Source organism: Glycine soja, chromosome 15, assembly GCF_004193775.1.
Source record: "Glycine soja cultivar W05 chromosome 15, ASM419377v2, whole genome shotgun sequence".
Lineage (NCBI taxonomy): Eukaryota > Viridiplantae > Streptophyta > Magnoliopsida > Fabales > Fabaceae > Glycine > Glycine soja.
Genome location: NC_041016.1, coordinates 2,505,019 through 2,565,966, shown reverse-complemented (window position 1 = coordinate 2,565,966; position 60,948 = coordinate 2,505,019). Strand labels below are relative to the sequence as shown.

The window sequence follows — 60,948 nt, the reverse complement described above, 5'->3', positions numbered from 1 at the left end:
ACAAGTAAAATTGATGTCATGTTCTTTTTTGCTTTTGCAATGGTAATGAAAATGACTTGCTGAGAACTTATTAAGTCAAATAAATGATGGTTATGAATGTGATACTAATTATGGGGTTAATGCCTGGTGTTTAGTGCAGTATAGTCGGTCAAATTTTAGCACTTAGCAGGCCATAGTGATTTCGTTTTCAAACGCCGGTTCAGCCATAAGCGAAAATAAATTAGATGCAATATGTTGTTCATTGACATGGTAACTTTTTTATGAAAATGACATTACTACAATAAAATATAAAATTTCGTACTTGATTAATTCTTAGTGATAGTTACAAAATTGTGGAACTGGAAATCATATTATATGGGGTTTTGCCAATTGGCATAGCAGAGGCAACGCATACCAAGGTATTGCATCATGCCATGGTTTTCAAGCAAATACTGTTTACATTTGTCATTAAACAAGCTTGTTCATTCAATATAGCATTCTTTTTTTTATCTTTTAGCAGTATTTTTCAATTTAAATAACTTTTTTTTTTATGGATGCATGATTCGTAACAGGGCTTATAAGGAAAAAGAATAAATAAGAGAATGGAAAAGGGAGCAATACATTGTGAGAGATCAAAATCCTACGCTTACAATTTATGTCCTGTTTTAATTAGTAGAAGTGGATAACATATATTTTCTAAAGTAGAGTATAATTTTAAGCACTATGTGTAAAGATTTTTGTACCATACTTGTAAGCATTCTAGTTAAATTCTTCTGAAGTATTACTATTAACTTCTTAACAACAATTATAATTAGATTATTATGATGGGACATTTCTCCGGACAATTCTTGTTTTCAATAGGAAGCAAGTTATGGAGTTTATAGATCATCAAGAACTATCACTACATAAAATGGATGAAAATGAATAATAAAAGCTATACACATTTGATTCTTCAGAAGCACCGAACAAGAGAAAATTACATAATCTGCACACAAGTAAGAAATAAAAGGTTGCACGCGTCAATCATCAAAACGTATATGTTGGCTAACACGTGCACAACTGATTGAGCTGAAAAATAGCTGAAAGCCTGAACATAGTTCTTGGATCATGAGAAGAGGATAGGAGAAATATACATTTTTTCATTTTTGGTTCCTTATACTTAAAACCTCTACGTGAAATAATTAACTATGTCAACTCCAATAAAATGAGATCAGTCCAATAGTAACACATTAAATATACTACAAATCACTGAAAATAATAATGACTAGTTTTGCACACTGAAAACATCACAGGTTTACAAGGAAAATCTATTCACAATACATTATCTGAGACATTGTGATAGAGGAGCAAGTTGCACAATTGTCTCTTCCCTGGCTTGAAATATCTGATCAAGGCAAATTATGATTTGGAAAATATCAAGTGCGATCATCCATGTTTACAATATGCTGTCTACTCTAGCAGGCAACCTCTTGAAGTAGTTGAATGGGACTGAAGGATGTTTCTGGCGGAATCTGGGGTGCCTTAGCACATAGAAGCCAATTAGAAGGAACACAACTTGGAAGGGAGTAACATAGAGAACTATTGCAGCAATGAAACAGAATGTAACAAAGAGAGTGGTAGCCCTTGTGTCTCTCCAACTAAGCAGATTGTGGAACCTTTCTCCTTGAGTGGCCAAGTCACCTACAACAGTTTGGACCTTCCCTGCAATGCTTCTTAAGCGATCGTACCTCATCCTAACCATATCCGATGATCGTGAAGTTGGGAATGTGTCAAACTCTTCATCTAGTTCATCAGGATGAGCAGCATCAGCATGTGATAGCCTTGTGTCCATATGAGGAGGGTGTCTTGGCCTCCATCGGAAGTTCCAAATTCCAACCATAAAAAGGTAAAGGAAAATTGTTGGAAGTATTAGCTCTGGATAAAGAACCAGTATTATGAAAAGGATATGAATGAGTATGGATGTGAGAGGGTTTTTCCAATTGCATATCTGATCAAACCACCTTCCAAAGGCTATCAACCCACCAAGGACTTTGGTAATTCTGAAGAAATTAGCTTTGCTCCTTCTCATACTCCACATGTGTGAATCCACATCTAGCATGTATTCCACCACCTCTTTCCTCAGTGGTGGCTCAGCCCGGCTCAGCCTCATTGACACAATCTGGATTGCTTGATGCCTGAGACTGTCTTGCTGAATCACAGATAGAGGATGAATGTAGTGCATCTTTGGCAACAATGGCTGTGAATACATACACAGCATGTTTATCAAAGATAAGCTTGTGAACCTTACAGCCAATTGCACTTCTCCCATTTTCTTCACACCTGAATTGTACAGTACCAAAAGAGGATAAGAGTATGTATACACCCTATCAGCTTCAAGAGTTGATAGCCTAATTCTCACCTTCCCTATTCTTGAATCCTTTGATCCACCTGATTTGTCTCCCCCATGTAAATGACCATTATCAAAAACTCCAACTGTGATAACAGTACATGGATCAAAAACCTCCCAAATGTATTGCTCATTCCACCTTGGAGCAAGACTATCCACAATTGTCCTAGTACGGATCCACTTTTGCCCATACTTTGCTACACAATAGGCATCTGTGGTTCCTCTACCATCTCTTGTCTTCATTGGCATCAACCCTTGTGCACTTATAATCCCCACTTCCAGAATTCCAATGCTGGCCTTGCCCAGCTGCTTTGCAGTTGGCCTAAGATCACTACTATAGTGTGTTGATTCATCCAACACATGGTAGCCACCTTCCAAGCAAACCCTCAAATGTATCCTACTTGAGAACTTGGTCTCTTTCTTCTGTTCCCCCTCAACAACCACATGCTTTTCAAGATTAAACCACTTTGTGTTCACGGGCTTGTGGTCCAACCTCCTTTGCACATTGTGTAAAGGAATCAAACACCTTCCCAAGATCTCATCCTTGTTTGGTCCAACCCTGTCTTCTGCAGTCAGAACCAAGGGCTCCTCAAATGGTTCAGCAGCAACAAACATCAAGTCCTCATTCCACATAGGATTTATGGTCTTACTTTGAGATACTCTAGTTCTTAAAAACTGGATCCCCAGATTAGCCTTCACAAAGACTTCAGGATACCGGGTTTTGTCACTTGGTACCAAGTCTTGAGCCTCAATAACATTGACTCTGACATACCAAAGCTTAGGTGAAAGGTAAACCTTTGATCTTATGTTTGCAACAGCTTCAGGACCAACAGTTGCAGCATCAGAATGCCATGCATCAGGAAATGCCTCATCTGCTTGAGTTCCCATCCAAACTGCTAACATTAACTCTCCCTTGGCTTTGTCACCTCTCCTATCTTCCAGCCTGTACCACTGGGGAGCCAAAGGGCTATCCGGGGGCACACGTTTTGGGATTTCATTAATATCAAACATCACTCTCCCTACAAAGTCATCCACAACAACATCTTTGTCTTTGATCACCAACTCCAGAACAGAAGCTTGAATCCTTTCTTTGGAAAAGGCAAAAACCTGATTCCACTGAGGATTGGACTTTTTCTCAAAGTGCTTGGTGAGGCCCTTGTAGTTTCCAAGCTTCACTTCAACATAGGGATCCACACCACCAGTAACATCTTTCCCTGGCAAATCCTTGGCTTTCACCACTCTAACATAGAGGTACTGCATTTGTTCAACCAGGTCATAGGTGCAGGAAAGCTTGTCCCTCATTACCGCACCTGCCCCTATGTTGGGTGAGGTCTCCCTGAGAGCAAAGTCTAGTGCCTCTGCGGGTTTATGCATTTTCCTCTCTTAGACACTACACTCACCAATTAACCTGCACCAATATAAGGAAAAGACTTCAAATGAAGAAAGCTAAGATAAATACTTACAAAGAGTGAAGTGAACCTTAAAAAGAAATTCACCAGTACAATAGCCTGCTGCTTTTAAAGAACCATTTAATTCAGAACCCGTGTGTTACTATTGTATACAGATTCTCTATTTGCTCAAGAGAAAACATTTCATTTCATCCGAATAAACAACATGGAATGAGGAAGAGGCAAAAGTTGAGCGTGTTGCACTTTTTGGTTTTTTTATGGATTATTTTTTCATGGAGCAGGTTGTATGAATCAGTAGTGTTTCTTCAACTACCACAACCACTCAAACCAAATATATTAGAAGGGCTTGGTAAATGTTTGGTGTTCTTTGAAGTTCATGCACACGCACACGCAACATAGAAGATATACAGCACTGCATACCTCAAACGTCACAGCATCTTGGTGCACCTATCTTCCTAGTTTCTTCTTAAAGGAGGAGTGACAGTATTGCAGTATGCAGCACTAAAGGCCAAAAACAAAAGGAACTACGTAGTGAATCTTTGAAATCTACATGAAACAAAAAAAAAGAAAAACGTGTGATCGGTGAAAACTGATTCTCTATAATGTTCACACATAAAAAAAGTTACTATATATCAGCAACTACCTACTGCAACTCTCTGTCTCTTCCTTTTGTCCAGGAGATATTATATTTATATATTTTTTTATAATAAAGAGATAAAAAAAAATGAGATGAAATAATTAATATGATAAGAAAATAGAAAAATAACATCATAAAACTATTATATAAATAGTATAAACTAAAGAATCCATGCAATGATTTTATGATGTCATTTAATTATAAAGTGTTGTATAGGATATATTTATTGACTTTTACTACATGATAACTAATAAGAATTAGAGTAATTTAAGAAGTTTCTAAAGATACATAACTTATGTTTTTTAAAGTTTATAATAACTTCTTATAGGAATACATTTTTAATGTTTTCAAATAATTAAGAGATGTTTGTGTAATACATAGGGTTGTCATTGTAATATTTTTTTTAAATAATTAATGGAAATTATTGTAAGAGTATAAAAGAGAGGGGTATAGGAGAGAATTTGGCAAAACTTCAAAGATTAGTACAACTTATCTTAATAATTATACTAACGATAATTTTTAATTAGTTCATTATGTAAAATTAAAAAATTAACCTCTATAATATAATTTTTTTTCGTAGATAAGTTTAATGAATATGACTTCCTTTTAAATAATGGTAGGTTCTTGTTCCTAACACCTCATATCAAAATAAACATTGATCTTTAATTTAGGTTAAGATGGTAGAATTAAACCCGAGGATTTTGATTAGTTGTGTCTCTTGTTTATGGTTAGGGGAATTTATTTAACTTATTTGATAACGGATGTGCTTTGACATAAGTAGCGGAACAGGTAATTAAAAAATGGAAGTTGAAAGTTGACATTTGATAATTTAATTGGTTGAATTAAAAGTTTTTTTTCGTAATGATATTAAAAGTGTATTTAGTAAAATTAGTTATTACATGCATAAAAGATCTAATTAGAAAAACCACATCTACACTTTCAGTATAGTGACCATTAAACTCATTCATAGAAAAAAATATATTTTTAATATTTCAATTTTAGTTTTAGCTCCAATAGTTAAATTGATCTTGTAATCACCTTAACTAGGTTAGACTCTCGGATATTTCTCAATATTCTCGTAAGTTTATGTTCTTTAGATCATGTGTGAATTTAATTTTTGATCAAGACTTAATTACACTTAAAACATATCATTCTTTTTTAAGGATATATTATGAGAGAATCAAACTCATATTATTTTTCATAAATTCAACATGTGTTGCCAAGTAAGTTACACCCATTTTTTTTATATTTATATCTTTAGTCAAATTTGATTTTAACTCCAATAATTTTAAATTAATGAACATAGTTCCTTAACTTTAGAAAATAAGTGGTCTCTCATTTGATCATGATATAAAAAAAAAGTTGTCATTAAATATTAAATTTAAACATAAAAAGGATTAAATCCACATATTTTAAAAATTAAAAACTAAATTTATTAATTTAAAATATAAAAAATAAAATCAAGTTTGACCAAAAATATAACAATTAAAAGTGCCATTTTTTCCTTAAAATTTTAATTTAGATGGTAAAATTCATGGAATTCAACCAAACGAATGAATGCTCCTGCATAAATGTGAGGTTAGTGTCGGATTAAGGTTGAAAGCCGATATCCAAAGTCCAAACTCCAAACACACAAATACCATGAAAACAAATAATCAAAGCAACTTTTCCAAGAAAATCCTATAAAATTACTAGTTCTTTCTTTTGATTTTTTAACAAATGGTAATGCGGGGACATTTGCATTGGTACTGCAGTAGTTCTGTAAAGTGTGGTCCAGCTGGTAAATATTGGAATGCTTCCTTTTTTATCCAGCAATAGTAGTAAAGCTGTAAAAGTCAAATTCTACTTTAGTATAGACAAATATTTAATTTTAATTAGAAAAATTATATGAAAAACACTTATAATATGACACTATTTTTTTAAAACTTCGCATATTCCAAATTGGAATCCCACGGGATCCAAATGAACGGGGACTGTTTGTAAATTCACATTTGATCAAAACTAAATTTATAAATTATACAATGACAGAACACAATGTCATCAATAAAATATGTTAAAAGATATTTTAATGAAAAATTAAACAAAGCTTGATAAAATAAGTAGCTTATTTTAAAAAAAACTTATAAAAGTATTATTTTGATCAATTTCGTAAAGTTTAAGTTAAACATATAATTTAGTCACAATACAAGTCACATATTCTCAATTTGATTATTATACATAAAATCTTATTAACTTGGTCTTTGCACATACAAACATTATTGATTTAATTCATGTCATCTTACACTGGTCATTAACATAGTGCATCCTTAATTTGATCATATAAATTATATGTGTAACACATTTTTTATTTGATTTCTTACGTACTGGAATCAATTAAGAATATTACATATAAGACTAAATTAATAATGTGTTGTATAAATAGTGTAACGTTTACACATATAGACACTTATTTAACATATTTTTATGCATACCTTTGTAAATTATAAATTTAATCTAAAATTTATTAAAATAAACTGTAAAAATACTCTTAAAAGATATTATTTTTGCAAACCTTTGTAAATTCCATAAAAGTCCTTTCAAGAATTCATGTGATATATTTATTAAAATATGAGTATGTTTGGACAAGCACCAGTAAATTTAATTTTGTAAAAGTAATTAAAATTAAAATTGTTTTTGAAGGGAGATAATTTATGATTAGATGTTTTTATTATCAGAGTAAGTTAATAGTAAAATTTAATATAATTTTTCTATTCAAAGTAAAAATTACTTTGCTGGAATTAAAATCAATTTTAAACTTAGAAAATCATTTTTACGACAAACTAAATGGTAAAAATTTACCAAAAATCACGTAATGTTATTACAATTTACGAACAATGTAAGGTGAAATCAAACCACCTGTTTCTTGACTGAAACACGTCTGACTTTGTGAATATGATTTTGTAGTCACTGATTTCTTTTCTTTATGCGTTTGGTGAACTGAACAAGGACTAGTATATTCTAGAATTATGAAACAAAAAATTGCAAGAAATGTGAAGATGACGATCGATTGCGTCTTTATAATGTTCGAAATTATGTTTTAAACAAAAATCATATTTTATGTAGCTTTTATTCAAATAATAATTGTGAAAATTTATGGCAAAAAAATTAAGCACGCAAATCATTATTTGTATTTATTGGATTGCGCTTATATTTTAAAGGGTTGTTTGTTTTTTCTTTCTTTAGTGAGTATGTGTAAGAGTAATTATGATTTTTTTTTATCTTTTCCAAACTAATTAAATTCCTTAATATTCAAAATTAAACAAATTATGGTTCTTCAGTTGCTTTTTTTCTATTAAAATCTTTAATTTATCAATTTTTATTCTAAATTTTCATAGATTAATTTAATTAAAAAATTAATATTTTTTATTTAAAATTTATAAACTAAAATATTAAATTATACATAAAAACCCGATTAAATTGATTTCGCTTAAATTTAAAATATAAAAAAATCAATCTAAACAATTTAATTAATTTGGTTTAAATTTTGAGAATTATTTGATTAATTCAATTCGACAAAGAACCATTTTTTACAAGATATAAAAATATATTTAAATTTTAGAAATCTTATCAGCAAATGGGATAAGGTGATGATGCTTACTCAAGAGACCGAGACAAGTGGATGTCTAATAACGTATGAAGCTTCTCTCTGAAAAAGGAACATAGGATAGAATGCGTGTTTTGAAAAGACGATATAGTCCAAAAAGTAGACAGACACCTAAATCATTGTTCCCACTTCCCACACGATAGATTTGCAAATTGCATTCAGTTTTTTCAGGAGTGATCATTATCTTTGGACCATACTAACGAGTAATTAATTAATTACCATGTATTGTGAATTCAACCACGGAACTCGGAAGTACATTGTTGAATTTAGAGCGAGATTCAGGATGGAAGTTTGTAAACAACAGATAGAAACATTGTTTAAAAGGAACAAGGAGAGTATATATAAACTCTAGAATAAGTGGTGCTATTTCATAGACTAAGAGTAAATGGGAGCAACTTCCTAAGTAGGGAGTAATTCCTATGACAGCTAGCATATGATCATGAACCGCACGACATTCTAATTTCTAACATATACCAAATTTAAATAACTCATACATTATATAATTGTCAGTAAAGCTAAGCTTCCCTTCTGACAACACAAGGTAACGAGGCAGCCCACGAAGTGCACCAGAAATAAAGAAATTCGTGAGTATTAATATGTGCATGACATATTATACGAATCCTAAAACTTCATCCAATGAATTAGGTGACCAATGCAAAGAGTTCCATTATTGCCTCTTAGCTCCGGATTCAAGCATTGCCTCTAACACAGCAACATCTTTTGCACCCTCAACATAAGAGAAAATAAGTTGGACTAGAGAATAGCACCCTGTTCAGGTTGGTTTGAATCTATAGTTCCAGGTATGTTTGGACATATAATTGAGGAAAAGGTAACATGATAAATCAACGAGAGGAATTTGTTATGGAATTCAAATATGAGAAGGAGGAATCATTTCGTACTCAATTACCTTGAGGGTGTTTTCAGATACATCATTAATAAAAGCCTTTAATTCTTCAGTTACTCCACTGAAAGGGAAAAAGGAGCTTTTGTTTTGTCCATCGGTACCATAAAATGAAACCTATATAGCATCATAAGACAACAAAAAATGCGGGCATTTTAGGCAAGACAGTGAAGATAACTTACGTGCTTTGGTTAAAATAGGTTGTAACTTCAGTGGAATTAAAGTAAAGCTCAGATGCTACCTAAGATATTGATTATTCATGAAAACCAGTAACTGAAACTAAAGTACACACTAGGTAACCATGTTGTCCTTGGAATCCACGCTCAACTTGCAGGGTTCCATTCAAGCCAACAACTCGCCATAAGGTCTATAATGTATTAAATATCATGACATAAGTAAAGACTTGCAAGAAAAAAAAAAATAAGCATATCTACATCCTAGCATATGTTGCACATGTGCGTATTTGAAAGATGAACGATCGTTGACTACATGCCTTGGGGGATCTGGAGGAGACAACCATTACAAACACTCCTGAACATCCATTCTCCAAATGACTAAGGCAAAACATTCCAAACTTAATCTTAGATTTCCAGTCATGTATTGTAAAGTTAACTCCATGAAATAGAGCCTTACAAGACAGATGATATATTATCCGGGGGAGGTAAGGTCAAATCCACATGAGATGTCATAGCTGAGACCGAAACAACCTCACACCCAACAAGCTGCCAAAAAAAAGTTTAAGACTGTCATTATATAGAAGTCAAGCCTATAAGCCCCTTTTCTAGGATTCATAATAGAGAACTAGAGAAGTTGAAAGGAAACTTCTTCAACTTTTAGAATCACAAGCAAATTTACCATTTCAGCACTAAAATGAAAGTAGTTCTCTTTCATAATTTATGCACTCAATAGTGTTGAGTGTGAAACAAATTAAATCATAAAAAAATTTCTCCACAGTCTTTCATAAAAAAATTAAATCATACAAGCAATAACTCTTCATTACTTGATAGGAGTGGAAAAAAATCACTCCTACTTTCACTAACCAAATACATTTACTTTCCACATTATTTTAAACATATTTTTACACCTCCTTTTAATTCCCATCTATCTTAGTTATCTCCTTTCTTCCAAAGAGAACATAAAAATATCAACGTTTAGAAACGACCAATTGCACCATCTTTGGAGCCTAAAGTGGGAATTGAGAACAATTTCATTCTTGTTAATTATCATTGATCATTTCTGAATTAAATAATTTTTTATTTTTCTATTTATTTTACAGTTGAACCTCATTATTTTCACTTCAATTTTTTTTAGTTTTCTCTTTTACTCTTCTTATGTTGATACAGCGAGCATATGTTTGATTGTGTTTTTATTTTTGCATTTAAAACTATTTGCAAAAAATAAAAAAAAGTTTCAAGCGTAAAAGTGGGAGAAGAAGATGACATAGTACAAGGAAAAATGTATGTAACGAACAACTAAAAACAGTACATAAATCAACTAAAATATGCTTTATTTTTTATTTCAAAAATTGAAAAAAATATATTAGTTTTTTAAATAAAAAAATATTCTTTAAAAAAACATAAAATAATTTCAAAGAATATAAATCCAACATGCCTTAAGACTTTCTAATAAATTTGTCTATGACTCCAAAATTTCAACTTTGTTTCCTTCTCATTAAACTGAGTGAAATTATATTTCTTAACTACTCTATTACTTAAAAAAAAAAGTACAAATAAATATACCCTCATTCAAGATGGTCCAGAAAACACAACAAAAGAAACATGACTTTTTTTTCAAAATGGTCCAGTTATTTAAAGTTAAACATGGCAAATACATTCCATTACATTATTCATGGAATCATAAGTTACCTAAATTCTAATATTTCTTGAGAAAATTCTTGAACCATTTTGCTGATAGTTTCTGGTATCTCTTTAAGCCATTTTTGTAGTCCACAAAGTTCATTCCAAAGCGTACTGTATAACCATTAGCCCATTCAAAATTGTCCAACAACGACCAGACAAAATATCCTTTTACATTTGCACCATCCCTTGTAAAGTCAACAAAATTATAGTATTAATTAATTAGGATTAAAAAAAAGTTTGAAAACATATAAAAAAATAATTCACTTACTTGATTGCAGATTTAAGATAAAAAAGATGACGATAATAATAGTCAATTCTATATGTATCTATAAGGACTTCCTCAATTGATAACGTTGGATCATTGAACTCGTCAATTCCTACAAATTAAGTACAATATCCAAAGTTTAATTTTTAAAATATATATTGAATAATATGCAAACATGAAACTTTATAACAAAATTAAATGTTTGTATTGCAAATTGTAAATTTTCACAGATATGTTGATTAATATGCTAAAAGAAAAATTACAGTAAATCCAAAACTTTATAGCAAAACTAAATATGTATTATATGTGTATGTGAGCGTGCACAATATGAAAAGGACAGATTGTCCTATATATGTGATTAATTTATGAAAACAAAATCACATAAAACATGAAACTTTATAACAAAACCAAATATATACGTGTGAGAGAGAGATAAATGTCACAAATTTAAATTTTCAAGACACACAATTTCTAAATATATTAAAAGTCATTCACTAGTGTTTCGTTGACATATAATAAACAAATGAATGGCAAAATATAAATCATTATTGATTTACATGGTGTTTGATGTAATTACCATTTTCGGTGATGTAAATCAAAGGATTGTTATACTTTTTCTTGACGTAGAGCAATAATTCTTGAATTCCTTTAGGATAAACATATAACCAACTTGATGCTGCCTGTAAATATAATTACAAGAAAAGGTTACATACATATATACACACAAATATAACATTAATAATGATATGTAACTATAGTTTGACATAGCTACATACGTACATTTGAACCTATGGGAATTCCATTGCGTTGAGCTGCCCTCGCAAAACAAAGATGTTATTATCGGAATTCAACACTACACAATTTAGAGAGCTAATAAATTAAAGTGTTCTTACTCGTGAGTTTCGCTTGAAAATCGGTGAGGTAATTGGGTTTAGCATTCCTTAGTTGAGGTTCATGGATAGCATAGTTAGAGGTGTAGTAGTTTAATCCAATAAAATCAAATGAACCGAGTATTGACTTGGTTTGTTGTTTAGAGAACTTTGGTAATCGTTTACCAACTAAGGAACGCATGCTTTGGGGATAGTTTCCTGTTGTCAGTGGCTCCAAAAACCTGCAACCATTAATAGAGATAAAAATACCTAACTTGAGAATCAATTTTGTTTTCCTTTGACTTTATGTGCATGCAAATCGTTTCTTGGTGATAAGTGACCATGGAGTCACGCTTATAGCTATCATAAAAAAATAATATGCTATTTAGAAGACCATATACTCTAATAATTTTGAACTTGTATTCCAGATTTCAATATATAGATGGTGGTAAAAAAATGATATTGACATGGAAAACCCATGATTAAATACACAAAATAAGTATTTTTTTTTTAGGTCAAGAAAAATAGATGAATAAAGATAGCATAAAAATGAAATGTCCTCTAAGATATTCAATAAAAGCAAATGCAGGCTTAACAACCTTGATCGTAGATATAACCCTTAAAAGCAAAAAGAGAAAACATACTTAAAAAAGCTTTTGTCAATTGGACTTATAATTATGAATTAGAATGACAAGCTTTTTTAATAATATAATCTGTATGAAGTCATTGATACTGGGAGACTAAATTACAAATTTGATTCATGTATTTGTATGATTAGTTTAATTTAGTTTTTACTATTAAAAGTTGAATTCGATTCCTTAATTTTCAAAATTAATGCTTTTTTTGCCTTTTCCGTTCATTTAAATTTCTAATGGAGATGTCATATGTGGCAATTGTGTCTTTTTTTTTATTGTGTCGCTATAAAAAAAAGTCAATGTCATTTCTTGCAATCCAATAGAATTAAGGAAACATTTTACATTAATTTTAAAAACTAAGGAACCAAATCTAACTAATTGACTAAACAGATGGAACAAATTTATAATTTAGACATATTGAGAAGATAGTTGAGTAATGAATGGTGATTCATGTGGGGAAAAAACTATAAATAATGCCTTAAAATATAATCATTAAAGTTTTCCATACATACACATACATATAATAGGTATTTAATTTGTCTTAATTAGTGACTCTAACCTATGTATTTTTTTTATAGAGAAAGATTACATTTTGTTGTAAACCTAAGTACTTACCATCCAAGCATGAAGTCAATTGCTCTTTCAGCAGCATTTTGATCTAATTTGTTATTTGAAATTGGCACAAACCAATGAGACACAAGGGTTATGCCGATCACACCATTTTGAGATGCCTGCATACAATATTTTGGATGTTAGGTAACAATAATACATAAAATAATTTTAAACTTATTGAAATTATAATGAACCTGATACTTCCTCTTATACACTTGGACAACTGCTGCATGAGCAAGAAGTTGGTGATGTGAAACTAAATAAGGCTCTGTCCCTGAATCACCAGCAGTGCATTTTGGATTCAACCATTTAGAGCATCGACCTGGTGCTTTTACCCCATTCGCATAGCCACCCGTACTATAAGTATATGGTTGGTTTAAAGTAACCCAATACTTCACCCTATCTCCAAATTCCTTAAAACAAAGTTCCGCGTAGTCTTGAAAATCATTTCTGAAAATTAATCATAGATTATGACACTACATGTTATAAAAGAGTCCAACTTTTTAATTATATTTAAATCTAATACGAAAAATAAGGAAAATGAAAAAGAATTATCATTTTTAACACATGTGGTGATTAATTTGTATATACCATTCAAAAGTCTTTGTCTAAAATGTTAGCTATAATTCAAATAGAAAATTAAATTTTGTATAACTCACATAATGCGTGGATTTAAGAAGCCGCCGTATTCATCTTCCAAAGCTTGGGGAAGATCCCAATGAAAAAGGGTCACAAATGGTTGTAAGCCTGTGATGTTGAACTTAGTCAATTACCATTATTTTCAACTACCCAAAGAAAAGGTTACATGCAAACTTCAATTAAAAAAAAATATATAGTAAAAGAAGTTTGGATTTTGACCGTTAGCTATTAGTTCGTTGATGAGGTTGTTGTAATATTTGACTCCTTCTTGATTTATGCCCCCATTTAGCTTTCCTTCTGCATAATTTACAAGAAAAATGAAATAATTAATGCCAAACATTCACTTAAAGTAAAATTAAATAAAAGATACAATCCTTTTTTCTTTGAAAGAACAAAAGATAGATTCCTATGATCTTGAAATTCAACTCACTTGGAAGAATTCTTGACCAAGAGATGGAGAATCTATAAGCATCCAAATTCATATACTTCATGATCCCAACATCTTCCTGTGACATAGATGTACAATAGACCATTTTATTTTGTACATATGTGAGAAAAAAAATGATTGAATAGAAGAGAAAAATTAGAGTTGTCAATTTAAGCTACCTTAATTTTGATCAAGCTATTTTGAGTTCATTTAAATGAGCTGGTAGTTAATTTTCTAATTTAGCGAGTCCTCAACAGGTAAGTGACCCGTCCACGACCCATATTAAAAAAAATATTTCTTAGCAATATATAATATAATATTAATTTTTAGTTATATACAATATATTTAAAATAATAAGTTTTCTATCACATTATACTATTCTAGTGATTATGATAATACTGTCATATTTTTTAATACAATTGTCTACAGGTATATATTAAATTTTCGTTTCATTTACCGCACCTTACAGTATATGTCATCTGCCAATTAAATCCCATCACGATTTATGGTCGATACTAAATATGTTGCTTAGTTAATAATTATTTTAAAAAGGGATCATGCTTAGTTCTTTGATCGATTCTCTACCATCATCTGGATTTTTGGGTGATACCTTATAGTGGTGATATTGGTCATTTGCGACATCTCCATTGCTTCTATCCACAATTTTATCTGCAGGTTTCATGTTAATAAAAAAATTAGTAAATGTACGCTTTATCTTTGGGAAAAGAAAAAAAGTAATTGGTATAATGAGAAATAAAGAGAGAGATAATAAGAAAAATAAATTGAATATAAAGTACTCAATAAATCCAAATTTTTAGGAGACTATACGTATCTTTTATAAAAGGTAAACTTATGTAAACTAGGTAAAATCATAAGTAAAGTTAAAATAATTTTATGTCAAACAATTCACCCTTTTGATGGTACTTTATATTTAATATTTAATTATCTGAAGAAAAAATTATATAGTTATTATAATCTTGAAAATTTTCTTTTATCAAGAGAGTATTATTTTTAAAAATTAAAATAAAAGATGTTTTCCTATTTAAGAATTTGAACTTAAATTTATGATACATATATGATTGATATTTTTTAATAAAAAAACAAACTAACGGCGTTGTCAAAAAAAGAAAATACAAACGGTGATATTGTCGGTGTTTGCTATTTTAAGCCTCATCCTTTCGTTATTTTGATTTATGATTGCCTTTAATCATGATGTTTGATAGACATGTATAATTATATTTTACACTATTATATAATTAAAAATATGATTTATATTTTACACTATTATATAATGAAAAATATGATTGATATAATTTTTAGAATAATTATTATAAAAAATAATAAATTATAATTTATTATATTTTTTATATTATAAGCACAAAACAACAAAGACTTTATTGATTATTAATTTCTAAAAAATCTTTGATGAATATTTATAGTAAAAAAAAATTAACCATATTTTTTTATCACAAAATTCAAATTAAAGGCCTTATTTAAAGAATTCCAGTCAAGTTTCAATCAAACCAACATAATGTTGCTATAATTTATTATTAGTTAATAATATAAAAAAAAAGCATAGTATTAACACGTATTATTCTTAGTCATAACACTGCATATATGATTCACAACTTTAACCCGATCTTAAAAGTCCAAATAGAGCTGGCCTGTCCCGCGCGGCCTCGCGTGTGTTGGTTCAATTTTGTTCTTTTGTTTTGGATAAAAAGAGGACAAGCAGCATCACTGTCGGTCTGTCACGATAAAGTGGTGCTTCTCTGTTTTTTTTTTTTTCTTTTATTATTATTATTATTATTATTTCCTCATTGTACCAAAAAAAAGTACTGCTTCTCTATTTAATAAAATAATACATATTTTTTTTTCAGAAAACATATTGGTATTAAATTATTTGGTAAGTTGTGCCATTATTTCATCAATTTACTTTCGCAAACAATAATAAGGGTATTATCAAAGAGAAGAAAATTATCTGATAAATACAATATATATATATATATATATATATATATATATATATATATATATATACATATATAACACAGGTTTAAACGTTCTTTTAATTTCTATAAATATAATTAAATTTTATTTTACTATTTTATTTTTTCATTGTTATGCATAAATCTTAAAGTTTTTTTGTTAAATATAGTTGATAATTGATTATAAATCTATGTAATATAAAATTTAAAATTATAGTTATATTTGCACTTTAGAATATCTGATTTATTATCTAAATAAAATTAGGTTTTCTAAATTTTACTTATAATATTATTTATAGTCAATAATCATTTTATCAATATTAATTATTTTTAATTTAATTTTCTTAAAATTCAAACCAAGCATACCTAAAATATGTTTCTATGTAACGTTTCCATAGTAGAGGACTAGACAATAAATGATGAAATATAAGTTTAAACGATTCAATTTTATTTTTTTTATTTTAACGTGAGGGGAATAGACAAGCTATGACGTAATGTAAGCCTACGTAAGTGTATGCATATAATTTAATTTTCTTAACGTGAGTAATTAATATTTGAGGGGGAAAGAAAGACAAGAACATTGTTTTGCTTTTCTTCTTCTTTTTTTTTTTTACTCCGGACGAAACCAGAAGTCTATTAAACGAAGAGTTGGAATGTTTTTCTTTCTTTGTAATTTTTTTAAATGTCTAATTTCTAATAAATAATATTTTTTAAAATATTTATTATTTTTACTCATAGAATGAAAATTAATTTTTATTTTAATGATAATAGTTTTAACTATTATCACAATTAATAACAACAAACATAATTAATTTTATACAATCTAATCTTAATTATCATTATTTTATATTATATAAAGTTAATTTTATACAGTTTATACTGATTAAAAGGCCTGATTTGACATATGCATACGTACCTGGATATTTGTGGGTGAAGGTATCCCATATACTTGGTCCTTTGCCACCTTCGTTTGCCCCACCTTCGTACTGTGTATATACACGTTTCATTATAGCACGACAAAATCATTAATGAATTTGATTTGTCATAACATTTAAAGGCTTGTCATAATATTATCAGAACTCATAACATAAGAGCCATGCATGCATTGATATTTCTCCTTGATTAATTTCCTGTCCACTGGTCCCAACGAAATTAGTTGATATATGCATATGAATATGATTGTACATTTAAAAAATGCTAAGGACATTGATTGCCGGAGCTCAAACCAAAACAGAGCTTAAAACAACATATAAGTGGAGAAATGCTAATGATACATGGATTCAGAAATATATCTCATAAAGCTGAGTATTGGACAAAATAGAACACTAAACTAGTTTGACATTGATTCGTGTTGCAAATTCGCACAAAGGTAGGGGCTGATCGATGTTACTAGGAGTATAGTGTTTGGTTTCGAAACATATATTTTTTTTAGTCAATGCTCAACAACACTGCATTTTATAAAAAAAAAAATATATATATATATATATATATATACCTGATACGATGCGGATCCTGCCCCAAAAATGAAGCCCTTGGGAAAACTGGTTCGGTTCAGTGAAGCAACGTCGAGAATGGGTGAAAGCACTTCTCCAACAGTAACCGATGGTAATGTAGTAACAAGAGCCAAGAGAGCGACAAGTAGAAGCGCCATATGATGCATGTGATGAAAGATTATGATTCTGCTTAATGCACAACTTAGTGTGAAAGTGCTCTCCTTTTTATAGAGAAAGTGGATTAAGATCTCCTGCAATTCGTATTTGTATATAATAATACATGGTATACGTGACCTCTTGTAGATATTTTCCCAACTCCAGAAGGAGAGTGACGGTGTGTTTCACGCCTTTGTAAATGACTTTTCTTAAATTTAATTATTCTCTCAAAACAAAGCTATGAAAAAAAGACTGTCAAACATCATGATTATTTTATTCAAAAGTAACTGGCGCCACACATGCTAAAGATTGAAAGTGATATCACGTCATAATAAAAATGAAAATATAAATAAATAATGACGGTAATGTGGTATTATATTCAAGGAAAAATTAAATATGTATATATAAGACTATTTTTTTTCTGAGTGAGGAGAAGAAAGATAGAGAGCAAAACAGATATAATGATAACAAATCATATATGGAAAATGAAAAGAGAGATAAAAAGAAAAATTAAAAAGTTGATTCAATCTTATAAAATTGATCACTTTTGGAGAAATAAAAATTGAATATTTTTTTTGTTTTTTATAAAAAAAAATATAACACATTTAAGATAAAGAATAATATATTTTTCTTTATTTAGAAAATATCTAAATTTTGATTCCTAAAACACCATAAATAGTTCCAACTGTATAGCAACAATATAGTTCCAACTGTATAGCAACAATAATTAATTTTCGCTCAAATGATTGAAAAATCAAGTTTAAATAATAAAATTAGTTTATAAAATGTTTTAATTAATCATTATCTAGGACTCGAAGATTAATCTATTTGAAGATGTTTACAAAGGAAAGAAATATCATGAGTTTTTTTATAAAAGAAAACTATCCGTGTTTAGAATTTGGCCGACTTAATTACAAATTTTGTCAACTAACTTTCATCGATTTATAAATTTTTCCAATCTAAAATTTTAATTTTTTTTACATATTTAATGATGTTGTTTTGAGAAAAAAAAAACAAAAAAATGTCATTTTATTTTTTCTTTGAATTTTTATAACATATCAACCGTGATAAAATGTGTAAAACTTTAAAATTTAGGTGATAAAATTTAAAAAAAATAGATAATAAAATTTGTAAAATAATAAAAATTAGATGATAAAATTTAAGTTAGACCTGGTTGCAGTTTATAGGTTGAAATCTAACTTGACATCCAAACATGTACTTTAAAACAATGGTTTTAGAATCACTGAGTATATATGTAAACATTAGTTTTCCTAGGTTATTACTCTTCTCGGTCTTTTTCATATTCACTTTCATTTATACTCTGATATTGACATGTGCTTTTAATATCAACTAAACGGTTTAATAAGTTATAATTAAATATAGGAAATTATATATATATATATTATCTTCAAAATTTAAATACGTTCTTATCCTAACATGCATATGATATTTTAATATCAACTAAACAATTTAATTTTTCATTAATTTTTATCTATCATTTTCAACATTTTTAGTTCTAATTTATTTTTTTTATAAAATGATAAAAAAATTAAAGATAATAATATATCACTACATAAATTATTTACCATAAATTTGAAACATAATTCATATATTCATGAATATTTATTTATTATAAAATTTAATTACAACATAATTTATGTATTTAAAATAATTATTTATTATAAATATAAATAAGCATTTATTCTTTGCAATATACAAGTTAAAAAAACTAAGTAATTAGTATCAGAAGAAGCACCAAATTTATAAGATATTTGTTCAGTTGTCAGAGGTGAGAAGATGAATGCATGAGAAAGAAAGAGTTTGGAAAATTTGAGTGAGACTACGTGAGAAGTGATAAAGGAGAGAAAAATGTGCGGGAGAGAACAAAAAAATAGTTTAATTTTTATGAAGTGAAAAATTAAAATAGTTATATATTATCTTTTTATATTATTAGTATATAATTTTTTTCGTAAAGAAATTAGTTTTTATATTTAAAAATAATAATAAAATACTATTATCTTCCTAAAATAAAGAGATAATTGAACTTTTTTTGTAAAAAAAATGTATAAATTATTAATGTAGTTCAATTAGAAAAAAAGAAGGAGAAAAAGTATACTTTTATCGACGCTCGACATATACATTTTTTGTACTCACAGATATTCCCCTTTTTTTGGGGGGCCACATATTTTAAACTTTGGAATTGCATTAGGATATATACAAGATAAGATTTGTGTGGTTGAGCATTAAGAGCTATGATTTAATATTTTAATTGGATTCGTGGTGATCCTCTTGGCCCATTATGTCATATAATGTCGGTATTAGCTAGGATTAGACTCGTGAACGATCCGTTAAAATATGGTGCCTTCCATATTGGTTTTTTATTTAAGATTAAAATAATATGTGATTTGTTTCGATCAGTCTGAATTGTTTAAGAAATGAATAAAATTGGATCAAAATTTAATAAAATGTTATTTTTCATGAGATACGTATATAATTTGTTCGGGTCTCTTCTACAATCCTATTTATTGAGACTGCATTTTTTTATTTAATTATATTTTTCTTTATCTATTTTGTGTGTGAATTGTGAGTATATTAACATATAGGATGTTTGTTCAGGTCAAATATAATTGCTTACCTTGATAATAACTTATTATTACTTTTAAACATGACTAATATATCATTAAAATAATTTCTTAACAATTTGATGTATAAGGAAAAAAAAGATTGGGATCAGTTCAATCTCCACTGATAACAAAATTAAAAAAAAAACTAATATTTATTGATAAAAAATTATAATAATTAAAGTAGTGTTATTCAAGTAAAATTATGGGCAACAATGAATTTCATATATGCTTCGATTTTTTTTTCAAATTAAAAACTTCGAATCATTTTTTGTTCTTTGTGAACAAAAATGAATTCAATTGTTTAAGAAAAGCTAGTATAAGACATTTAAATCATAGATGTAAAAGGTAGCGATCAAATTAATGTAAATCCAAACTCGTGAGAATAAGGATTAATCTTAACAGGACTTTAAAATCCATGTACATTAATCTAGTTCATGTACAGGACTTTATACATTCGTATCGTATACTTATTATCTTTTTATAAAAAAAAATAAATCATTACTTTTTAACCAATGCTGATGAACATTGGATTTTAAAGAGTTTTTAATCCACCAACAAGTCATTAATCCGATTTTTTTAAAATAAGATATGGAATTCAAACAATATAAATAAAAAAATATGATTCAAGGAAAAAGTTCATTAAAGATTAACAAAGCTCCACACTAATATCATATAATAGTATAGTGATAAAAAAAAGAAGATTTTTTTTTGTCTGATGTTGAGTGAGCCAGCATCGAGAATAGGAGCAACAGGTTGAGCTAGTTCCGCATAAGTAACAACTGATCGTAACGTGTTAACAATAAACGTGTTGCATGCCAATGATGCCATGTTATGTGATATTGAACGATAATTCTGATCACTGCTGAATGCACAATGTTTCTGTGTTAAAATCCTTTATACAAGAGGTGGAAAAATTACTTTATTTTGTTTCAACTAAAAAAAAATTTTGATCATCAAGAATGAATCTCACCCGTTCATACTCATAGCATGCTTGAAAACTATGGGGAAAAAACCCCATGTGTAGGGTATTGAAAATAGGATCTGGTAACAAGTATTTTTAAGAGATCGGTTAAATAATTAAAGAAAAAAAATATTTATTATATAAATATTAAAAGAATATAAAAAAATTTAGATAATATAATTTTTTATCTTTCAATCAAAATATTTATATTTTTAAAATTTTATATAATAGTTTAGAACACTGATTAATTTTTACCTAAAACATAAAGTGAGTGGGTTAATTAGGTTATAGACTTCCGCAAAGAGTGTAGAAAAGTGCTTTACAGATTATCGGCCAAACAATTAATGGTGTAGAAAAGTGTAGGTGATCCCCAAAGCCAAAGAATGCTTTACTGATTATCTTCAACACGGTATAACAATATATTTTCAAAACAATATTTTAGGTGACTCTATTTTTCCTGGGAGACGGGGATCCAAATAATGACATGACCAGATTTTAAAAACCATAATTTTTAGTTTTTACACAAACTAAATTATTTTAGAACCAGATTTTTTACACAAACTAAATTATCATTTGTCATATTTTTCTTTTTATCAGCAAACAAATCATTATTTTATGTCATATAAAAAGTACCAGAAATATCCAACGTTACAAAAGGACCAAGCTAAAGACCAAGAAGCATAGGTCGAAACTACATAATTGATTATTACGCATTATTTTCTCCATTTCTTTTTATATGTTGATTAATATTTTTATGTAGAAACTAAAAAAAATGTAATAAATTTTCTTGATTTTAATAAAATATTTGTAAAATTTCTTATTTTATCCATTTTTTTTCACTCTACGATAGATCCATGTGATAAATAAAGGTATAATAAATAAAAAATAATAATTAATATGATTTTGAACTTTCTGAATAATAGATAAATAAAAATAATTATTTTTTTAAAATCTAACAATTAAAAAAATGGAGGAAATAATGAGCAGAGAAGCATATAAATACACAATAACCGACCAATCCAGGCAATTATTTAGTATGCTAATTGGACCTGAGTCGGGTTGGTCTGGTAGGCCTTGGACCAACCCAATAATTCATAAAAAAATCAAATATATAACATACTCCCCTAAACATATATATAAAAGTAATATTAAATTAATTTTTTAAGTCCTTTAATTTATTTTTTAATTAAATTTTATCTTTTAATTTTTTAGATTCAATTTCATTCTCTAATTTTTTTAATCGATTTAATTTGATCCTTCGATTTAAATTATAAGAAATCATATTCTATAACGATTCAAAACCATCACTAAATGATTTTAAATCACCATAAAATGTACATTTTTTTAAAAAAAAATCAATTTAAAAAATTAGAGGACCATATTAAAAAGAAAAAATAGAATATTAAATCAATTTTAAAAATTAGAGGACTAAATTGAACCCAAAAAGAAATTAGAGAACCAAATTAAACCTAAATAATAAATTAGATGACTAAAAAATTAATATAACCTATATGTAACGAAAATAATTGAACTAAAATATAAGAAAATTTTAATTAATTTTGATTATAATTCCAATGATTCTTTTTTATTTTTAATATCAAATTTCAATAAAAGAAAATTTTAAAAAATATTATTTTTAAATGTCATTAGAAGAATTAAATGATATTAATTAACTTTTTTTTTTAATTTCATAAAAATTAGTTAAATTTACTTAGATGAAGAATATTGCATAACATATTATATTGATAATTAAATAACAATTATTTAAATTAACATAGTTGATATTTGAAGAGTTTGTACCGTGTAAATTAATGTGTGATAAAATGTTAAAACGTGAACGTGAGAACGTTGCCGAGTATGAATGTGAGTAAGTCAACCAACATTACATGTTAGAATGCTTTAGTTGTTTTGTTTATATAAGTAAAATATGTAGGAGTTTCACTTCCAAATGGAATGCTTTAATTCATCTCACACGTAGCTTTTTGGCTTAATTAATTTCTTTAATAGAATGAAATGAATGAAAGAAAATTGGGATGAAACACTATAAAAGTTCTAAATTAGAATAGTGTAAAAATATGAATTCTACCTTCTTTTTTTTTTTTACTATTCATGTAATTCCTTTTCAAGTGCATTTCACTGCATACAAATTGGACCTCAGTCCTTGACTTAGCTTGCTGACTAATAAAAATTAAAATATATCAGGTCAGACTTTATATAAATATAGGCTCAGCCTGTTCTATAAAAGTAGGGGTTGAACTTTATTTTTTTCATTTATTATAAGCTTTTGTTATGTATAATTTGATCTTTTTAAAGTCTGATATAGTCTTTTAGCATGCATATAAGGCTATTTTATATTATCAAACCTATTTTTTTAAATAAAAGTTAGGAAGTAAGTTAACTCATCATACCAAATATTATGACTTGAAAAAAAAATAATACAGTGTTGGGTGTCTCCTATATAAGTGACTACTATGTTACATTAGGCCAGTGAGATTATTGAAATGTCACGAGGTTTTAATACTTGTGCGGTAATGGTGCAGCATGTATCAACATTTCAATATTTGGATTTTTTTACATATTTTTTATTTTTAAATTACTTTTTAATATATATAACTGTTTTTATATTTTTCATAAATCATTAAGACGTGATTGTTGTCATTTCTTTTGAAAAACTATTATCACTATTTTTTTAATTATTTTTTATTTTTTTATTTTTTTTTAAAAATAAAGATAGAGGCACAAAGTGCCTCTTTTTCAACTTGTTATTTATAAGTTTTATTTATTAATATAAGTCACCATATATAGTCATGCTTGTGGCATGACAAAATTGGACTTTGAGGATAGAAATTGAAGTATGCAAGGACCACAACTATGACCAATTTAGCACGATTGTGATGTGCATGTGCTGTCAGAGTTATCTTAGGTTTTTATAAATAGGAAACTAGACTCTCTTCTCAATATCTTTTATTCTGTTTTTCAAATTGTGAGTGTTCTGAGTGAGGAAAAGGCCTTGTGAGAGTTCTGTGTTTTTTTTTATTGAGTTGTATCTTGTACTCCGATTCTGATTAAAAAGAAATTCTTCAATGTTATTCATTAAATTAATTTTTTTTTCCGTTCTTATCATCTTTTAGAATTGATAACTCTAAATTTTAGTTTATTGTTTATCATCGATCAATTGTTTGTAATTAACTAGACTAAAAAGTGTCTAAATTCATAAAATTTACATGATTAAACCTATTGTGTGAATTTCTAGCAGATTGAACTATTTTAATCAACCTCTTAGTGATTATCGTTTGCCCTAATTTAATTAATATATAATAAGTTGAGAATTAAATTACGGCCAATGGTTAACTACAAATTCAAGAGGTGATGGCGATTGAACTTGTTGGGAATTTTTGGGGAAATTAGAATTGGGGAAAAAGGGATCATGTGACCTAGGATGCTTCACAATATTTTTTTCACACTAAATTTTGTGTTCTATTTCTCACCTTTTTTTAATTCTAATTAATTAGTTTATTGTAAAACTAATTATTTGAAAACACTGGTTCTTTGGATTCGATATCCAATTATAGTTTATTGCTGTTATATGTAGGATATACTTGTCCATAAACAAACATATTTTAGGCATAAAAAAAAGGAATGATTAAGGGGTTATAATTTCCTTTTAAGGAAAGCACAAACACAAAAGTTTATAGTTAACTTTAACATGTTTCATTATTTTTTTATTGGACCCTTAAGGTATACAAGGTCTAATATTTTTTAAGAAAATTTTTGAACCATTTTGCTGAGAGCTTTTGATATCGCTTCAAACCATTTTTGTAATCTACAAAGTTTATTCCAAATCGCACTTTATAGCCATTGTTCCATTCAAAGTTGTCCAGCAATGACCATGCAAAATATCCTTTTACGTTTACGCCATCCCTTAGAGTCAACAAAATGAAATTAAATTAGATTTATAAACGAAATACTTTTCATATATAAAAAAATATGAATTACCTAATTGCTGAATGAAGATAAAAGAGATGACGATAATGATAGTCTATTCTAAAAGAATCTAAAAGGGCTTCCTCAAGGGACAAGGTTGGATCATTGAACTCATCAATGCCTACAAATTAAAAGCAATATACATTAATATGTTAGATGAAAAAATACATGTAATCATGCAAATTTAGGATAAAGTTATCCGACTCTCAACAATTAATGTTGCCTATAAATTTATTTTACAATAACATCAAGATAATAAATATGATTTAGTGTAATTACCATTTTCAGTGATATAAATTAAAGGATTGTTGTACTTTTCTTTGGTATAGAGCAACAATTCTCTAATTCCTTTGGGATACACATATAACCAATTTGAAGCCGCCTACAAATATAATTACAAATGTAGTTATATAATAATAATAATAATAATAATAATAATAATATGTTGTTATGGTTTGACATGGCCATGTACATACCATTGGACCTATAGGAGTCCCGTTGCGTTGAGCTACTCCAACCAAAAAAAAAAAACATATTATCAAATTCAATATATATAATTTAGAGAAGTGATAGACAAAGGCATCCTTACTTGTAAGATTGGCATTAGAATCTGTAGCGTAATTAGGTTTGCCATTGCTTAACTTAGGTGCATTGACAACATAGTTAGAGGTATAATAGTTTAGGCCAAGAAAATCAAATGAGCCATTGATAAGCTTGACTTGTTGTTTAGTGAACTTTGGCAATCGTCTACCAAGTAGAGAACGCATACTTTGTGGATAATTTCCTGATGTCAATGGTTCCATAAACCTATAATCATTGTTACAAATGAAAATATTCAAATTGAGATTCTTTTTGTCCTTTTCTAACTATGTACAACTCTTTTTGGTAATCCATTATTATTGAGTTATGCTTGTGATTATTACAAGTATATAGTACAATGCAAATTCAAACTTATCATATATAGAGAAGAAGAAAAAAGAGACAAACAAGAAGATTGGTGGATATATAGTCAAGCACTTACCATCCAAACATGAAATCAATTGCTCGTTGGGCAGCATATTTATCTAATTTGTTATTTGAATATGCCTCAAACCAATTAGACACTATGGTTATGCCTATCACTCCTTTTTGAGATGCCTGTGTAAAGTGTGGTAGATGTTGTTATGCAATGAATATAACCAATATCCTTGGACCCTTACAACAATATTGAAGTTTAATAAACTTTAAAGCTTTAAAAATTCTTGTCAAGGTTATAAAGAACCTGATACTTTTTCTTGTACATTTTGACAACTGCTGCATGAGCAAGAAGTAAATGATGTGAAACTAAATAAGGCTCTTTCCCTGAATCACCATCCATGCAATTTGGATTTAGCCATTTAGAGCATCGACTTGGCGGCATCATCCCAGTTGCATAACCAAATATGCTATAACTCCATGGCTCATTTATAGTAATCCAATGCTTCACCCTATCTCCAAATTCTTTGAAACAAAGTTCTGTATAGTCTTGGAAATCATTTCTGAAAATTAATCATAAATCAATCATCAGTATGATAGATTAATACATTACCCATGATTGTACAAAAAAAATACCCTTGTTCAAACTCATAAAATTCATATGTTCATTTTAGTTGATTTATTATAAAATAGTATTTGTTTTGTCCCTAAAAATTTAGATTAACAATATGTACATTAGTCCTTAAAAAATATAGAATTATCTTAAAACACAAATAATATAAAATCGATGCAATAATTTATTCTAATAAAAAAACTTATCTCATACACAAATGTATTCATATTTGTAAATACAATAGCAATAATTCGAAAAATAAATAAATTTTGTGTCACTCACATAATGCGAGGGCTTAGGAAGCCGCCATACTCGTCTTCCAAAGTCTGGGGAAGATCCCAATGAAAAAGGGTCACAAATGGTTGTAGACCTGCAATATTAATATTTAATTAATTACATATGATTGTTGTCACTTGCTTAAAGAAATGTTAAAGTACGAACTTCAATTAAAACAATATCAAGAAAACAATTAAAGTACGAATTTTGACCATTAGCTAGCAGTTCATTGATAAGGTTGTTGTAGTATTTGACTCCTTCTTGGTTTATACCTCCACTAAGCTTTCCTTCTACGAATAATTTATGATGAAAAGATTTGAAATGATTAACCCGAAACACCCACTTGAAATAATTAAAAAAGATAAGAATTGGTCATCAATGTTTAACTCACTTGGGAGGATTCTAGACCAAGAGATGGAGAACCTGTATGCATCCAAATTCATATATTTCATGATTTGAACATCTTCCTGTGATATACATGTACAACAAGTTAAAAAAATAACAAAAATAATTAAATACAATAGAAGCAATTGTAATTGTAATTTGCAAAACATATCAAATTTTCATTTGATTTTATAGTTTTAACACATTGTATATTATATGCCATTTGTGTTGGTCAATCCTGGTAAGACTAGCTAGGTGGATATTTTTTTATAAGAAAAAAAAAACCCATTAATAAGTAGAGAGTTGGACAAGAAGCACAAAATGTGCTCAAGCTAGCCAAAAGAAAAGAGATACAGATAATGAACTATATTGGCCAAATTAAATACTCCTCCCCAGCAAAGAATTAACGTTGCCTGCAAACCCAACATAAAGCTAAATAAAATTAAAAACAAATGGAAAGGCACATTATTAGACCCTGTACATGCTAAGAACATATCAGCAATGGTTGAACGGCTTGGACTAAACCCCCAATAAAATGACGAGAAAGCTAAAAGCAATGTTTAGTATAGCAATAAATATAAGATATATGCTAAGACATAGAAAAATTGACATGGCGATAAGATTCCCGACAAGATTGAGATTATATGTGTTGTTTAATTAATAACAATTTTGAAGGAGGAAGAAATATGTTTTTTTTTTAGATGGTTTCCACTTTCCTGTCATCGTTTGGAATTTGAATCGTACCTTGTAACGGTGATATTGATCAACTGCGATATCTCCATTGCTTCTATCTTGTATTTTATCTGCAGGTTAAATATTTATTTGTATCAGATTAATTATAAATTAACTATCTTAAGTTAAAAAAAATATAATAAGAGGTTTTAAAAATTAGTAATTAAAAAATATTATTTTGACATTTGTATAATAATTGTAAATTTCTTGAATCATATTTTTGTTAGAACGAGATTTTAAAAATAAAAATAAAAAGAAGAATACATAATTAACCAGCTACCAAATTAATTCGGATTGCTTGTAACTATTTTTAAACTGCAAAGAATCTTAATCATAAAACATATTTATTTTACACAAAAATTATAAATTATAAATACTATACAAAAAAGAAGAGGTCACTAAATGATCATTCTAAACCATTTTGGTTAGATGCAGGATTGTGTGTTTTGTGTGGAAGAAAATAGGAAATGATAGGAAATAGAAAATAAAATAATAAAAATGAATAGGAAGAGAAGGGAAAGAAAACAAAATACTATTAGAATGAAAAGTGATTATCCTTAAAAAAAATAAGAGGAGAAGTAATAATATACTAAATGAATATTAATTGAAAATGGGATAAAAAGTACTTATAGTAAATTATTTTTATAAATTTATTGTATAATAATACACAAACAGCTAAAACTTTTACTATAACAAATAATCTTTTCACTCTCTTAGAGAATCTCCAGATAAATTGATCGCTCACACAAAGACAATTAGATAAATATAAACAGATTCAATGCATTATAAAACAAGATTGGAATGTATCAAAAAATACTTTGACTATCTACAAAATAATGACCAAGAAAATAAAAGTGCTTCGTTATACTCTCTACAAAAAATAATAGTTCTTCTTTATTTCGAAAAGGGAAACATATTGGTTTGTAAATTGTACTTATCATTCAATTAATTATTTGTTTAATTTAATGCATTTTTTTTTATTAAATTGCTTAATCAATATTAAAAATTAGTTAATGATAAAATGACGCTTCTATCGAATTTAATGCATTCTAATTTACTATATATTGAAATAGTTTAATCTTTCTAAATATAATTATTTAAGGTTTTCATATTATAGCGACGTACCGAATATTTCAAAGAATTTCAAAAATAAATCCTAATTACAATTTATCATTAAATACATTTTTAGTTTATAATTCTTTCACTATTGCGCATGTCTTATTATTTAAAGTGAAATTAAAGTCATGTTTAGATTAATTAATTTAGAATTAAAATATAACTTATTATTATCAGAGGAGATTAAATAAAGTGACTTTGAATTTTAGTTAAATTAAATTTTTAATATAAGTTTTTTTATAATTAATAATATTAAAAGTTGAAATTTTCTTAAAATTGAAACCAAATGAACCTTGCAAAAAATATATATTATATTTCCATAGAGGATTAATTAGAAAAAATATGATGAATTATAAGCTTAATAATTAGTTAACTGAATCTACATATTTTGTATTCACAGTTGGCAGAAAATACAATAAAATTAAAATAGAACTCTTCTTTTATCAATAATAATTAAGAGAGAAAAATATACCTGGATATTTGTGGGTGAAAGTATCCCATATACTGGCTCCTTTACCGTCTTCTTTTGCTGCACCTTCATACTATACAACAAAATCGTTAATGAATTGGTTTGACCGGACGTTCTTGAGTTGGGTTTAAATCTTAAAATGCTCTATCATCTTTTGAAGCTAATTCATAATGAGAGCTCAAACCAAAGCAAAACCTCAGGGAAATATGTATACCTGGTACGCCGCGGATGCTGTCCCAAAAATGAAGCCTTGTGGGAAGCTGCTTCGATTGAGTGAAGAAACATCCAGAATAGCTGCAACAGCTTCCGCAAAAGTAACTGATGCTAATGTGCTAAGAAAGAGGCCGAGGAGAAAAAACGCCTTGTATGCCATTTCATGTCTTTGCCTGGTGTAAAGCTCCCTTTTATAAGCTGAAGAACTTTAGGAACATATATTAACCAGAGAAATGATAACCATTATTTTTAGGATATTAGTTAAAAAATTAATAAGAAAAAATATTTTTAATGAAATGTCTAAAATTATATACTCATACAGCACAATTGTCCTAAGGAGTTTTAGCTTATGAGTTGGTATAAATCTCTTGGTATGGTACCTGTTTTTGATTGATACGGATAAAAAAATTGACACAGCATGTAATCAAATGTAGTTCTAATTTAATTAATTAGACTGCAGGCACGGCCGGATTTTCAAACATGGTTTGATGTGTTGCTCTTGTCCTTTTCTTTGTCTCGTGAGTAAAATACAAGCCAGTTTTTATTTTATTTATTACTACTCTTATCTTATGAGGTGTGGCAGTACCTATAATTAAGATCTGAATCTATAGCAATGTATACTGCCTGGAACACTGGTTCGATTGAGTGAAGCAACATCGAGCACAGATGCAACAATTCCTTCCCCAGCAGAAGTAATTGATGGTAATGTATGTGCTAACAAGAGCCAAGAAGACCAAGAGAAGAATAAACTCCTTGTATGCCATGGTTCAGTGATTCTGCTTAATGCACAATGTTTATTTATACTAGACATACAGCCGCGGGATGCACGGGTTAATAAATAATTTGATTGATAAATAAAAATTAAAAATATAATTATTAATGATATTTTATATCATTTATGGTTAAATAAGTTAAAAAAATCATCTATAAATTAAGATAATTTGTATTTATTCATATATTTATAAGGAAATATTTTAAAATTGGAGTATGACCACTCAATTAAAGTTGAGTAACGTGAAGGTAAAACTAAGTGTTATGCATAAATATTATAAGAGTATTATAATAATAAAGTGAAATTGACATAATGAAACACATAATGCTAAAACATATAATGTGAAATATATATATTGAAAGGAAAATAGTTAACCATAATGTTAAAACACATAAAAATTATACTAATAAAATTCCAAAAATTATTTGTTTGAATAGACTTTTTGTATTTATTTCCTTTTGTTGTCCTTTTGTTGAATTTTATTTTCTTTGGTGTGCTTTTTTATTTATTTGTCTTTCTCCTTAATGGACTTTCTGATATTGAATAAACTTCATTTGATAATAAAGATGCATCTTTTGACTTCTTAGATGTTTGTAGCTTGGAGCTTTTGCTTATGACATATTTTTTTCCACATTTTTCTTTAATGAACTTTCTTCTTCTTTTAATGATGAAGATGTATCTTTTGACTTGGATAGTTGTAGCTTTGGACTTTGAGTTGTGTCATCTTCTTTATTTGCCTTTTTTCTTAAATGAGTTTGTGAGATTTCATAAACTTCTTCATCAGATGATAAAGATGCATCTTTTGACTTGTTGAAAGAGACAAAGTTGTGTTGCTACATTTGGACCTATTATTAGAAGTTATGAAATTAAGGAGGTGAAATGAAATTTCATGAAGCAACATATATAATAAGCATGCATATACTTTAACAAATATGGAGATAAATAAATTAACAAAAATATATAATGACTTTATTTGTTAAAATCAGTGTATTTTAAGTTTCTGGGTGATATCTAATCGAGATTATTGTCCTCCAAGACAAAGGCAACATTACAAGTTTGTTATTACATTAGCTAAAATTTCATTTTTGATGATCTACAGTGTTTATACTCACCTTTATTATGATTCAGGTCAATCTCACCAAGGGATAGAAAGCATATGGATCGATCATATTGTAGATCACCTTATGCATCAAGAAGCCGCAACAGAAGTAGTAGGAGTTATAGCATAAGCAGAAGTTACAGTAGGAGCTTGAGCCAAAGTCCAGGCTACTCTAGGTGATTAACTTGGTAACCATGGTGGTGGATGCGCCGGAAAATGCTTTAGTTTTCATATATGTATTTTGTTAGAACAAAAACAAAAAGAAAAGAGAAGGAGCATGGATACTAAGTTGCATACAACATGGTCTAATGTTATGATAGCATTAATACTAATTATAAACAAAGTGACTGGTACACACTTCCGTTACACACTAATCAATTATAGTGCATGCTTGAGTCCAAATTAAATTATAGACAAAGTTACAAAATAATCATAAATTCACCTTTGATATAGCATATATTCCTAAAGTTACAAAATAATCATAAATTCACGTTTGACATAGGGTAGTGGAAGACCAATATGCCAAACCAACAGTTGAACATCAGCCACTCATGAAGTATCATATGCCAAAATATTAAAATTAGATCATATTAGCAATCACACCCATGATATTGTATATTTATATTCATTTAAAAGTAACATTTATGCAAGTTTTGTGTCATGCTAATCATGGTTAGGTTGTCACGGTAAAATATAATATAATGCACATTACCTTGCTATGAAAATAAGGAATAAAAAATTGACACTCAACTGCTCACTATAGTTAAATAATATTTAAATAATTTATTTGTATTATTATAAAAAAGAATAATTTAAATTATATCAAATAGCTACAAGATGAAATGAGATTAATTACTTGAAACAGGTGTTTCATCAAATTATTCTCACAACTACTCTCCCTCTTTATGCTTTTGTCATTGGCTAACCAAATGGTAAAAAACATCTCCAAGACCTATGTCACATTGGTCAATTATCTTAATATTGGGAAAATATTATGATATTCATAGCCAACTCCTCGAAGTCTTTTTTTTTACCTGTAGGCAATGAACAATTAAGCATAACTTATTTAAGTTAAAATTTATTCATAAATTATGAAAAACATTGTTTAACTATAAAGTTGAGTTAGAAAAAAACTTCCTTGTAGATTGTAGTTGCAAGTTTGTATTAAGAGTATTCTCTTCTAAAAGAGGAAGGTGAGTCTTAAGTAACCATGATTATATAATGTCCTTGGAAGAGGCAAAGTTGGGTTGCTACATTTGGACCTATTATTAGAATTTATGAATCATTTGTCACGTTGGTCAATTATCTTAATATTGAGAAAAGATTGTGATATTTATAACCAACTCCTTGAACTCTTAAGGTGAAATAAAACTTCATGAAGCAACATATATAATAAGAAACTGTATACATTAACAAATATAGAGATAAATAAATTAACAAAAATACATAATGACTTTATTTGTTAAAATCAGCGTATTTTAAGTTTCTGGATGATACACGCTTGAATGTTGATCTGATGCCTTTGAGTTATAGCTCTGACTCTTATGCTTATTTTTCTCCAAGACCATGTTGTCAACCAAGGACTAACAATATATTTTAAAATGTCTACATGTATCCCTAGAGTGAGGCAATGCGATTATTTAAACAAAGGAACATTCCGAAGACACACATTCATCAACCTTATTAATTATGCCTAACAAAAGTTCACATTCACTTAAAATTATATAAAACACTAATAGTTCAATTTTCACACGCGCATATGTGTCTGCGCATTTGGTTTCTGGCTTATAAAATGTCAATATTAAAGAAGAGAACAAAAATCAAACACTTATGTCTATTAGATTTGAATTTAAATTCCAATGACTAATTTAAATTTCAATTTCAATTTAATACAAAAAACAATTTGCATATGAAGAAATATAAATTGCTTACATACCATCATTTGGATGCACCTCTTTGCTAATCTCTTTCTTCTTTCCAAGTTATATTATGCTTTTGCAGTGTCTACCCTCTTTTCATATTTTTGCATCTATCTTTTGAATATTTTTTAGCAAAATTATTTTTTACAACAGGAAAATCTACACATAAAAAAAAATAAATATATCACAAAAGTGAAAATAAAAATTAACAAAACTGAGTATCAAAAGTTTTGCCTGTGTGTAGGACCAAAACTTTGAAGTATGTGATTGTGGAGTAACTCTCACTATACAATGCAGTATGTGATTCGGTCTTTCACGTGAAGATGCTTGCACATCCTCAAATTCGTTCGATCGAGTTTTTGTGAAGTGTCGCGCGATTCGGAGGGTCTGATCGAGGTTTCATGGAGTGTCTGCGATTGGGAGAGTGTCCTACGATTCGATCTTTCATGTGAAAATGTTTGCATATCTCCAAATTCGTTTGACCGAGTTTTCATCGAGTGTCGCGCGATTCATAGGGTCTGACCGAGGTTTCATGGAGTGTCGTGCGATTTGGGATTTGATGCGAAGAGGCTCGCACAACCCCAAATTTGTTTGATTGAGGTTATCGTCGGTTGCCATACGTGATTGGAGGTCATGCGATTCGGTCTTTGATGTGAATATGGTTCACGAAATATTGCTGCTATAGCATCATCATCATAATCGTGAACGTAGTATCTCTAATATTGACGAAAATCTGAAGAAAGCAAAATGTGAATGAATGAAGCAGTTGAATTTCAGAAGGTTCTTCTGCGCCGAAGATCTTGGAGAAGACGAAGTTGTATGTGAAAAACCTTGAGATAAAAAGTAGATAAGTTGAAGACTGGAGCATTTGGAGGTGAGTATCATTCAATTGAAATGTATTGTATAGGATTTTGGAAGATTGTGAGTATCACTCAATAGAAGAATGTTCTTCTTCTTCCATATCATCATTTTCGCTGATGTGACAACGTAATATGAAATAACTCAACTTTTATATATTATAAATAGATGTGTAACATGTCACATTTTCAAAAGTTCAAAACAGTACACACTTTTCCAATATGATTCCCTTCCTTTTTTATTTGGTTTAGAGAATGAAAATAAATAAAAATAAAAGCAAAAAAATTTCAAATTAAAGTAAAATATAAAAGGTATAAGTCACGCAAAAAAGTATCAAATTTTTCTTCAATATTACTTCTCTCTTTTTTATCAAACACATCATAATGTTTGATTTCAATCCATTCATTCAGGTTATTTAACATCAAACTAAACCATTTCAAATTACTAAATTGATAATTAAAAAAATGAGAAGTGTATTTAAGAAATGAAAGAAGTATAAATAGTAAAAGTCATTTTTTCTCTCTTTTCTTCTCATCTGATTAGAACCGGTAAAATTTATAAAACTTGTGCCTTTTCTTCTATCTTCCATCATTATTTTTTTCCTTTGAATCAAACAAACGCCAAATTAACTAAATTTATTTTTCTTTGTTAACTTTACAAAAATTAAGACTAAATAATAAATTCAAGTAAGACAATCTTAAAAGGCAATCATGCCTTACAATAATAAGTAATTTTATAGTACTCTCTTCCTCCAACCCAAAATAGGTGTCATTTGTCTCAAAATAAATGTCACATTTGATTTCTCAATGTAATATGAATTGCTATTTCTCATACCCTTAATAAATATCACTTTAGTTTTTGAATTTAATATTTAATAGTATTCACTTTCGTCTAATAGGATTAGTTTTGTAAATTATTATTCTTTTTCATTTGTTTATTAGCTTTTATTTTCATTTGCTAACTAGCGGCTCTTTTTTATAAGGTCATTGGGCATTTATATTCGTTGGGCCAAAAAAGGATAAGATGACGTGGTTGCCAAAAGCACGGGTCCAATCCAATACAAAAGATGATAAGTTTGCCCAAGAGTCTTGACCGATGTATGTTTTTTCTTTCAAGAAAATGAAAGAATGTTTGCTCTCTATTTTTAAAATAAGGAATCCAGATAATTTATTTAGTACTGTAGTTTGATGGAGCGAGGCATGTCACCAAAATATCTATGGAAACGTGACCTACACCCCAATTATTGGAGGAGCGGGAATCTCGTAATCATTTCTAATTTGAAATAAAATTGTGCCAAGAACCGTCTTATTTCCAACATTATGTTGACAACTCCAGCTTAAAGAGTGCAAATAAACTTTAGTTGCACATCTAACTCTTAGACTCTATTTGGTTTAAAGGATGAAAATGAAAGAGAAAAAGGGAAAGAGTAGTGAGGAAAGTAAGTTATCATCAGACATTTTGTTTGCTTAAAAGTAAAGATGAGAAATCCAAATAAAGGGAGATAATCATTTTCTTATTTGGTTTATAAGGAGAAGAAAGAGAATTTAAAAATTAATTACTTACATATCCTTATAATTTTGAATTTCAAAACTCAAATAAGAATATTTTACATAACACACTTAAAATGTTTCGAAGAGAAAATAGGATATGCATTGTGTAAATTGTTTTTTATATACCATAATTCAATTATACATTAAAATGCATGGTAAGTTTGTTGAGTTGGATAATAATGAATTTAAAAGTCATACTAAACACAATTTCTAATTGATTGATGGTGTAAAAACTTTTACAAAGTATACCTATTTATTAAACTCATGTTTAAATCCCCTTCCTTCCCTTCAAATCTTTCAATATTGGGAGAGGGGATTGGATGAGAGATTTTGCTTTTCTTCATTCTCCTAAAACTTGAATCAAACAGAAAAACTTTATAAAATTCCCTCCCTTCCAACCAAACAAAATATTATAGAACTACCATACGTGTAAAACAAACATTTGCAGAAGATTAATCGTTCTTAAAGAAATGAGTAGATATTTCTAAGGTTCACCAGTTATTTAAACTGCAAATAGCCTGTTAAACATACATATAGAGTGCTAAATCCTTCTAACAAGAGTCATTCAAGGTCCATTTGCTTCTCATTCTTACAAAATGACTTCAAATTCAGAGGCTGGGGGGGGGGGGGGGGCACAACAGGTACTGTGAATGATAACTCAAAACCGGTTTTTAGACATGTGAGAATAATACAGAAAATAAGGTAAAGACTTGAGTAGTTCTCTGCAATTCACAGTCACCAAACTTATAGTTAGAAGCAAAGGCATCATTTCATTTAGTGGACCTTGGGATGCTATGATGATGAAAGGAGGGGAGGATAAAAATTAGATTGAAAGTCAAAGTAAACAAGATTTAAATTCGAAGTGTTATAGCATTATAAGACAACAGCCAGCATTGTAAACTCTCAAATTCATGATTGAAATAAAGAAAAAGGAATTAATGATAGGGTATCACCAAATGGAACCCCTCAAATCAGACTCACCGAGGAAAAAGGAAACTAAAAGTGAGAACAAAGAAACAAAACAAGTAAATAAAATAAATGATACTACACCGCACTTCCTATCTTCTCATGATTTTAACTGATAATATGAAAAGGAAGAAAGCTAATGCACAACTTTTATGATCCTTACTTGCACTGAACACCTGCTTCAGCAGCTCGACGGGGCGTGCTTTTGCGCCTGCTTCCATTATGCCTAAAACCATTGGTCTTTGTCAACTCATCAGTGGTGTTTGATCCATTGCCAATGCCATTTTCTTCCTCAACTGAGTCTAATTTCTCTTTTACCTGTGAGTTTCGCTTTCTTTTCCTTCCATTTTCTGTTGCAGTGGGACTTTTCATCTCTTTGTTAGAGACTCCATTCTTAACATTGTCACTGTCATCTTCTATTTTCTCTACCTCTTCTTCATCAAAGTCATCCTTTAGTGGTTTTTGTGGCCTCCCTCTTCTCTTTTGCGTGGGAACTTTTTCATCCTCACCACTTGCAGGATCCTCAAAATTGGTAACAGTTAGTTTTTTACCCTTTCCTCTACCTCTACCCATGGTTTTAAAATCCTTGGAAAAGATGTGATCATGCAAACAAGGATATCTGCAAAAAAAAAAGGGCACAATGGTACATACTATAATGTTCAATAGAGATACAATAGGATTCTTAATCAGCTTAAATATAGTCAGGTTGGAGTAGCTTCATTAACAGAGATAGACGTAAAGCCATTTATCCAATAAACATATGCATAAAGAGGTAAAGTCATGACTAAAAAAGGCTTGCACAAACTCAAGCTTAAAAGCCTCCTCTAGAGCATTAAAAAATGGAAATCTGATCTGAAATAATATCGTAGCTATGGATTGTTACGGGTTACAGGGCAAAACAAACCATAAGAAGAAATACAGTATCACATTTTATTTTATCTAGAAAGAAAAAGACTTTTCCTGTCCAATTGTTCTTGCACTTGCATACTTCTACTCACCTAGAGCAAACCAGAAAACTGTATTTCCAGGGTTTGATTTTTCAGAGAGACAATCCAAAATTCCAAATACAAAATACTCTATTTTTTAGCACTGTAGAGTATAGAACAAAACTTCAGATTGGTCTTTAAAAAGCTGAAAGCTAGGTAAAAGAGATGCATCTTCCCAAAAACTAATACAAAAAAAGAAAAAATAGATTAGGGCATATAAGAGCACAACAAGAGAAAATGGCAATTCAATGAAATTGTAAATCAATAGAGAAATAATGAACAAAATAAGCTTCTAATCTAAACATAAAGAATATCCAGAAGATTCATAATAAGCCATGAAAGCAATAAGCTAGTAAATGGAGAGAAATGATAACAATCGAAATCCATAAATCGAAAAGCACTAAGAACAAAACCGGGCAAAAGAAACGCATATTCCAATCCAAATTCAGCTCAAATAAGAAGAACAGAAAATAGAAAGAAATAAAAAATATATAAATACTAACCAGAAATGAGGATAAAAGGATTGGCATATCCAGCATGAGACTCAAGGAATGGAATCTGCTAAAGCCCTCAAAAGAAGAACTCTAGAATAAGCAACAACCAGAGAGTTGTAATTATTTATTGGGAAGCAAGTAGATTCGAATAGTTAAAAGCTCAAAAACGCAATAGATTTAAAAGGGTAGAAGAAAAATAAAACAAAAAACACTATGATCTGAAGAAGAAAAAGAAGAAATAAACAATACCCAGATGATGAAACATTGATGAGATTGAGTAAATTAAGGATTGGGCTTAGAGGGAGTTTAAGCTTCAAACAAAGAGTGTGGCTTGTGAGAAACAATGGGCCAAATGAAACAGAGGCGAAGTAGGGATAGAAAGAAAGAAAGAGAAGCGTTGCGTTGTTTTGTTAATAGATATTTGTCTATTGGTTCCTGAGTCTGTGACTCTGTACACTGAGGGGTATTATTCTATTTATGCTTATATCCGTGTCAGTGAAAAGCGTGAACACAATTAAATCCCCACCAACATGTTATATGGGAGATAGTTTAAATAATTTTGTCCCTTGAATATAAGATAATAGATTTAATTTTTATTTCTTGCATATGAAAAAAAATATTTATTGAAAAAGATTAATTTCTTAAAAAAAATAAAATTCCCAGGACCACTTTGGTAATTTGAAACCAAAGTGCTTGTGTAGATAAAAAAAAAAACAGCTACATAATTTAACCGTTAGTGCTTGTGTTCCGTGTGTTGTGCACTTGTTGTTGGGGTCTATCTATGTCACTAAGTTGAGTCATGAGTGCATGTCGAACTCCGAAATGCAGATTGCATGGAATCGTATCTGTTCAACAACGATAACTGAAACCTAGGTAATTGGAAAATGGGACATTCTCTAAAATTAGCTAGTAGTACTGTGTGACGCAAGCCATTGCCATTAGGGACATAGATTATTGCATTACATCATCGATAGAATGTGATGTAAGTGGAGTTGAGTTGAGACTGTTTTATGCGACTTGTTTACTCTTATCCTAATAGAAAAATATCATGAGAATTTGTAAAGCGTATTTGGATTTTGGAATTAGATTTGTGGTCTCTATTCAATTTTGCAGAAAAAAAATTTGATGTTTTTTAAATATTTAACAAGTGACTAAATTGACATTACTTTATTGATAAATATAGAAATCTTTACAAAAATTAAATTATTAATACACTCAGATTACGTGTGTGTATGTGTGATTATTTGCAGATTTAAATTGTATATTTGTATGGGTGCAGAAAAATTTAAGAATGAGAAGAGAGACTACAAATGAGATGAAAATGCAAATTTGATTTTTTTTTCAACTCAGACATTAGCTGGAGTTTTGGCCGATGAAAATTAATTATTACCCAAACCAAGATGAGGATTGTAGGACACGCAGACGTCAATTATAATTATTTTTTCATTCACTAAAAATTTCTTAATTTAACTCTTTTCTTTAGAAGAAGAGACTTTCTTCTTCTTCCTTGGTAGAACTCTCATTTTTCTAATCCCCCCCCCCCCCCCCCCCCCCGGCAATAAAGCTTAAAAAAATTCCAACTGCACATTCTCGTTGAATAAAATAAAATACATTTTATTAGAATATATTTGATATCTTACAAGATATGAAATCTGATAATAATAGGTTAAATAATAATAAATCATAAGTAAATCTTATACACGATTTTTCCTAACTTTGTACTAAGTTTTTTTGTGTGTGTGGTTTAATACAAAAAAAAAAGGCCAGTTCAGCATCAGTTATTTCTCTGTACGGCTGTACCGAAAAAAAAAACAGTTATTTTTAGGTTAAATGGACTGATCAAAAGACAAGTTCCCCATTGTTTTGGGACCAATAAATCGGCCCATTTGTTATTAACTATGACCGTAATTCAGTTACGATTTAAATAATCAAAATATGGTATTTTTATGAGTTCAATAATAATAAATAAGTTTTGAAAGCATTACTTTATCTTTTAATTATCGGTTAATCAAATGATACGCTATAGATTATAGAAGAAACCTTGTTCCAATGTTCCTCATTGTTCTGTTAGACTCCTAAAATACTCTAGAAAAAGTTCAGCGTGGAGATTGACTGACTTTGTTGGGTAAGAAAAGAGAATAAAAGTTGTAGAAAAAACATTCTAAAGTGAAAATGTGAGGGTTGAAATGTAAAAAAAAAATTGTATTTGATTATTTGATCATGAAAAATGTTATAAACATATTTTTTAATATATTATTTTTTATTATTAACTTAAATTTATTGAAAATCATAAAATTATGAGTTTTATTCCTTATTTAATTAATCCCACTTATAACTTTACAGTTTTTAATAAATTTTAAATAATAAGAAAGAATATGTTGCTAACACTTTTTTTTAATCATTGAGTTTCTTACAATTTGTTGTGTAATAAGCATATATAAGCATAAACTGTCCATCAATTCTAAGAGTGTTAAAATAGGCTAAGTTTTAATGGATTGATTCGATTAACTTGGTGTATGAGTTTTTTTTATTAGCGTAAGAGTTGTGTTTGGTCGTAGAAGTTCAAGCTCGAATTTATTTTGATCCAACTTAACTAGTCCAATCCAAAATTTTACTATCAAATGCTTATATATATATATTCTGATAATCAAAAGTTTCAAACATTTAGCCAATAATTTTTTTTCCTTCTATCTCTCTTTTCTTATCAGACTATATCACTGATCAAATGAATAACTTATCTTTCATGTTTTTCTTCCTCTCTCAAGATGTATATAATTCAAGGATTGTTTAAGAAATTTTTTTCTTTATTATCTCGTGTCTAGTTGCGCTGTGATGGCCTAATGGGATAGGTCATCCCATTGACTCAGTTTACATTTTCATAATCAGTAAAATCATTATATATATATATATATATATATATATATATATATATATATATATATATATATATATATATATATATATATATTACTAATGTCAATTTTAAGATTAATATTTTATGTGCATTGACTTAAAAAAATCATGTACTTGTATGTTGTTATAATAAACGCACTTATTGTATTTCCACTATTGCATGTTATCTTTTGTGATTTTATAGTACGAATGATAACCAATTATATTTGATACTATTTCTAAAACAGTAAGATAATATAAAATACAATATATATATATATATATTACTTGTATATTTTTATATTTGTTTATAGTGATTAAAAATATTTTTATTATTAACTCAGAGTAATTAAAAAAATGAAACAATAAGCAATACATTTATTTTATTAACCCAGGAATGTATTTGGATAAACTCAACAATAAGTACTTGTAGGAGGGGAAAATGAAAAAAAAACACATTTATTTTGACGCGTTTTATAATAAATAGATCACCATTAAAATTAACAAACCGTAAATTAATATGTTTACTCATTGTGATTGAGTAATGTTGTAATTTTGTAGTAATTTGTCAAAAAGCAACAAAGGCAAAACAGTTGTCTCAGAGTCAGAGAACCTCGTTTTTGCAATTGTCAAATTTTCAAATGAATAGTACACCTTTACTACTTTATTCAGTAGTGGCAAATTTTCAACCACATGCCCAACAGGCCAACACCCCCCAAAACTTACAGCCATTCCTTTGGGTTAGTTAATGTATGGAGTGTGGTCACAATACGAATATCCCTCATGGCATTATTTATTTTTAGTATACCACAAAATAATTTATTATTCTTTTTATCAATGTAAAACATATAAAAGACAAGAAACTAAACAAATCTAGCAAAGAAATTAAAGTGCTCAAGTCATCAAGAAAGATGAGATATATGTAGGACACTTATTCCACATGACTAAGTCATAATCTGCAATGCCATTACCCTCGCGATAGGTATGATTAAAAGAGATATTCCACTGCGACCACTTGAGTGATGAGGAAGATGACTTGAAACAATAGACAACATACTATTGATTTGGGATAACACCAACCATTCCAGCCAACTCTCATTGTTCAAAATCGTTGTATTTCTTTCCCTCCCAATGAACCACCACGTGATGGAGAATAACACGTGCCACTTGAACCAGTAGCATGATTTCGTAGTCAAATTCTACTATCTACATTATGTTTTGATAAATTTCTCGATAAGTATTTATGTGATAAGAAAATAAGGAGATAAATGCAATAAACTTATAACAAAATTAACTTGTACATAAGAACACAAATTAATTTGTACAAATAAACTTCTCATTAACTTATCTAATTAATAACTACCTAAACTAATTTGTAATTCTTGTTTCTTATTTGATAAGACACTGTTGATCGTATAGTTTTAATCATTTTTAATTAATAATAAAGTTTATGTAAAATTATCTGTTGTGAGTCTAAGTCTGTGATTTTTCCGTTCTAAATCTTCATTTAATGCATGGGAGCTTTGACGCATTACTTATTTTGATGTGTTAATTTTTGTAGAGGAGAGACGAAGAAAAGTATCATAATTCTTTCTTTTCTAAAAAGTGTTGATACTCTTCAGAAGGCATGTACTCCTTTTTCAGCCTTTTTTTCACTTTAGTCTTCTCTTGACAATGAACTTCAAAATGTAGTTTTACTTTTGATCAAAAATTGTACTTATACTTCAAAAGTTATTGCTTTTTATTGAATATTTCAAATTCAAATGTTGAAGTATATTAAAAAATTGAAGGGATATTAGACGTAAACATAAATATAAAAGCAGTTAAACCTTGGCATTCGAAAAGAGCTTGTTATGTGATTGCTTTGGATGAAAAACTTCAGTGAATGTAAAATGTATAGTGTAAATTTTTCATCACTTTGCATGCATGTTCAGTTACATAACGCTTTGGACGTTAGTTATATTATGAAAATATTGATGCGTTTGATACAAGTTCATTTAAAATATTTTTTTGCTGAGTTCAAAGCAATTATACCTTTATAGGCGTTGGACTCATAATATTTCATGCATAATTGATCATTAACAACTCATCAATCCATCAAAGTTTAATATTTTTATCGCCAATAAAATTATAAATTTTATGAGGGATGAGACATCTTCCTTTAATTTGGATCCAATATTTAATCTCTATGACGAGGACTAAAAATGATTAAAAATAATATGAATAAGGACTAAAATGAAATATTTGTAAATATAGAGATTAAAATATAAATTTTTAGCATTATATAGAGTAAATGACTAATTCAACCTTATTAATAAATAAAAAATTGTTTTTCATGTTAAACTATAGTAGTAGCACATGAAGTGTACAAGTAACTCAATAGATATTATTAGTTTGTTTTTAAATTAAAATAAATAAATTTAAAACTATAAAAAGTAACATGCATGTCGCAAAATTATTGTTTAGATAATTTATGAAAGTAAAAATCATTCAACTTTTAATTAGAATGAATTTTAACAGTGTCTTTATTTAGTAAACTATTTTGCATGACCTATTTATAAAAAATGAGAATTTTAATCATAAAAAACAAAAATCGGAAACATTTAAAAAGAAGTGATAAAATGTCATTTAAGTAAAATCCATTTCCAATGAAATAAAACGATAGAGAAACGATACGAAAGAAAGTGATGTATTTGTTGTGATAAAATTGACTGAATTGGAAAAAAATAAGAAAAATTATATGCCACTGTAAAATTTAGTTATAAATTATTGTAAATAACAGAGACACAAAAAAAATGTAGTCAGATAAGCACGATGGAAAATTTTACATGTTCATCTTTTCAATTTATTAGAAATTAATAATAAATATTTTTCAAAATTGATCCGAATATGACAACACTTTAATTTTCTTATTTAAATAAAGCATTTATGAAAAAATACGAAGAGGTATTTATTGAGAAAAAACAAATTAAAATTTAAACCAACAACGGATCTAAGGTGGGCAAGCAAAGGTATTCCCCGTTCCCATAAGATTCTCTATGTATATTCGAGAAAGAAAAAAAATACTTATAAATAAAGTATAAAAATTAGTTTTTTAATTAATATTTACTTAATTTTATTATAGTAATAGATCATTTGTTTAATTTTACACATCAAATTAATAATAAACATTTTTATTAAATAATTATTTGTTAGAAATTAAATATTTACCCACACAATATAATACATCATAAAATTGACTCTTTACTCACAAAATGTGACACAAGCAGCAGCGATGAATCCAAGAAATTTTATTAGTGGGACACAAAATAGTTTATAAAAAAACAAAATGCTTAAATATATAATTTTGATCTCCATTTTAAAATTGAGACATTAATTTTCATATTTTTAAAAATATGTAATTTTGGTCATTTTATTTTAAAATAAAGATATTTAGTCTTTAATTTTGTAAAATTTATAATTTTAGTCATTTAGTCAAATTTAAAGTGTTAACTATTAAAAGATTAACTGTAATTATACTATGGATTAAATAAATATTTTCATGTCATATCATTAAATTTGAGTCTCATTAGATTAATCTCTTACCAATCAATATCTTGAAATGATTATAATTATAAATTTTACAAAAGTAAAAACTAAATATCTCTATTTAGAATAGAGGGATTAAAACTACATTTAATATGAGGATTAAATGTCTATATTTTAAAATAAAAATAATTAATTTTTTGGATTTTCAAAAATAAGAAAACCAAAATTGCATTAAAGTCAAAGAAAAATATCACAAACTTTTATAAAATACACAACATCATGACAAATAAAATCCAAAATATTTAAATTTCTACAAATTATAATTGTCATGTATGTATTTTTATACTTTTTGAAAATATTTTACGACTCTTTTTCACTTTTAATACTATATAAAGAAATAGAGTAATAAAAGTAATATTAATTTATTCACTTTGTTTTATTTCTTGTCTTTTTTATTATACATATACAATTGAAAAAAAAATTCTTGTGGGAATAATTGTCCCCTCAACCCAATAGATGCATCCGCCATTGGACACAAATAATAAGTAATTTAATTCCTTTAAGCATATGTGATGAATTTAATTATAGGTTATGTGATTAGAGCATAGTAGCAAAGTGAATATAATATTTTATTTGAATAGTTAATTGATTATTTATATAGTTGAAATAATTAACTATCGATCATATAAATTAATTGACATGTGATTATTTCTGTTTAATAAGAGGTATTAAAATTGAGTTTTGAGTATATAATTATCTTAAATACTTACAAGTAAAATTTTGTTATCTATGATAATCATTTTGGACTCAAGTAGAATTATCTCTAATAAAAAATATATTTAAAATTTTGAAACAATAAATATTTTTATTTGAAAATTTCATAAAAAAAAAGAATGTTATAATGAGAGAGAGGAAGATAAGGAATTCAAGCACTCAAGTCAAACTTCATTTTCAAAATTAAAAATTGAAATAGTCAGGTAGAAAAGTGTTCTTTAAGTAGAATAAAAAGAAATGCATGTGAAGCAAGTGCAGGTAAAAACCATCAACAATTAAAATAAGAGAGGAAAAATGGAAGGAACAAAGACTTGACACGTGACTCAGCCAAATTATTCTTTTACTACGTGTTAAGAATTCATACATTTACATTTCCGATTATAATTGTGTCTGATCTCTCTGACATGTTCAGAAACTACTAATTGAAAATTTGAAATGCAATTGTTACCTTATGGACTCCAGACATTATCAGAAAACATAGTGTTCACACTTCACACACATCAGCGCGGAAAATCAGAAGCTACATCACATCCACACTTGAAAAATCAGCTCGCAGAATGTATTTTTTTTATTAAATGTTTACATATTTTATATTATGATGAAAAATTGATTGAGACCAAAATTAAATTTAAATTGAAGCAATTTAGATAATTTTTGTGTCGAATAAAAATTATTTATACCAAGTTTTATTTTTAACTCATTTAGAATAAAAACATTTAAATATATATCATTTCATCTCAAAATCAATCTTGCATATGCTCCCTCAAATACACAGTCCATCTCAAAATTAACTTTGCATATGCTCCCTCAAATACACGCTAAGTGCATGTTTGATATTATGATGAAAAATACTTTTAAGATAAAAGTAATTTTGCTAAAAGATTAAGATCCTTATTTTTATTTTCATTTTATTTTTATATTAAAATATATACGTAATATTTCTAACTTCAATCCAAACATACATAAAGTACAAAAGTTTTTACAGTTCCATTCTTTTTTGGTTAAAGATAATTATGATTTGATAAGAGTTCTAGTAAACTAGAACAATCTTAATTTTGATGAATAGTATGTTTATAATTCCCTTCTTGGACACATGCACCACCCTGACAGATAGTAGTATCATTTTGTCCTAATCTTTCCAATTTCATATGCTCAAATCAACCAAAAGCACCCACAGATAAAAACCATTTTATCAAAACATAAGGATCGCAGAATATTTGTCCAGGACAAAGACACCTGTAAGCCTTCCATAATACAAAGCAACATCAACTTGAGCCTTTCAGGTTTCATTCTCGCTTCCTGGCATACAGTTATGACAAATGGACACATGTCTATATGCTTTCAAAATAGTGGAAAATATCAACCTATGCCTACAGCATTTGTTTTGATTCTCGCAGTTGCATCTTCAACATCAAGATTTAAATTAATTCGGAAACCAAAAACCATTTGATTCGATCTAAAAGTTTCAATCGGTTTTTAATACTTGGTAACTTTTATTTGATGATCCCTTTCTACCCAGCTTGAATACAAGTTTTGTATGTCACGATCCAACATGACCATTGATTCTCTTTTGTTTTTGTAGTCGCCGCGGAATCAAATGTATAATCAATCTGGTTCTTATGCAAGCATTTTTGTTTTTGTCATTATAATTTGGTTTTGACTAGTATATTCTTTTTCTTTCTACCGATTATTGTTTACATTTTCTCGGCGAACAAGTAAAGAAAAGGAAAAGAAAGAGAAAGAGATTGGATACATAAAAGAAAGGCATTCCTAAAATCTTTTATTTTTAAATACATATTTAACTCAAAAAATGGATCACTTATATTTTATTTTACATTTAATCTCTCTCTCTCTCTAAGTGAATGTGTAATCTATCACTACCATTTTTTCATCAAAATAATCTATCACTACTCTTTATGAAATTCAATCTCTATGTCCATTTCATTGTCAATTTGCTGTTTAGTTATAATCTCAACAACTTTTAAGGCAACTTCCAATTTAGCTCATTAAACCCTTCTCCTTCCCTGTTACTGCCTATTAATTCGTCTCCCACCTGCCACAATCACAATCTCACTCGATATTATATAAATAAAAAAGAAATATTTATTTAATATTTTATCATCATAAATATTATTGTTCCAATTTCCAACCCTCTGGTTAGTTAGGGGGAGAAAGGATCGAAGAAAGAAGCATCATAAAGCAATACACTTTTTTCCCCTCATTCTACCTTCCTTCACCTTCTTCTTCGTTGCGGTGGTGCCCTAGATTTTCTCTATCCCTTTGATCGTTCCTGAATTACCAGCCCCCGGCCCTCGCTCTAGGGTTTCCCATGGATTCCGAGGACGATATGCACGACGCCAACGATGTGGAGTCCCTCGACGACGATTTCTACAGTGGCGAGACCGAGGACCCTCCCATGGATTACTACAGTGACTACGACGACAACGCCGACGATTACTTCGACGACGCCGACGATTCTGACCGGATTGAGTCTCGCCGCCCCGAGGTAGGTCTTCTCCACTCACTTTTTCCTTCTTCTTCTCTGCTCTCATCATCGCTTTCTCAATCGAATTTCATTTTTTTTGTATTGTTGAGCTGTGAGTGTTCTTGTTGCCTGTTTTCACGAACTGTGAAGAATTGGGTATTTGGACTCTTGCGGTGGAGGATTTTGCTGCACTCCAAAGAGATAAAAATGGATACTGTTGAAGCTTTATGATACGTGATTGATTCTTAATAATCTTTTGGAACTATACTAGTGTGTGGTTGGTAGGGCAGTAATATGTGCTTAATTGATCCTGATAAGCATGATGATAATAGATTAATATTTGATAGTAATAATCATTTGTTGGATACACTCTCAGTTTTCTTATGTATATGACCATATGAGTGCTGTAATTTCTCGTTCAAGACATACGGTGTTACCGTGTTACGTCTGTGTCTGTTTGTTTCTGCAATCATATTATCCCTCTCTGATTGACGGATCCCTGTTTGGATTTCAGCAAAACTTTACCATATTGAGGGAACTGGATATCCGGCAAAGGCAGGAAGACGACATAGCTAGAGTAGCGGCAGTTCTTTCCATACCTCGGGTTTCTGCGAGCATCCTACTTCGTCACTACAACTGGTAAATTTGCTATCTCTCGCCCTTGTATTGGTTTATTTGTCATTGCAGTTTTGTGTGATATACTGAAGGAGAGTGAATTGGTAATGCAGGAGTGTTAGTAAGGTGCATGATGCTTGGTTTGCTGATGAAGATCAAGTCCGAAAAACAGTTGGTTTGTTGGAGAAGCCAGTTTTCCAGAATTCTAATACTAGAGAGGTGAGACTTGTTGTTTGGGCTTTAAAATAGGTCTACTAATGTTGAATTTTCTTGTCTTGTGCTGCTTGGGCTTCATTTAATCTTCACTAATTGAATTATCTCACATTTTTCCCTCTCTTGTGGTCAGCTTACTTGTGGCATCTGTTTTGAAATGTATCCTCGTGCACGGGTTGAATCTACTGCTTGTGGCCACCCTTACTGCTATTCATGCTGGGCAGGTATCACTTGTGTGCCATCCTTCTGTTCTTTGTTGGCTACAGATGCTATCTGGAATTGTTAATAAATCATGCCTTGCTCTTTTGCTTTTTCTTTTCTTTTATTTGGTTATAGTGCCAATACTTGTATCATTTAATATTATTTCCTCATTTTTTTTCATTTTGTTAAATCATGTTCTTATATCCTTTTTGACATGCTAGGATATTTTAGCACATCAATTAATGATGGTCCGGGATGTTTGGTGCTGAGATGTCCTGATCCCTCTTGTGGTGCTGCTGTTGGTCAAGATATGATTAATCTTTTAGCATCTGATGAAGATAAACAGAAGTATGACCGTTATCTTCTCAGATCTTATATTGAAGACAACAAGAAGGTATGTGGTAGATATTGAATTTGGACACCGGTAATGATAGTAAGTATATATATATATATATATATATATATATATATATATATATCTGCCAATTGCAATCTTGTATTTGATTTGTTGACATTTTTTTCCAATTTATTCATTCACATGTTGATTTGAGTATTAGCCACAATATTATCACCTTGCTACATATGGCTACGAATTCCTAAAATTTTGTGATTAATATAGTCCATTAGTTCACACACATGTTACCCTACCTTTATGGCTATAGATGGAGTTCTATACTTTCTATTTTTGACATCTTTCTCTATTTCAATTTCTTACTGCCATAATTGTCTTTTTTCTTCTGCTCTCTCTGTTCTGTGTAGACCAAGTGGTGTCCTGCTCCAGGTTGTGAATATGCAGTTACTTTTGATGCTGGCAGTGGAAATTATGATGTATCTTGCCTCTGTTCATATAGCTTTTGCTGGAACGTAAGTTATATATGGATTGTTTCTGATTTTTATAGCATTGCATTTTAGAATATTCATATTCCGTTAACTATTGTGTTTTTGGATCTACAGTGCACAGAGGAGGCTCACCGTCCAGTGGACTGTGGCACTGTGTCAAAGTGGATTTTGAAAAATAGTGCAGAATCTGAAAACATGAACTGGTACAAAATATATTTTGACATCTGTACATATTATTCTCATGCCTATATTCCTTTGGGACATTTTACTTTGTGTCTGCTGTGATGTACTGATTGTCCCTTTTTTAGTTTCCATAAGAAATTATAATATTTGTTGCCTAATTTATGTCAAGATCAATGAGTTTGCTGACTAATTTTGAATGGCTCTAGCTCTGTCAATGCCTTCTTATGGTCTATATCTGTATTCATACTTGTGTGTGTATATAACTTAATTACACAACATTAAAATGTTACACAAAACATTAAAATATTACACAACACTAAAGACAAGCAAAATGTTCAAATATAAAAATACTCCTGGTGTTTAATTATATTTAAACATATTTATTCTTGTTATGAAATTAAACACATATTCGTGGGTCCAATTGTATGACACATGAATTGAGGGGGGTGGGTGGGTCTCGAGAAATGTTTTTTCGTGCGTCCAATTGTACCACACGACATGAATTCTTGTTCTCAAGTATTACTTAATTTTTATTTCGCGTGTCACTGCTTCGGTAGAGACTAGAGATGGAGATCAGAAGCCAACAGCTGACGAGGGAGGCAATCTAACAATGAGAGTGAGAAAAAGTAATCGTTGGGGATGGACGCAAGGTGCAGCACAGAGGATCTGGTTTCAAACTTTCAGTGATCCATTTTGAATGAGAAAACTACCATTTTCTCTGGTGTTTGATCAGTTCTTTGATGCTTCAGTTTAGTGGTCTTACAGTCTTATAGGGCAGGCTACCAGGCTGGTTACTGGTTGAACTGGCCAGTCCAATTCGTTTTTTAAAACACTACTACTATTGATACATCTTAGAGTGTCTTAGACTATTGCATAGTATCTTAGGTGATCTCTTAAGATTGACTTTCATATTTTCTACTGTTTCATAGTTTATTTCCTTAGTTGATTTGATTAATTAGGTTTAAGAGTATGAATTGGGACCAGTGTTTTTTTATTTTTTTATTTCAGTTAACATCTTTTACATCAAATCAAAGTAAATTTTTGCTTTCTAATTTTTCTTTTCTACCTTCTCTACGTAAATCCTCATAATTTCTACGATGACTTATGATTTTGTCTTGTGAGATTGATATTGAACATTTTGTTTATGATGTACAGCTATATATCAATTGTGTAACATATTTCAAGCTATTCTTCATTGTTTCTCTGAATCTTGTGATTTAATATCCATCAATACAATGCTACTGTGTTATTTTTTAGACTCTTAAGTCCTGAGGCCCTGAGCTAACAGTTAATTTAATGACTTTCAGGATACTTGCTAACTCAAAGCCATGTCCCAAGTGCAAGCGACCAATTGAAAAAAACCAAGGGTGCATGCATATGACATGTACTCCTCCTTGTAAATTTGAGTTTTGCTGGTATGTTTTTTTTTCCATGATTATTTTGCTTGCTTCCACTGTTTTTCTTCTTCCTTTCATTGGGATGAATGATACGTTTATATTTGCGTCTTTAACATGGCTAATGGGTCATATTATTTTCAAACAACTTGGGCTTGTGAGACGTTTTACTGAACTTTGATATATTTTTATCTACATAGGCTATGCCTTGGTGCATGGTCGGACCATGGTGAAAGGACTGGTGGATTTTATGCTTGCAATCGTTATGAAGCAGCTAAACAAGAGGGAGTGGTAAGGGACCTAGAAATACTCTACTTCATTGGTTTAAGTTTCATACCACCATTAGCCTACTGCTCCTGGCATATATTTTGATAATGATATCTTCTGAACTAAATCTTGTTGCATGCAGTATGATGAAACTGAAAGAAGAAGAGAAATGGCAAAGAATTCGTTGGAGAGATACACACATTATTATGAGCGGTGGGCCAGCAACCAATCTGTATGCACTACTCCATACTATTCCTATTCAGTATCATATATCTCTATTTTTTATCTACAATTTCCAAATTCACTGTTTAAATTTTAGTTTGCTAGAATTCCTTTGGTGTAGGGTATATGATTAATTTTCTCTATCTTGCAGTCGAGGCAAAAAGCTCTTGCAGATCTACACCAAATGCAAACTGTTCATGTATGTTATACATATATTTCTTTTTGTTTTCACCCATCTGCCCCCCTCCCTCTTCCCAATGTTTTTGTTTTAGCTTGTGTGATTTTAACAACTGAAGTGAACTGCACTGGGCAAATCTGATTTTTAATCATGTTTTGCAACATTCAGGAACAATGGAATGTGAAACTGCAAATATTAAATTTCTTGTTTTCCCTTGTAATGAATCAGAAAAATAAAAATATTAAAGCACTAGGCAAATCTGTTTTCTAAGCATGTTTTGCAACTTTCAGGAATCATGGAATGTGATGTTGCAAATTTTAATTTTCCTTGTACTAAATCAGGAAAGTAAAAATGTTAAATTATTCAATCTTTCATTGTAATAAAGAATTGAACCTTGGTATAATTTTTGGCTATATAATTAAACTTACTAAAAATAAATAGCCCAGGTCTTAGTCTTTTCAGCATTCCTCATAGTTGCAAATCTTATTTTTTTTCGTGAAAACTTTTTTGCTTCTTTCTTAGTCTTTTGATTATTTCACTCTCAAGTGTCTGTCACTATAGACACGCAAGCCAAAAAAAAAAATATACCTTCTGCTGGATTGCTTAGGCACTTTCTTGCTTATAAGTAGAGCTTAATATCTTTTTCTAGGAATTTTAAAATTGTCCAGTAATTGCCCCTTTTTTCCTTTGGCAGATTGAGAAGCTTAGTGACACACAGTGCCAGCCTGAATCACAGCTTAAGTTCATAACGGAGGCCTGGTTACAGGTAAATGAATATTTTATAGTTTTGGACTTGGTATAATAAATTGTAAATTTTGTATATTGTTTTATGAAGCTTTCACGTGTTTTTGGACTGTGAGTAGTCAGTTTTTTAATCCTGTTCCCTAGTGCACAAATGACGTCACTGTTAATTGAACTGTTTTCTGTAGGTGGTCATATGAATGTTTTGACTGTTGTAAAATGGAGGGCTTTCTAATTTCTATTTCATGTTGGCAGATAGTTGAATGCAGGAGGGTGCTGAAATGGACATATTCATATGGGTACTATTTACCTGAGCATGAGCATGCTAAAAAACAGTTCTTTGAGTACTTACAAGGTTTTATTCATCAACTTGAATTTTAGTTTGAAATATCTTGCATTTGTGGCAGTTCCCCTACAAACGATTTTTTTCCCCTACAGGTGAGGCAGAATCTGGTTTGGAGAGACTTCATCAATGTGCTGAAAAGGAACTACAGCTATTCCTGAATGCTGATGGCCCATCTAAAGATTTCAATGACTTTCGAACCAAACTAGCTGGATTGACCAGGTAGATTTTCCAGTTTTTTTAAGTATTCCTCAGGCCCGTCTTTTTATTTATTTATGTTTTTCTTGTGTTGTGATTGACAAAAATATATTTTGTATATTACACATGCACCAATAAAATCCATTCTTAGTGTTTATATTCTGGGGATTTTCCCCCTTCCTCTCCCCCCCCCCCCCCATTGTATATATCTCCCAAATGTCAGTTCTCTTAGTCTATTAATTTGGTTTCAGTATGACACCAGTATTGATCCTCTTCCCAAATTGTGTTGTTTGGTTTTCTAATCCTTTTGTTTTGGCAGTGTAACTAGAAACTACTTTGAGAATTTGGTGAGGGCATTAGAGAATGGTTTAGTTGATGTGGATAGTAATGGAGCTGCTTCCAGCAAAGCAACGAGCTCAAAAAATGCTGCAGGGAGCAGCAAGGGGAGAGGAGGAAGAGGAAAAGCGACTATTCGAACTATATCCAGCAGAATGACTGATGATAATCATTGGTCTTGTGAGCACTGTACCTATGCCAATGTTAAGTCTGCCACCACATGTCAAATGTGCAATCAACAGCGTCGATGAAACTTGGATCCTTAATTAGAAATCCATGTCTTCTGCCTAAGGCCAATGCACCAAAAGCTGAAATGGAGTCCTTACTCATAGTTATATCATATGCTGGCTCCTTTTTTAAGGCTACTTACTGTGAAAGGGGGCTAAGTCGCGTAAGGGTTATCCTCCTTGCACTCCTATTGAATACATCCCAATTTAATGTATATAATGTCTCATCTTTAAAATTTCCGTATGGGGTTTATGCAACAGGCTTCTGTAACTGAATATCTTATACAGCACATGCTGGAGATGAACACAAATGTGCTTGTTTGTGTCCTGATTTCTTCTAGTAAATCTCTATGCAGCTTCTTTAATTTACCTCGAGTCAGTTGTGTATAAGCTTGGGGTTGGTTGTTTTTTTTATAAAAAATGTCCGACAACGGTTAGATTCTTTTGACAAAAATGCCTTACTCTTTTATCTCTCAGATTTATAGCACCTGTGAACTTTGACTGGATTGAGAATTTGGCTAGGTCTTGTTGGACGTGTAACGTGTGACATTGAGCCTAGATTATAATAAATGGAAACCAAGTAGCTTCCTGTCAAATTCAAACTCGTTGATGAAACTATGGCCACATTAATTAAGACTGTTTACAAGGGCTTTTGATTTTTAGAAGCTGATAGTTGAAGTTGTTAAGAGAATCTAAGCTTGCTCAGATTCTGCAAATCCTGTGACAAAACAACAGCAAGAGGTGACGAAAGAAATAGTCAATAGTGAAGGATTCCGCTGATGGGAAGGAAGACAAAGTTGTTTGACTTGGAACTAGAAAGTTTTAGAGTTTAGAACGATCCATGTCTAGTAAATGGCCCAGAGGCTAGAATTATAATTACAAATATAAATATTAAAGACATTGATAAAATCAGGAGTCTTAAAAAATTATTTTATTTTAAATTAAAAAAACATTCTCTATTTTTCTTTCTTAGTTTTGACTTAGTCTATCCTTTTTATTTGGTCAATTTTTTTTTTGTTCGAAGCATTTTTTCAACGTTATCCTCTCTTTCCTCTTAAAATCAGGCATATTTTCTCCATCTTCTTTCTCCTCTTTTTTGTAGTTCTTACTTGTGATTGTTCTATCAAGGGTACTTTTGAAAATCTGTTGGAAAGGCTGTGAACGGACGTTCGCCAACAGATAACATTGGATTTGTCTTGTAACACGTGCTTCAACAAATTGAACGGGGAAACAAACATGCACCAAATTCTACTAATTGTACCCCTTGGTCGTTGTGCTTTGGGAATTATTACATTAGTAAAAATATACTGGCGTGAGGTGAATATGGTTTGTTTGATTCACCGTTTCATCACTAGAACAATCTAACACGAGAGAATGATTGGTGTACGTATCCTCGTGCATTGAAAAATGGGATAATACTTTTCCAAACAGGCTATAAAATTTTCAAAATAGGCCCCAAGACTTTTCTCCTTTTTCCTATTCCCCCCACCCAAATTATTAGAACTTATTAGACGTGATGCGTTTTAGGAGTCAATATTCCGTTTTCTCTGTTGATGCCTAATCCCTTTACGTCATTACATCGCAACATTCAATGTCTTCAATTAATCAAATACTCTCAAAACAAAGTGTGATATTTTCAACTCCGCCCAACAATAATAGCAGAAGTTCAAAACAAATTACTACCTTGCAATATTAATTCAAGGATAGTCTTTGAATCGCTAGCCGCAAAAGATTCTGTCAAGGTCAAGTTTTATTTATTTTATTAGCAATCAATGATAATTGTAGGAGAAGGTTATATATACCTCAGATATATGACTTGTATTATTGTAAAAATTAACAAACATAAAAAAAGCTGCATTATATACTCATAAACTCTCATAGCATGCATGGATAGTCAGATAATTAAAAGTCAATAGGATATATATACAGTGAAATAAATAGTCCCGAGTAGAGAGAAGCAAATTGAAATATTGAGACTCATTGCAGATAACAAAAAGGAAGTAAACAAAGGTAGCTGAATCTCAAATCTATTTCCTTCAGGGATTCATTCCTCTTCTTGTTCTGAGTTGTAGACATATATACTTTCTGTAAGAATAGGGAAGTTGCAATCTTGCAGCATCAAAGAGACTCCTTTGTTGGTCCATGGGGAATCCAAGGCTAGTAGGAGGACATACAAATTCACCAGTATAGAAATTGCAAGACAAAGATACATCTGTTCTGTGAAACTTGCTAGAGTCATTAATTATATATGGGTTAGAGAGAGAGGGACAGTGGATTGAGATGGGTGTTGGAGGTTATATCATATATGTAAGGAAGTGGAGCGTGTTGAAAGGGTGTGAGACAGAGATATTGAAATAAAGGACAACAAATGATTAAGGTTATGTGTACCTGGGCTGTGTTTGGGGGGGAAGTATGTATCATTTATGCGCACTTGCTTTTAGTTAGGAGAGCAAAATCCACTGCATCTCATCTCTGACCAAAATAATTGGTCACGTCACGTGCATCAACTTGGTCTCTCTATTTGCCTACAGTGAAATCCCAATTCCAAGCACGTTCATGCATACAACTATAGAAAGAACAACAACAAGCCTACGATGGGATTATGTTACTTTCTTGGACACTTGAATGAAAAAGAACTAAGATTCTAAGAAGCCTGCATTTGTGTGCGGCACTAGCCTTTTTATTTATATATAAAAAAATAACAATTGTTATTCAAGCTCAAATCAGTTACTCCGTGTATCATAAATGGTTAACTTTTTCTTTTTAATTTTGTATTTTTTTCCCTTGATTCTCTTTTTGGAAAAATAATCCTCACTAATCCAAAATTCAGTTAGGAAATAAATAAAATCTTATTAAGAATTATTAATTTTGTATTTTAGTTCATGGAATATACACACAATAAATATTTATCTTTGCATGCTTAAAATTTATAATAAATAAATATTTTTAAATAAGAATTTGTTAACATGTACTCTTTTTTTGTTAGAGTATTTAGTAAATTATAATTAATGATTATCTTAAAATACATTCTCAATGTAGATTACTAAGGCACACTAATTTATTTTTAGTTAAATTGGGTATATATGCAAATATTTTTTGGAGTTTGCTGACATATAATTACATATTCATATTTACATTTTGTAAATATTTTATTTATTATTTATTCATATCTACACTTTGTAAATATATTTTATGATTTATTCAAAAAAATATTTATCAACCACATCTTAAATCACTTTTCCTTTGTTTTTAATTTCTTTGTAAACTTGATTTTCTCAATTGCCTATCTATTTCAATTTACCTTTTTCATCTTTATTTCTAAAATATGTATATATTCATAAGATATGAATAGGCACGAATTTAATGAATATAAAATATATTTATTAAAATTGATTAAATATAATATTTAATAATGCTATTGGAGATAATTATGCATAAATGTTCAATGAATATATAATTAATATATATTATTGTTAGAATATATAGAAATGTCTAAACAAAAATACTATAATTATATTTTAGAATATTTAAACTAATTTTAATTTTTAAATATATATAATTATAAATAAATTTTATTGCCATATTTATTTATTTTAATTTATTGAAATTAGTTTATATATTCTTATTAGAAGTTGTACCTGTTAGAATCATAGAATAATGTTTGATAACAACATGTACATTATTCAACGTATGGGTGTCTTGGCGTCATCCGCGGCTATAGAATGGCTTGGAGTGGTAGGCATCTGTTTAGCAATTTCAAGAACTGATTTATTTGACAATATATCTCTGTCTCTCATTTTTTACAGACAACAAACTCGCGCGAGTAAAGTGGTGAAAGAAATATTTGTAGAAGAAAAGAGAGTAAAATATTTTGATTGATTAGGGTTGACAATTTTTTATTAGTTTTTTTAATAATTTTACTTATTTATTTATTAATAATCAACCAGGGATTGAAATGATCAATTTATAAAATTATGAAATTCAATGTTACAATTAAAAATTAGAATAGAAGATTAAAATTTGAAATATTAAGGAGATCAAAATTATAATTTAGATATATATATATAAAAATTATTTAATAATTATTTTAATAAAATATTTAATATACATATTCATATAAAAAGTCATACATGTAATACATACATTCAATATTTATTAAATTCAATAAATGCATTTATTTTTATTTAATTATATAAATATATAAAATAGTTAGTAAATTTAATAAATACATTATCTTTAATAATATTATTAAATATCTTAAAAATATTATTATTAAGGATGAATATATTTTATATTTAAGAAATACAATAATATTTAAATAATTAATACAAATATTTTAAAATACATGAAATATTGTATTTAATCGTAATAAATATTTTTTTTGAAATATATATCTTTGATAAACTCTTTCTCCAAGCATTTAACTTAGTTATATACCTAAGACTTCAAACAACTAAACTTATGATTATTGATTAAATTGAAATAATCATGTATCATTGATCCAGGTACTTAACATATAAAAAGTATTTTTTATTTATATATTTATGTATTCATATGAAAAGGCATAAATTTAATAAATACATTATATTTCCTAAAAGTATTAATTTAAATTATAGATTATGTTTAATAAATACAATAATTAATAGAGTAATATATAAGAATTTTTGTTTATTTATATGTTTATATGAAAAGTAAAAAAATTAATAATATATTTTATTTAATTATATTATTAAACATAATTATATAATGTATTTATTAAATCCAATAACTAATACTATATAATAAAAAAATATTTATTTACACATTAATATAAATATTTATATTAATGTATAAAGGTTTATTATGTGTTATTTAATATTAAATAACATGCAATAATACAACATGCTAAACTGAAGTTTTTTTTTGGTAGAGTTAAAATTGAGTAGGAGGTAATGGTGTCATAGTCCAATATGAAAAGTTTTTAGACTCAAAATAACATTTAGATTAATACTTACATTTTATCTAAATTTTATATCTTATATTATTTCCAAAAAAAAAAATGAATGGCAAATTAGTGCAATTTCCTTTTCTGTATGATAAAAAAAAAAGATAAATACTTGTTTTAGTCTCTAAAAGGGTAAGGCGATGACAAATTCTTTTTGAAAGATAAAAAATTCGAATTTAATTTTAGAATGTGTAAAAAATATAATAAATTAATCGTCTAGATAATTTAATAATAAATTGATTTTTAAATTTTATAATTTAATATCAAATTAATTCTAAAAAATATTTACTATCAAATTAATTATTAAATATTACAACTTAATGATAAATTTGTGATTGCCACTTAGTTTCAGGACTTGCACTAAAAAGGAAGAAATTGGTGCAGTTTACTTTTATGTACTAATTTAATCTGTTTTGGGAATTAAAAGACACTAAATCAAATAGTGTGTTTGTGACACGGAAATCATTATATTTAGAGGACATTGCTTTTCATTATGTGAATCTGCATAACTAATAAAGAAGGATGAAACTTTGTTGTTCGGAATAGTCTTTTTATAATTTGTTTCATGTTCTTATGAAAAACAATTTCTGTGGATTTTTAATAAATTGTTTAATAACTTTGAAACAAACCAATCAAGCATTTTTTTTATAGTTTTAATCACCATAAAATAAAGCTCCCCCAAAAGTTAACATGTCACATTCATTTCATCTCACATAATCAATTATCAACAAGACTTAATAAGAGACTAAAAGTATTAACGGAAAAAAACGTTAAAGACTAAGATAGGTAAATTTTTTTATTAGAAACTAAAATTAAAAAGTAAAAAAATGATCGGGGGCCAAAAACATAATTAATCTCACGTTTTGGTTTAAAAGTCAATAAAATTATTTTTAATTAACTGAGTTTTCAATAGTTAAATTAATAAAAAAAATTAAATGACATTTACAAAAAATCATTAAAAAAACCAAGAATTAATTTTAAAAATTTAAAATATCATCATACCTATAGTTTAGAAAAATAATAATAAATAAATAAATATCGGGACTAAATTTGTTTAACATTGGCTATTGGCTATTCCAATCTGAAGCGCGAAAGCTTCCGAAAGCGCGCGAAGCTACCTTGTTTTGTTTTGACGTTAGTTTTGCTTAAGATTGAATTCAGGTTAAAATCCAATTATAACCCTTTCAGTAAATCACCCTCGTCTATGCCATTTTTATTCCCCTAATTTCCTCTTTCTTGCATAAATCATTCCCTCTAATCCTTTTTCTCTCAAATTTCTTGGTTTTCAGAAGTTCAGAACTGCGTTATACGTGGCTTTCAACATAATACTACAAGGTAACCATTTTTTCTTTTCATTTCTTCAATTTTTTAAATATTTTTCTCCTTAACTTTACCCCTGTTGACTTTTTTTTTTTTTAATGTGTTTATGTCTACGTTACTTTCTCTTTCATCTTCCATT

General features: G+C 29.1%; 6 protein-coding genes across 8 annotated transcripts; 1 reads left to right on the top strand and 5 right to left on the bottom strand.

Moving 5' to 3' along the window:
* Positions 1–1,100: 1,100 nt before the first annotated feature.
* On the bottom strand, positions 1,101–4,343 carry LOC114387190 (FT-interacting protein 3-like). The gene is made up of 2 exons (XM_028347334.1): positions 3,862–4,343; positions 1,101–3,773 (listed from the first exon to the last, which is right to left on the bottom strand). Exon 2 carries the CDS (start codon positions 3,737–3,739, stop codon positions 1,415–1,417), a length of 2,325 nt encoding a protein of 774 aa, XP_028203135.1. The 5' UTR covers positions 3,740–3,773; positions 3,862–4,343; the 3' UTR covers positions 1,101–1,414.
* A 4,001-nt stretch (positions 4,344–8,344) lies between these two features.
* LOC114388053 lies at positions 8,345–9,846 on the bottom strand. Its single transcript, XM_028348388.1, has 5 exons — positions 9,811–9,846; positions 9,589–9,677; positions 9,449–9,509; positions 8,962–9,072; positions 8,345–8,781 (listed from the first exon to the last, which is right to left on the bottom strand). The coding sequence occupies exons 1-5, from the start codon at positions 9,844–9,846 to the stop codon at positions 8,722–8,724; spliced, it is 357 nt and encodes a 118-aa protein (XP_028204189.1). The 3' UTR covers positions 8,345–8,721.
* LOC114387925 (beta-glucosidase 12-like) lies at positions 9,169–17,959 on the bottom strand. 3 transcript variants are annotated; one of them, XM_028348200.1, is made up of 14 exons: positions 17,745–17,956; positions 17,166–17,235; positions 14,872–14,930; positions 14,265–14,340; positions 14,054–14,131; positions 13,855–13,942; positions 13,390–13,645; positions 13,199–13,314; positions 11,973–12,190; positions 11,860–11,891; positions 11,657–11,759; positions 11,083–11,191; positions 10,821–10,999; positions 9,169–9,677 (listed from the first exon to the last, which is right to left on the bottom strand). In XM_028348200.1, exons 1-13 carry the CDS (start codon positions 17,907–17,909, stop codon positions 10,828–10,830), a joined length of 1,542 nt encoding a protein of 513 aa, XP_028204001.1. In that variant the 5' UTR covers positions 17,910–17,956; the 3' UTR covers positions 9,169–9,677; positions 10,821–10,827. The 3 variants fall into 3 exon arrangements, with proteins under 3 accessions (XP_028204001.1, XP_028204002.1, XP_028204003.1); XM_028348201.1 differs by lacking the exon at positions 9,169–9,677 and having other exon boundaries at positions 10,633–10,999; positions 17,745–17,957; XM_028348202.1 differs by lacking the exons at positions 9,169–9,677; positions 11,083–11,191 and having other exon boundaries at positions 10,845–10,999; positions 17,745–17,959.
* Positions 17,960–25,107: 7,148 nt separating this feature from the next.
* Positions 25,108–30,451, bottom strand: LOC114387507 (beta-glucosidase 12-like). The gene is made up of 13 exons (XM_028347705.1): positions 30,226–30,451; positions 30,015–30,084; positions 28,439–28,497; positions 27,702–27,777; positions 27,523–27,600; positions 27,317–27,404; positions 26,729–26,984; positions 26,489–26,604; positions 26,057–26,274; positions 25,944–25,975; positions 25,747–25,849; positions 25,480–25,588; positions 25,108–25,404 (listed from the first exon to the last, which is right to left on the bottom strand). The coding sequence occupies exons 1-13, from the start codon at positions 30,382–30,384 to the stop codon at positions 25,233–25,235; spliced, it is 1,536 nt and encodes a 511-aa protein (XP_028203506.1). The 5' UTR covers positions 30,385–30,451; the 3' UTR covers positions 25,108–25,232.
* A 6,769-nt stretch (positions 30,452–37,220) lies between these two features.
* LOC114385759 lies at positions 37,221–39,325 on the bottom strand. The gene is made up of 3 exons (XM_028345823.1): positions 39,118–39,325; positions 38,878–38,958; positions 37,221–38,007 (listed from the first exon to the last, which is right to left on the bottom strand). Exon 3 carries the CDS (start codon positions 37,959–37,961, stop codon positions 37,548–37,550), a length of 414 nt encoding a protein of 137 aa, XP_028201624.1. The 5' UTR covers positions 37,962–38,007; positions 38,878–38,958; positions 39,118–39,325; the 3' UTR covers positions 37,221–37,547.
* An 8,814-nt stretch (positions 39,326–48,139) lies between these two features.
* On the top strand, positions 48,140–54,880 carry LOC114387770 (probable E3 ubiquitin-protein ligase ARI7). Its single transcript, XM_028347969.1, has 15 exons — positions 48,140–48,568; positions 49,062–49,186; positions 49,276–49,381; positions 49,509–49,599; positions 49,798–49,970; positions 50,336–50,440; positions 50,531–50,619; positions 51,907–52,014; positions 52,194–52,284; positions 52,403–52,492; positions 52,634–52,681; positions 53,355–53,426; positions 53,657–53,756; positions 53,840–53,966; positions 54,262–54,880. Exons 1-15 carry the CDS (start codon positions 48,392–48,394, stop codon positions 54,527–54,529), a joined length of 1,770 nt encoding a protein of 589 aa, XP_028203770.1. The 5' UTR covers positions 48,140–48,391; the 3' UTR covers positions 54,530–54,880.
* The last annotated feature ends 6,068 nt before the right edge of the window (positions 54,881–60,948 follow it).

Coding starts and splice junctions, on each gene's coding strand:
- LOC114387190 (XM_028347334.1), bottom strand. CDS start 3,739: ATGCATAAACCCGCAGAGGCACTAGACTTTGCTCTCAGGGAGACCTCA.
- LOC114388053 (XM_028348388.1), bottom strand. CDS start 9,846: ATGAAAGAGAACTACTTTCATTTTAGTGCTGAAATG. Junction 9,678..9,810: donor TTCATTTTAGTGCTGAAATG/GTAAATTTGCTT, acceptor TTTTTTTGGCAG/CTTGTTGGGTGTGAGGTTGT. Junction 9,073..9,448: donor TCTCCTCCAGATCCCCCAAG/GCATGTAGTCAA, acceptor GATGCTATATAG/GTTTCATTTTATGGTACCGA.
- LOC114387925 (XM_028348201.1), bottom strand. CDS start 17,909: ATGCATCATATGGCGCTTCTACTTGTCGCTCTCTTGGCTCTTGTTACT. Junction 17,236..17,744: donor CAGGATCCGCATCGTATCAG/GTATATATATAT, acceptor GTATATACACAG/TACGAAGGTGGGGCAAACGA. Junction 13,943..14,053: donor CAACGAACTAATAGCTAACG/GTCAAAATCCAA, acceptor TCAACATCACAG/GCTTACAACCATTTGTGACC.
- LOC114387507 (XM_028347705.1), bottom strand. CDS start 30,384: ATGGCATACAAGGCGTTTTTTCTCCTCGGCCTCTTTCTTAGCACATTA. Junction 27,778..28,438: donor ATCAATATCACCGTTACAAG/GTACGATTCAAA, acceptor TGTATATCACAG/GAAGATGTTCAAATCATGAA. Junction 27,601..27,701: donor TTGGTCTAGAATCCTCCCAA/GTGAGTTAAACA, acceptor AATTATTCGTAG/AAGGAAAGCTTAGTGGAGGT.
- LOC114385759 (XM_028345823.1), bottom strand. CDS start 37,961: ATGGGTAGAGGTAGAGGAAAGGGTAAAAAACTAACTGTTACCAATTTT.
- LOC114387770 (XM_028347969.1), top strand. CDS start 48,392: ATGGATTCCGAGGACGATATGCACGACGCCAACGATGTGGAGTCCCTC. Junction 48,569..49,061: donor TTGAGTCTCGCCGCCCCGAG/GTAGGTCTTCTC, acceptor TTTGGATTTCAG/CAAAACTTTACCATATTGAG. Junction 53,427..53,656: donor TAACGGAGGCCTGGTTACAG/GTAAATGAATAT, acceptor TCATGTTGGCAG/ATAGTTGAATGCAGGAGGGT.